The sequence below is a fragment of the Sesamum indicum genome, linkage group LG1, assembly GCF_026168435.1.
Source record: "Sesamum indicum cultivar Baizhima isolate 11 linkage group LG1, ASM2616843v1, whole genome shotgun sequence".
Taxonomy (NCBI): Eukaryota; Viridiplantae; Streptophyta; class Magnoliopsida; order Lamiales; family Pedaliaceae; genus Sesamum; species Sesamum indicum.
The window spans coordinates 8,497,610-8,569,698 of NC_142657.1; the positions used below are offsets into that span (position 1 = coordinate 8,497,610).

Below are 72,089 nucleotides of genomic sequence, written 5' to 3' on the forward strand. Positions count from 1 at the left end.
GCCGAAAGATGAGGGAGGATTAGGATTCAAAGATATTTCTATCTTGAATCATGCCTTAATGACAAAGAAACTATGCGATATCATCAGGTGCGATCGAACCTCATTGGGTTGAATGGCTTCACCATGGTAGGTTACGAGACACCTCCATTTGGACGATTCAGGAACATGGAGGTTCATAGGGTTGGCGTAAAATTCTACGTCTACGGGTTTTCCTCCGCCCTATGGTCGACTATCAGATCGGAGACGGGAGGAGATTTTACCTTTGGCAGGACCCATGGCATTACCATGGACCTCTTAGTAACACATTTCCACGCGGACCAAGGTTACTCGGAATGGAAGAATCAGCTAGACTCAGCACGGTGATTAGGAGAGGACAGTGGTAGTGGCCTCCTATCACAGATTTTGAGTGTTTGGAGATTACTCACGTATTACCCACGATCCATGGAGGTGAGGACCGGATTATTTGGAGATTTGAGCAAGGACACCCCACAACTCAGGCTCTGTATAGATTATTTGAACCCCAGGACCGAAAGTAGGCTGGTCTCCACTACTTTCGGGATCATTGAAGATTCCACGTCATTCATTCATCCTATGGCTTGCTATACTTGGCAAGTTAGCCACGATGGATAAACCATGGTTAGCCAACCTTGGCCCTTGTGTCCTGTGTACTGAGGGAGCGACGGAGACACATGGACACCTATTCTTTCAGTGCAGATTTAGTCGACAGTGTCTTGCAGCAATCCGGAGAGTGGTACGATTTATTTGGCCCAATAGAGACTGGCAAACGGATGTTGACTGGGCTTCCCAAAAATAGAGGAGTAAGCACATTGTTAACATGTCTTATCGAGCACTATTAGCAGCATGTGTTTACCACATTTGGAGGGAGAGAAACTTGAGACGATTGAGAACACCGAGACGACAGCTAGCACCATTGCTTTATTGATAGTTGAGGATATTAGACAGCGGATTACTAGCATTACTCTACGTAATTCAGTCAGTACATGAGCTTTATATAGACTATGGCGTATCCCTTGGCCTGTCGAGGGAGAAACCAACTGATGATCACATTGTTGTACTGTACTATTATTTTACTTAATGAAACTTATATTTACCCAAAAAAAATTTACAATACAAATGCTTGGGTCTAGACCTACGATTGGGTCAAGCTTCGTCGAATTCTGAGAACGTTCAAATGTTAGCTGTTTTGCACGGTTTTATTAAAATAAGTTTGTTTCCCTTTTACACTAACTTATAGTTAATATTACGCTTAGCAAATTTACCACACAAATACTTGGTTCTAGACCAACGTTTGGGACAGGTTTCGTCGAATTCTGAGAACGTTCAAAATTTAGCTGTTTTGCAAGGTTTTTTAAAGCAAGTTTGTTTCTCTTTTATACTAACTTGTAGGTATTATTACGCTTAGAAAATTTACCACACATATTCTTGGGTCTAGACCTAGATTGGGTCAAGTTTCGTCGAATTCTGAGAATGTTCAAAAGTTAGCTGTTTTGCACGGTTTTATTAAAACAAGTTTGTTTCCCTTTTATACTAACTTGTAGTTATTATTAGGCTTAGCAAATTTACAACACAAATGCTTGGGCCTAGACCAACGTTTGGGTCAAGTTTCGTCGAATTCTGAGAACGTTCAAAATTTAGCTGTTTTGCACGGTTTTATTAAAGCAATTTTGTTTTCCTTTTATACTAACTTATAATTATTATTACGCTTAGCAAATTTGCAACACAAATGCTTGGGTCTAGACCCACGATTGGGTCAAGTTTCATTGAATTCTATGTACGTTCAAAAGTTAACTGTTTTGCACGGTTTTATTAAAACAAGTTTGTTTCCCTTTTATACTAACTTGTAGTTATTATTACGTTTAGGAAATTTAACACACAAATTTTTGGGTATAGACCTACGTTTGGGTCAACTTTCGTCGAATTCTGAGAACGCTCAAAATTTAGCTGTTTTGCACGGTTTTATTAAAACAAGTTTGTTTTCGTTTTATACTAACTTGTAGTTATTATTATGCTTAGAAAATTTACAACACAAATACTTGGGTCTAGACCAACGTTTGGGTCAACTTTCGACGAATTTTGAGAACGTTCAAAATTTAGCTGTTTTGCACGGTTTTATTAAAGCAAGTTTGTTTCCCTTTTATACTAACTTGTAGTATTATTACGCTTAGCAAATTTACAATACAAATGCTTGGGTCTAGACCTGCGATTGGGTCAAGTTTCATCGAATTCTGATAACGTTCAAATGATAGATGTTTTGCACGGTTTTATTAAAATAAGTTTGTTTTCCTTTTACACTAGCTTGTAGTTATTATTACGCTTAACAAATTTACCACACAAATGCTTGGGTCTAGACCAACGTTTGGGACAGGTTTCCTCGAATTCTGAGAACGTTCAAAATTTAGCTGTATTGCACGGTTTTATTAAAGCAAGTTTGTTTCCCTTTTATACTAACTTGTAGCTAGTATTACGCTTAGAAAATTTACCGCACATATTCTTGGGTCTAGACCTACGATTGGATCAAGTTTCGTCGAATTCTGAGAACGTTCATAAGTTAGCTGTTTTGCAGGTTTTATTAAAACAAGTTTGTTTCCCTTTTATACTAACTTGTAGTTATTATTACGCTTAGCAAATTTCCAACACAAATGCTTGGGTCTAGACCAACGTTTGCGTCAAGTTTCGTTGAATTCTGAGATCGTTCAAAATTTAGCTGTTTTGCACGATTTTATTAAAGCAATTTTGTTTCCTTTTTATACTAACTTGTAGTTATTATTACGCTTAGCAAAAATTTGCAACACAAATGCTTGGGTCTAGACCTACGATTGGGTCAAGTTTCATTAAATTCTGTGTACGTTCAAAAGTTAACTTTTTTGCACGTTTTATTAAAATAAGTTTGTTTCCCTTTTATACTAACTTGTAGTTATTATTGCGCTTAGCAAATTTACCACACAAATGCTTGGGTCTAGACCAACATTTGGGACAGGTTTCGTCAAATTCTGAGAACGTTCAAAATTTAGTTGTTTTGCACGGTTTTATTAAAGCAAGTTTGTTTTCCTTTTATACTAAGTTGTAGTTATTATAACGCTTAACAAATGTATAACATAAATGCTTGGGTCTAGATCCACGTTTGGTTCAAGTTTCGTAAAATTTTGAGAACGTTCAAATTTTAGCTGTTCTGCATGGTTTTATTAAAGCAAGTTTGTTTCCCTGTTACACTAACTTGTAATTATTATTACGCTTAGAAATTTAACACAGAAATTCTTGGATCTAGACCTACGTTTGGGTCAAGTTTCGTCGAATTCTTAGAATGCTCAAAATTTAGCTATTTTGAACGGTTTTATTAAAACACTTTTGTTTCCCTTTTATACTAACTTGTAGTTATTATTAAGTTTAGCAAATTTACAACACAAATGCTTTGGTCTAGACCAACGTTTGGGTTAAGTTTCGTCGAATTCTGAGACCGTTCAAAATTTAGCTGTTTTGCACGGTTTTATTAAATCAAGTTTGTTTCCCTTTTATACTAACTTGTAGTTATTATTACGCTTAGCAAATTTACAAAACAAATGCTTGGGTCTAGACCTGCGATTGGGTCAAGTTTCGTCGAATTATGAGAATGCTCAAAATTTAGTTGTTTTGCACGGTTTTATTAAAATAAGTTTGTTTCCCTTTTATACTAACTTGTAGTTATACAAATTTACAACACAAATGCTTGGTTCTATACCAACGTTTGGGTCAAGTTTTGTTGAATTCTAAGAACGTTCAAAATTTAGCTGTTTTGCACGGTTTTATAAAATCGTGCAAAACAGCTAAATTTTGAGCATTCTTAGAATTCGACGAAACTTTTTTTTTGGGTAAATGTAATTTTCATTAAGTAAGAAAATGATACAGTACAACAAAGTTATCATCATGTGGTTTCTCCCTCGACAGGCCAAGGGATACGCCATAGTCTATACAAAGCACGTGTACTGACAGAATTAGCTAATGAAATACTAATGATTCGCTGCCTGATGTCATCAACTATCAATAACGCCACTGTGCTCGGAGTCCTCTCGACGTGCTCGAATCGTCTCAAGTTCCTCTCCCTCCAGATGTGGTAAACAGAAGATGCTATTAATGCTTGATAAGCAATGTTAACGATGTGCTTACTCCTCCATCTCCGAGAAGCCCACTCGATGTCGTTTGCCCAGTTTCTATTGGGCCAATGAAATCATACCCTCCTTCAGATTGCTGTGAGACACTATCGACTAAATCTACACTGGAAGAAAAGGTCTGTATGTGTCTCTGTTGTCGCCTCGTTACAAAGGATGCAATCGCCAAGGTGAGATAGCCATGGTTTGTCTGTCGTAGGTAGCTTGCCAAGAATAGCAAGCCATAAGATGAATAAGTGACGTGGAATCTTTAGAGAGCCCGAAAGCAACGAAGCCCAGCCTACTTTCGGCCCTGGGGGGTCAAATAACCTGCAAAGAGCGTGTGTTGTGGGCCGACCCTGATCAAATCTCCATACAATCTGGTCATCTCCTCCATGAATTGTGGGTAATAAATGTGTGATCTCCAAGCACTCGAAATCCGTGATAAGTGGCCACTGCTATTCTCCTCCACTAATCATCGTGCTGAGTTTTGCTGACTCCTCAAGTCCGAGGAGTCTCGGTCCCTGTGGAAATGTCCCAATAAGAGGTCCCAGGTAATGCCACGGGTCCTGCCACAGGTGAAACTTCCGCCCATCTCCGATCTGGTAGTCCACCATAGGACGGAGAAAATCCATAGATGTAGGAGTTTCCTCCAACCCCACGAACCTCCATGCTCTCGAATTGTCCATATGGAAGTGTCTCGTAACCGGCCATGGTATAGTCGTTCAATCCAAATAGAGGTTCGATCACACCGAATGATATCACAGAGTTTCTTGGTCATTAAGGCACGATTCAAGGTATTAATTTCCTTGAACCCAAGACCTCCCTCGTCCACCGGCCGACACAAAATCTTTCCATGCTACCTTGGCATAGCCACTATTTGTTGATCCCTTCCATAAGAAGTTTTGCAGCCTCTTCTCGATTTCGTTCGTAACTTTCTTTGGTAAAATGAACGTTGAAGCCCAATATAAGTTCAACGACATGAGTACAGATTTAATTATTTGTACCCTACCGGTATATGAAAACGCTATACCCTCCCAACTAGCAATACGTTTATCAATTTTCACTAATAATGGATGACAATCAGCAGTAGTTAATCTGGAGGATAACTTACATCATCACATAGGTCAGCAGTGATGTCAGCGTCTGTATCAGCAGCTGTGTCATGCCCCACGTCAGCAGTGATGTCAGCGTCCGCATCAGTTGTTGTGTCATGCTCCACGTCAGCAAATTCTGGCGTCTTCTTAGTTCTCTCCAGCAGCACATTGTTCACTGTATTCGTCGGCCGGAAAACCGTTAAATTGGTCGGAAACATGCCAGCAGCAGACCCATTGTCTTTACCCACGTTTCTGTCAAGATCCGTTCACCTATCTTGCCGGAAATGCTGCTACGCGACGACTGATTATCAACCTTCGTTCCTGTTTTGTTTTCCATCGAATCTGTAACCGACAACGACGACGGCAGTAAGTTTTGCCATACCTGACGCCTAGGCTTAGGAAGGACTGGTGCCGTTATCGAAAAACATCGCGTAACTGCCTCCTTCCCAAATCTTGATTCCCATTTGGATTTCAACTCACTAAGTGTTGCCATTGATGTATCTCCTTCGTCGATTACAGAATGGGCAAGGCGAATAAACTCTATCATGTTGAACATGCCCATTTGATGTCTGCCATTGTTGCTTTGTGAAGGTGCGCCGCCAAATCCTAATTTTGGCCGGCGCACCGTATTCTCCATATTCGTGGCCAAGATTGATTTTTTGGTAATGATCCTTCTTCTCTATTATCAGAAACCCTAACATCATCGTCTTCCATGGCTGAAACAACCAGAATCATTTCATCTTACCCAAGCGTCGGTTCATATTCTACGGCGGCGCGAAACCCTAATCCTAAGGATGAAGAACTAGTATGTAAATCTACTTCTTTTCTGGCCAGAATTCCTCCCTTACCTTCCCCAAATCCATGCGAGTGTGAATAGTTATGAATCTCGCCGGTTTCCGCCTCCAAATCGCCGTTCGTCTCTTCATCTTCCTCGGCGGAAAAATACAATTTGCCTCCAAACTCTTCCATGGCAGCCGTCCTGTTTTGCCCGTCGACGTCAGCCCCAACTCCGCCGTCAGTTTCATCATCGCCGGCGTCCTCTCCGTCGTCGGCCGGATAGAGAGAAGATAGGATTTGAGGATTGCATGTGTGTAATTTTTTTGGTGTGCTAGTGTGTGAGAGAGAAGAGAGAGAAAATTGAGAGTCCATTTTTTTTGTTTGGGACTACGCTTTGGTTTTGGTTTGTTGTGAACCCCCCTATGTCTAATAAATACATAGTAATTAACTACATAATAATAAGCAACATTAACTTAAAAAAAATGAGAAATTACACTTTCTTCCAAAAAGTTCTAAAATTACACACACCACTCAAACTTTCATACTTAATCCATTAGGAATTGTTCAAAAATATTGATAAAATTTTAATTTTACACTTATAAAAATAAAAATATAATTAAATCAATTTTGACCCCTGTGATATAATAAAATATCAAAAAAACCCCTATGAAATTTTTAATATAGAAAATCACCCCTATGTTACGAATAAATAATCACACCGCTTCTTGGTCAATTTGAGTCTATTTTTAGAAATAATAACTAAAATACCCCTTCTAGTCAATCGGACAAACTAGGCTTATTAATATATAATTATTTTAATTCATAATGTATATAATTTATAATTATTAAAAGGGAAACAAATTTGCTTTAGTAAAACCGTGCAAAACAGCTAAATTTTGAACGTTCTCAGAATTCGACGAAACTTCTCCCAAACGTTGGTCTAGACCCAGGCATTTGTGTTGTAAATTTGCTATGCGTAATAATAACTACAAGTTAGTATAAAAGGAAAACAAACTTGCTTTAATAAAACCGTGCAAAACAGCTAAATTTTTAACGTTCTCAGAATTCGACGAAACTTGACCCAAACATTGGTCTAGACCAAAGCATTTGTGTGGTAAATTTGCTAAGCGTAATGATAACTACAAGTTAGTGTAAAAGGAAATAAACTTGCTTTAATAAAACAGTGCAAAATAGCTCAATTTTGAGTGTTCTCAGAATTCGACGTAACTTGACCCAACCATAGGTCTAGACCCAAGAATTTGTGTAGTAAATTTGCTAAGCATAATAATACCTACAAGTTAATATAAAAGGGAAACAAACTTGTTTTAATAAAACCGTGCAAAACAGCTAAATTTTGAACATTCTCAAAATTCGACGAAACTTGTCGCAAATGTTGGTCTAGATCCAATCATTTGTATGGTAAATTTGCTAAGCGTAATAATAACTACAAGTTAGTATAAAAGGATACAAACTTGCTTTATTAAAACAGTGTAGAACAACTAAATTTTGAGCGTTCTCAGAATTCGACGAAATTTGACCCAACCGTAGGTCTACAACCAAGAATTTGTATGGTAAATTTGCTATGCGTAATAATAACTAATAATTAGTATAAAAGAGAAACAAAGTTGCTTTAATAAAACCGTGCAAAACAGCTAAATTTTGAACGTTCTCAAAATTCGACGAAACTTGACCCAAACGTAGATCTAGACCCAAGCATTTGTGTTGTAAATTTTCTAAGCGTAATAATAACGACAACTTAGTATAAAAGGGAAACAAACTTGCTTTAATAAAACCGTGCAAAACAGCTAAATTTTGAGCGTTCTTAGAATTCGTCGAAACTTGACCCAAACGTAGGTCTAGATCCAAGCATTTGTGTTATAAAAGGGAAACAAACTTGCTTTAATAAAACCATGCAAAACAGCTAAATTTTGAGCATTCTTAGAATTCGTCGAAACTTGACCCAAACGTAGGTCTAGATCCAAGCATTTGTGTGGTAAATTTGCTAAGCATAATAACAACTACAAGTTAGTACAAAAGGAAAACAAACTTACTTTAATAATACCGTGCAAAACAGCAAAATTTTGAACGTTATCAGAATTCGAATAAACTTGACACAAACGTAGATCTAGACCCAAGCATTTGTGTTGTAAATTTGCTAAGTGTAATAATAATTTTAAGTTTGTATAAAAGAGAAACAAACTTGCTTTAATAAAACCGTGCAAAATAGCTAAATTTTGAACGTTCCCAGAATTCGACGAAACTTGACCCAAACATTGGTCTAGACCCAAGCATTTGTGTAGTAAATTTGCTAAGCGTAATAATAACAACAAGTTAGTATAAAAGGAAAATAAACTTGCTTTAATAAAAAAGTGAAAAAGAGCTAAATTTTGAGAGTTCTCAGAATTCGACAAAACTTGACCCCATACGTAGGTCTAGACCCCAGAATTTGTGTGGTAAATTTGCTAAGCTTAATACTAACTATAAGTTTGTATAAAAGAGAAACAAACTTTCTTTAATAAAACCGTGCAAAATAGCTAAATTTTGAACGTTTTCTCAGAATTCGACGAAACTTGACCGAAACGTAGATCTAGACCCAAGCATTTGTGTTGTAAATTTTTTTTTTGGGTAAATGTAATTTTCATTAAGTAAAGTGATACAGTACAACAAGGTGATTTGTGTTGTAAATTTTTTAAGCATAATAATAACTACAAGTTTGTATAAAAGAGAAACAAGCTTGCTTTAATAAAACCGTACAAAACAGCTAAATTTTGGAAGTTCTCAAAATTCGACGAAACTTGTCGCAAACGTTGGTCTAGACCCAACCATTTGTGTGGTAAATTTGCTAAGCGTAATAATAACTACAAGTTAGTATAAAAGGAAAACAAACCTGCTTTAATAAAACTGTGTAGAACAACTAAATTTTGAGCATTCTCAGAATTCGACGAAACTTGACCCAACCGTAGGTCTAGACCCAAGAATTTGTGTGGTAAATTTGGTATGCATAATAACAACTACAAGTTAGTATAAAAGAGAAACAAACTTGCTTTAATAAAACCGTGCAAAACAGCTAAATTTTGAACATTTTCAGAATTCTACGAAACATGCCCCAAACGTTGGTCTAGACCCAAGCATTTGTGTGGTAAATTTGCTAAGCGTAATAATAACTACAAGTTAGTATAAAAGAAAAATAAACTTGGTTTAATAAAATAGTGCAAAACAACTAAATTTTGAACATTCCCAAAATTCGACGAAACTTGACCCAACTGTAAGTCTAGACCCAAGAATTTGTGTGGTAAATTGGATAAGCGTAATAATACCTACAAGTTAGTATAAAAGGGAAACAAACTTGCTTTAATAAAACCGTGCAAAACAGCTAAATTTTGAACATTCTCAGAATTCGACGAAACTTGACCCAAACGTTGCTCTAGACCCAAGTATTTGTGTCGTAAATTTTCTAAGCGTAATAATACCTACATGTTAGTATAAAAGGGAAACAAACTTGCTTTAAAAAAACCGTGCAAAACAGCTAAATTTTGAACGTTCTCAAAATTCGACGAAACTTGTCGCAAACCTTGCTCTAGACCCAACCATTTGTGTGGTAAACTTGCTAAGCGTAATAATAACTGCAAGTTAGTATAAAAGGGAAAGAAACTTGCTTTAATAAAACTGTGCAAAACAGCCAAATTTTGAACGTTCTAAAAATTCGACAAAACTTGTCCCAAACGTTGGTATAGACCCAAGCATTTGTGTTGTATATTTCCTAAGCGTAATAATAACTACAACTTAGTATAAAAAGGAAATAAACATGCTTTAATAAAACAATGCAAAATAGCTATCTTTTGAACGTTCTCAGAATTCGATGAAACTTGACCAAAACGTAGGTCTACACCCAAGAATTTGTGTGGTAAATTTGCAAGGCGTAATAATAACTACAAGTTACTATAAAAGGGAAACAAACTTGCTTTAATAAAACCGTGCAAAACAGCTAAATTTTGAACGTTCTCAGAATTCAACGAAACTTGACCCAAACATTTGACTAGACCCAAGCATTTGTTTGGTAAATTTGTTAAGCGTAATAATAACTACAAGTTAGTATAAAAGGCAAACAAACTTGTTTTAATAAAGCAGTGCAAAACAGCTAAATTTTGAGCGTTCTTAGAATTCGACGAAACTTGACCCAACCGTATATCGAGACCACGAATTTGTGTGGTAAATTTGCTAATCGTAGAAATACCTACAAGTCAGTATAAAAGGGAAACAGACTTGCTTTAATAAAATCGTGCAAAACAGCTAAATTTTGAACATTCTCAGAATTCGACTAAACTTAACACAAAGGTTGGTCTAGACCCAAGCATTTGTATGGTAAATTTGGTAAGCGTAATAACAACTACAAGTTAGTATAAAAGGGAAAATAAACTTGCTTTAATAAAGCAGTGCAAAACAGCTAAATTTTGAGCATTCTCAGAATTCGACGAAACTTGACCCAAACGTAGATCTCGACCCAAAATTAGTGTGGTAAATTTGCTAAGCGTAATAATAACTACAAATTTGTATAAAAGGGAAACAATTTTGTTTTAATAAAACCGTGCATAACAGTTACATTTTGAACCCTTCTCAGAATTCGACGAAACATGACCGAAACGTAGATCTAGACCTAAGCATTTGTGTTGTATATTTGCTAAGAGTAATAATAACTACAAGTTAGTATAAAAGGAAAATAAACATGCTTTAATAAAATAGTGCTAAACAGCTAACTTTTGAACGTTCTCAAAATTCGACGAAACTTTACAAAAACGTAGGTCTAGACCCAAGAATTTGTGTGGTAAATTTGTTATGCGTAATAATAACTACAAGTTTCTATAAAAGGGAAACAAACTAGCTTTAATAAAACCGTGCAAAACAGCTAAATTTTGAACGTTTTCAGAATTCGACGAAATTTGTCCCAAACGTTGGTGTAGACCCAAAGATTTCTGTTGTGAATTTGCTAAGCGTAATAATAACTACAAGTTACTATAAAAAGAAAACAAACTTGCTTTAATAAAACTGTGCAAAACAGCTAAATTTGGAACGTTATCAGAATTCGACGAAATTTGACCCAAACATTGGTCTAGACCCAAACATTTGCTTGGAAAATTTGCTAAGCGCAATGATAACTACAAGTTAGTATAAAAGAGAAATAAACTTGCTTTAATAAAACAGTGCAAAACAGCCAAATTTTGAGCGTTCTTAGAATTCGACGAAACTTGACCCAACCGTAGGTCTAGACCCAAGAATTTGTTTGGTAAATTTGCTAAGCGTAATAATACCTACAAGTTAGTATAAAAGGGAAACAAACTTGCTTTAATAAAACTATGCAAAAGAGCTAAATTTTGAACGTTAATTTTTGTGTTGTAAATTTGCTAAACGTAATAATAACTACAAGTTTGTTTAAAAGAGAAACAAACTTGCTTTAATAAAATCGTGCAAAACAGCTAATTTTTGAACGTTCTCAGAATTCGACAAAACTTATCGCAAACGTTGGTCTAGACCCAACCATTTGTGTGGTAAATTTGCTAAGTGTAATAATAACTACAAGTTAGTATAAAAGGAAAATAAATTTGCTTTAATAAAATAGTGCAAAACAGCTAAATTTTGAGCGTTCTTAGAATTCGACGAAACTTGACCCAACCGTAGGTCTAGACCTAAGAATTTGTGTGGTAAATTTGATAAGCGTAATAATACCTACAAGTTAGTATAAAAGGGAAACAAATTTACTTTAATAAAACCGTGCAAAACAGCTAAATTTTGAACATTCTCAGAATTCAACGAAACTTGATCGAAACGTTGCTCTAGACCCAAGCATTTGTGTCGTAAATTTGCTAAGCGTAAAGCGTAGGAAAAAATGGAACCAAAAAATTCTCTCTCTAAAATTTCTCTCTCTAATTTTTCACATACAAATTTGTCATCTTCCTGACATCCGATCGGCGACGTCGAGACTGCCGGCGAGGCTCCGGTGGACAGCGAAGGTGACGGAACAGTGACCGATCAGCGGAAGAAGAACGACCGTGGATGAATTTTTGGAAATCCAGTTGCACGCGGTGGAGAAGATGATAGGTCGGGACCTTCGCCGCCGGTTGAAACAGCCATTTTTCCGCCGGCTGAGGGTAGCCCAAGGGTTGTCTTGGGCGTAGATGGGCTGTCGACGGCGAAAGGTGGGAGTGTGGGAGCTGAAATCGCAACTGCAGATCTGGGTTTTGGAGGCGACGCGACCTTGAAAGGCGTCCATGGCGGATCATTTTCTTCCTCGTTCAACCTGGACGAGTTTTTTAACCTTGTCAACCGTGTTATTGACAAGGGCGATGAGGCATCCATGGCTGCTTTGAATGACTTTAAAATCCGATGGCAAGTGCGTTTTGGAGAAGGCACCAATCTGCATGAAACGACGACGGTGGAGCGCGGCCGTGAATGACCAGTGACCGGAGGCCTTCGTAAGGCTTTGCGCTACCTTATCCCGCTAGATGCAGGGCAAACGGTGGTAAGACGCCTGCAACGCTCCAGCTCCCCGCGATGGTGACTGTTCGTATTCCAGCGATGGCGACTAGCGGAAATGGAGGTTTTTCTGGTCGTCCGGCCAATCCTGGTGGTTGGAAAGCTGCTGCAAACGATTCTGCAGCTGTTAGAGCTCTTGGCGCGTTTTTCCGGTGGTTTGATGAGTGGCCGGTGACTTCTCCGGCGACTGGTGACGTGTGCCGGAAAGCTGACGTGGACGCCTATGTGGATACGGTTGGAGCTGAAGTGGCAGCGGAAGTGGGTGACAAGGACGGTGAGTTGGAGAATGAGAGGGCGGCTGGTAGGGCTGATGTCATCCCTGATGCAAGGGCTGATGTCATCCCTGATGCAAGGGCTGATGTCACTGCTTACACAGCTGCTGATGTCATCAATCCTAGGGCTGACATCAGCAGTTATATAGAAGAAAAAAACAACAACTTGGGTAAAAAATTGGCACCCGTTCCTTTATTTATTGGGAACATTCCGCTTCACACCAGTTCTAATGGGATGGTTAATGATAAAATTACTGATGCATTCAACAATTCGTCCTGGAAAACGCTATCTTTCATTGCCCCAACAACGCAAAATGGGGAGGTTGTAGTTTGTCCTTCACTTGATACTGTGCGTGACGGATCCAAACGATGGAAGGCTACGGCAGTGGGATACTTTATGGGAAAGCGGCCGTACTATCACCACTTGAAGGAGTTTGCCCATTCGGTTTGGCCAGCGGTACGAGATGTCACAGCAACTGCTAATAGCTTCTTTTTCTTCCAATTTAAACCAGAAATTGATATGGAGGAGGTCATAGAAGGGGGCCATGGCTGTTTCAGGGACAACCAATTGTATTGCAAAAGTGGGAACCAGGTATGGCTATGATAAAGTTGAAGCATACACAAGTGCCTGTCTGGATAAAACTGCGACACCTTCCATTGGAATTCTGGACGACGGAAGGATTGAGTATTGTTGCTAGCGGTGTGGGTAAGCCTCTATACCCTGATGCGATAACGAGGGCATGCACGAGACTGGACTCGCTCGTGTATGCGTGATGATTGATGTTACTCAGAAATTGGCAAAATATATTATCATAATGACGTCAGATGAAGATGGCGGGGAAACCCCATGCAAGGTTGACATCGAGTATAAATGGCTTCCCCCTAAATGCACAGGATGCATGACATTGGGTCACTCGGAGAAGGAGTGTTCGTTGACCAAACCTCAGAAACAGACAAAGCCCCCGGTGAAAATGTATGTGCCAAAAGCCAATGTCCCCCCTCCACCAGTCCCCGAGGAGAGAGAAAAGAAACATAAGACCGTGGTTGAGGTGGATGATGAAGCGAGAGGAGACGAAGGTACAAAACAGAATAAACATTACACCTCATCGCAGAAGGAGAAGGGTAAGGAAGTGGTTATTTATAATCCTTTTGATGCTTTGAATTCACTGGACAACGCAGAAGAGAATACTAGGGGTCCTAACACATGCAGCCCCTCTAGTAGTGATCCATGTTGAATCTCGCGGTGTGGAATGTCTGGGGGCTGAATAAGAGAGACCATCAGCTCGCAGTAAAGGACCTTATCTCGAAATACAGGTTACATTTTATGGGCATATTAGAAACTCGTGTTCGTATTAATAATGTCATGCATATTCAGTCGTTTTTGCTTCCTCATTGGAAATGGTTTGTTGATTATGCAACTGTGGGTAACCGCATTTGCGTAGCGTGGGATGAGAATGTTGTGGATGTTCATATTCTTGATTTAGGGAATTAATTTATGTACTGTCGTGTCACTCATAGGGCTGATAGTGAATCCCTCATAATCACTATTGTTTATGGTGCCTCTAAGATGACTGATCGCAGAAGTTTATGGAATACCTTGGAAACATTAGCTCGGGAACACTCGGATGAGCCCTGGCTGGTGGGGGGGACTTCAATGCGGTCCGAGAAATGAATGAGGTGTGTGGAGCTTCTGGTGATATAAGGATGGCCATGGAAGAATTTAATGCTGGTATCCAGGAGGCCAGGTTAATGCCATTGCCTATGCAGGGGGAATGGTATACTTGACATAATTGCAGCACGAACTCTCGGAGTCTATGAAAGAGATTGGATCGGATTCTCATTAATGATAGATGGCTTTCGAGGTTTCCCTCCTCATGTTATCATAGCCTTTTACCGCGAACTTCTGACCACTCTCCGCTTGTACTGCATGGAGACAGGCAAAATCAAACTGGAGGTATGTTTCGATTTGACAACTACCTAACACACTTACCTGAATTTATCCCCAGTGTGCAGAATATTTGGCATAATACAATCATTGGGGTTCCTATGTTTGCGGTAACACGTAAACTTAAAGCATTGAAGCCGGTCTTCAGGGAACAAAGGAGGAAAAAGGGGGATTTGACTCTAAACGTTCAATTAGCTAAAGGCTTTCTAGATGAGGCACAACAGCTGGTGAGCTCAGATAGACAGAATGAGGCCTTTTTACAATTAGAACACTACTGCCGCCTGGTATATGCAAAAGCGGCAAAACTGGAACAAATCATGCTGCATCAGCGAGCCAAGATACAGTGGATGAAGGGAGGTGACCAGTGCTTCCGGATTTTCTTTCGTAAAATTGCCCAAAGAAGGGTGGCGAAGAGGATACTGCAGATAAATGATGATAATGGGACCATCCACACTGAACCAAAAAAGATTATCAATGAATTTGTCCGTTACTATCAAAATCTCTTGGGCGGTATCAGACGACAGATAACGTTGGATATTGGCTTTCTCAGACCGTGGTCAAGACATGTTCTTTCTAATGAGGAGGCTGGCCAGCTTATATTGGCATTTACACCGGATGATGTGAAGCAAGCAGTATTTGACATTGCAGAGGACAAGGCACCGGGACCTAATGGATATTCATCAGGATTCTTTAAAGCAGTCTGGCCAGTGGTGGGACAGGAAGTTACAAAGGCGGTACTGGAATTCTTTAGTACCGGTAAACTACTCAAACAAGTCAACTCCACACTTTTGGCACTCCCAAAGGTACACACTCCTATGACTGTTGGTGATTTTAGACCAATTTCGTGCTGTAATGTCTTATACAAAATTATTGCAAAATTACTTGTCCAACGATTGAGCCGGCCAAAGTCTTCCAGTTGGGATTCATAGACGATCTCCTGCTTTTCTGTAGAGCTGACTTGGATTCTCTCAGGACCTTCAAGATGGGGTTGGACCGATTTGCAGAATGGTCGGGACTTCGGCTTAACGTACAAAAAAGCCATGTCATTATCTCTCGATCAACACAAGGCTTCAAGGATCAGATTTTAAGCAATTATGGACTTCCAGGAGGGCCAACTACCAATGAGGTACTTGGGTCTCCCTCTACTGTCTTCTAGATTGTCTATATCCGATTGTCAGCCACTTTTATTGAAAATTGATGCTTGCATTAATGGCTGGGAAGGAATTTCATTATCGTATGTTGGACGTATACAAATTATTAAATCCGTACTATCAGCAATGAGCATTGATTGGGCGTCTGCATTCATCTTACCGAAGGCTATTATTAAACAAATTGAGAAACGCCTCAGAACTTTTCTATGAAAAGGCACTTCTACGTCGGGATACGCCAAGGTAGCGTGGAAGGATGTGTGTAAACCAATTAAAGAAGGAGGCCAAGGAATTAAGGATATCGGTATCCTTAATCGTTCCTTAATAGCAAAGAAGTTATGTGACGTTATCAGATGTGACCGAACATCTATATGGGTTGAGTGGTTGAAGCAGGGACGATTACTCAACACTTCAATTTGGACAATTAATGAGAAGGGAGGATCATGGGGATGGCGAAAACTGCTCCGACTTCGCAGCTCTATCCTACCTATGATGGAGTTTCTTATTGGAGAGGGGAGGTCATTCTACTTGTGGAAGGACCCGTGGCACCACTTGGGCCCACTTATTACTAGATTCCCACGAGGATCGAGCCTCTTAAGACTTGATGAATCCACCAAACTACAAGTCGTCATTCCTGAGGGAATGGCAGTGGCCTTTCATTACTGATTTGGAATGTATGGACATCATTTACACTTTACCTCAGATTCATGGAGGGGATGACAGGATCAACTGGCGGTTTTCAGAGGGACGACCCACTACACAATCCCTATACAGACTTTTCTGTCCACCTGGACCAAAAGTAGGATGGTCTTCACTACTTTCGGGTTCGTTGAAGATTCCTCGACATAACTTCACTCTTTGTTAGCAATTCAGGAGAAGCTACCGACGATTGATAAACCATGGATGACTCATCTAGGGGGATGTATTCTCTGTGACGAGGGTACAGCGGAGACACACACTCACATGTTCTTCCGCTGTCGATTTAGCAGAGGATGCCTTGCAGCTATACGACAACATATTCGATTTCCTTGGCCCAATCGTGAGTGGACAAGAGACGTGGAATGGGCATCGAGGAAGTGGAGGAGGAAGCATATTGTTAATATTGCTTATCGAGCATTACTTGGTGCATGCATATACCATATATGGCGAGAGAGGAACTTGAGATGATTTGAGCACACCCAGCGGCCGGAAAGTGTATTAGCTACTTGCATCATAGAAGACGTTAGACAGAGGATAATTAGTATTAATCTTTCCAGTTCTACTAGTACATGTGCGCTCTATAGACTTTGGCGTATCCCTTGGTCTGTCGGGGGAGTCACCACTTGATTGTTGTACTTTACCTCTTTTTTTAATGAAACTTACATTTACCCAAAAAAAAAGTTTGTTTCCCTTTTATACTAACTTGTAGTTATTATTACGTTTAGCAAATTTACGACACAAATGTTTGGGTCTAGACCTACGGTTGGGTCAAGTTTCGTCGAATTCTAAGAACGTTCAAAATTTAGCTGTTTTGCACGGTTTTATTAAAGCAAATTTATTTTTCTTCTATACTGACTTGTAGGTATTATTACGCTTAGCAAATTTACCACACAAATGCTTGGGTCTAGACCAACGTTTGGGTCAAGTTTCGTCGAATTATGAGAACTTTCAAAATTTGGTTGTTTTGCACTGTTTTATTAAAGCAAATTTATTTCCCTTTTTTATACTAACTTGTAGTTATTATTACGCTTAGAAAATTTAAAACACAAATGCTTGGCTGTAGACCAACGTTAGGACAAGTTTCGTCGAATTCTGAGAACGTTCAAAATATCGTTGTTTTGCACTGTTTTATTAAAACAAGTTTGTTTTCCTTTTACACTAACTTGTAGATATTATTACACTTAGGAAATTTACGACACAAATTCTTGGGTCTAGACCAACGATTGGGTCAAGTTTCGTCGAATTCTAAGAACGTTCAAAAGTTAGCTGTTTTGCATGGTTTTATTAAAAAAAATTTGTTTCCCTTTTAAACTAACTTATAGTTATTATTTTCGCTTAGCAAATTTACAACACAAATGCTTGGGTCTAGACCAACGTTTGGGTCAAGTTCTGTCGAATTCTGAGAACGTTTAAAATTTAGCTGTTTTGCACGGTTTTTTTAAAGCAAGTTTGTTTCCCTTTTATACTAACTTGTAGTTATTATTACGCTTAGGAAATTTACAACACAAATGCTTGGGTCTAGACCAACGTTTGGGACAAGTTTCGTCGAATTCTGATAACGTTCAAAATTTAGCTATTTTGCACTATTTTAGTTAAGCAAGTTTATTTCCCTTTTATACTAACTTGTAGGTATTATTAAGCTTAGCAAATTTACCACACAAATTCTAGGGTCTAGACCTACGATTGGGTCAAGTTTTGTCGAATTCTGAGAATGTTCAAAAGTTAGCTGTTTTGCACGGTTTTATTAAAACAAGTTTGTTTCACTTTTATACTAACTTGTAGTTATTATTACGCTTAGAAAATTTACAACACAAATGCTTTGGTCTAGATCAACGTATGGGTCAAGTTTCATCGAATTTTGAGAACGTTCAAAATGTAGCTATTTTGCACGGTTTTATTAAAGCAAGTTTGTTTCCCTACCGCTCACTACTTGCAACGAGTGTCTAACACATATGGAGGGAGAGGAACTTGAGGAGATTTGAACAGACTGAGCAGACACCGGCTACTCTTAGTATACTGGTCATCGATGATGTCTGGCAGAGGATTCTCAGCGCTAATCTTGATTCGTCAGTCAGTACACGAGCATTGTATAGACTATGGCGTATCCCTTGGGTTGAGGGAGAAACCAATTGATGATCACATGTTGTACTGTACTACTATTTTTTATTAACGAAATTTACATTTACCCAAAAAAATAAGTTTGTTTCCCTTTTATACTAACTTGTAGTTATTTATTACGCTTAGCAAATTTACAACACAAATGCTTGGGTCTAGACCAATGGTTGGGTCATCCAATTCTGAGAACATTCAAAATTTAGCTGTTTTGCAATGTTTTATTAAAGCAAGTTTGTTTCCCTTTTATACTAACTTGTAGTCATTATTACGCGTAGCAAATTTACAACACAAACGCTTAGGTCTAGACCAACGTTTGGGAAAAGTTTCGTCGAATTCTGAGAACGTTCAAAATATCGCTGTTTTGCACTGTTTTATTAAAACAAGTTTGTTTCCTTTAATACTAACTTGTAGGTATTTATTACGCTTAGGAAATTTACCACACAAATTTTTGGGTCTAGACCAACGATTGGATCAAGTTTCGTCGAATTCTGAGAACTTTCAAAAGTTAGTTGTTTTGCATGGTTTTTTTAAAACAAGTTTGTTTCCCTTTTAAACTAACTTGTAGTTATTATTACGCTTAGCAAATTTACAACACAAATACTTGGGTCTAGACCTACGTTTGGGTCAAGTTTCGTCGAATTCTGAGAACATTCAAAATTTATCTGTTTTGCATAGTTTTATTAAAGCAAATTTATTTTCCTTTTATACTAACTTGTAGGTATTATTACGCTTAGGAGAACGTTTAAAATTTACACGATTTTATTAAATCAATTTGCACGATTTTATTAAATCAATTTGTTTCTTTTTTATACTAACTTGTAGTTATTATTACGCTTAGCAAATTTTCAACACAAATTCTTGGGTCTAGACCAACGGTTGGGTCAAGTTTCGTCAAATTCTGATAACGTTCAAAATTTAGCTGTTTTGCACGTTTTATTAAAGCAAGTTTGTTTCCCTTGTATACTAACTTGTAGTTATTATTACGCTTAGCAAATTTACAACACAAATGCTTGGGTCTAGACCTACGGTTGGGTCAAGTTTCGTCGAATTTTGAAAACATTCAAAATTTAGCTGTTTTGTACGGTTTTATTAAAGCAAATTTATTTCCCTTTTATACATGACTTGTAGGTATTATTACTTTTAGCAAATTTATCACACAAATACTTGGGTCTAAACCAACGTTTGGGTCAAGTTTCGTCGAATTATGAGAACTTTCGAAATTTGGTTGTTTTGCACTGCTTTATTAAAGCAAATTTATTTCCCTTTTTATACTAACTTGTAGTTAAAGCAAAATTAAGGCATCACCTCTCGAAACTTGAAAGATATGCATTTATTTGATGAATAAAACAATATCACAGTATCAATATCAGATTCAGAAAACAACAAATAGAATACCAAATAAAAAGTTCGCATATATATATATATACACCAAATAGAGAGAAAGAGGGCATGGATTCTAGAATAGCAAATGGAATACCAAATAGAAATAGAAAAATTTCTGTAAACTCTGCAAGAATTACAACAATTTCTCAGAGAACATAAAAAAATTTAAACTTACCGGTTCTTCTTCAACAACACGAACGAACTCTCCTCTCCTCGAGCACAAACCCTAAATAACTTACGAAATCTAAATCAGTATTTTTCGTTCTATTTAGGGTAAAGAAACACAAGTTTTTTGATCAAATTCCCTCATTTTCTCCCTTTCAATCGCAAACCCACAAAACCCTAGTTTTTTACTTTAGTAATTCTAGTCTCGCTGTAACTCTTTGAATTAACCCTAGTTTTCTCTCTCTTCGAATTCACTCTTTGACTGTAGTCAAAGAGCAGTAAAGACAACAGGGTTATAACGGTCAAATTAGGAAGAAAAATAATGCCGTTAGTGCTCGTTTTAAAAGAGGGCACGTGAGCTGACTAAAACAAAACAGGAGGGGGGTTTTAGCCTATTCTAAAAACAGGGGGTGCTTTTTGCATACTTTTTAAAACACAGGGGGTTTTTATGCATTTTGTCCTACTCGAGCCTTACACCGCGTACCTCGGATCACTCACCGATGGTCCTGTATAGGGACCGACAGTAGCAGTTGGGAGGTATGTTCCAATTTGATAATTATCTTACCCTCTCACCAGAATTCATTCCCAGTGTGTAGAGCGTTTGGCAGCATAAGATAGTTGGCATACCGATGTACGCGGTGACTCGAAAACTTAAAGCTTTGAAACCAATTTTATGAGAACAGAGGAGGAATAAAGGTGATTTATCGCATAATGTGCAGTTAGCTAAGGGTTTTCTTGAAGCGGCACAAATTCTGGTTAGCTCGAACAGACAGGAGGACTTGTTCTTATACCTAGAGCATTGCTGTCGAATGGTTTTGGACAAGGCGGTGAAGCTAGAGGAAATCATGCTTCGTTAGAGAGCTAAAATGGAGTGGATGAAGGGGGGTGACCACTGCTCCAGGTTTTTTTTTTTCACAAGATTGCGCAACGAAGGACAGCAAGGAGAATCTTGCAAATTAACGATGAACACGGAGTCACCCATATGGAGCAACAGGCGGTGGTAAATGAATTTGTCTCCTTCATCCAGAACCTGCTAGGAGGAGAGAAACGATGGGATGTGGTTCATCTCCGGTTCCTTAGACCATGGGCATGACATTTGCTGACAAACGACGAGGCCAACTCTATCTTATTGCCTTTCACCCCGGTTGATGTTAAACAGGCAGTGTTTGATATTGCTGAGGATAAAGCGTCGGGGCCCGATAGGTACTCATCAAGTTTCTTTAAAGCGGGATGGCCGATTGTGGGACAGGAGGTAACGGAAGCGGTGTTGGATTTCTTTAATACTGGGAGGCTCTTGAAACAAATCAACACCACTTTGCTGGCAGTTATACCGAAGGTTCACTCCCCAATGTCCATAAGTGATTTTCGACCCATTTCTTGCTGTAATGTGCTTTATAAGATTATCGCCAAACTCATTGTCCAACGATTGAGTGTGGTTTTGGACAAACTCATGAGCCCCTGCCAAACGGCGTTTGTGCCTAACAGAAGTATCAGTGATAATATCATGCTAGCCTAGGAATTATTTTCGAGATACAACCAGACAGGCCTTCCTCCCAGATGTGCGCTAAAAGTGGATATTAGAAAGGCGTATAATACGATTGAGTGGGACTTTTTGTCTATTGTTCTTGAGCTATTTGGTTTCCCAAACATATTTACCAGGTGGATTGAGGAATGTGTCACTACAGCATCTTTCTCAGTCGGGCTCAATGGAAAGCCCCATGGATTCTTCACGGGAGCCAGAGGGATACGACAGGGGGATTCTCTTTCACCGTACTTATTTGTGCTCATCATGGAGGTGCTACACTTAGGTTTTCTCCAGTTAATTGATCAAGAAGGCCCTTTTACGTTTCACTGGAAATGCAAAGCAACGCGTGTGTTCCAGCTTGGGTTCGCTGACGACCTACTATTGTTAAGTAAGGCTGACATTACATCCATCAGAGTTTTCAAAATGGGACTTGATCGATTTGCTGGATGGTCAGGGCTGAAGCTAAACGTCCAAAAGAGTCATCTTATCATCTCAGGGTCAACACAGGGACTGAGAGAAGATATGCTGACTTTACTTGTGTTACAGGAAGGGCAACTGCCGATGAGGTACCTTGGTCTTCCTCTCCTATTTTCTAAATTGTCTTTTTCGGATTGCCAACTATTATTGACAAAAATTGACCAACATGTTGCTGGGTGGGAGGGGCTTGCACTTTCATATGCCGGAAGAGTGCAAATTCTAAAATCTGTGCTCACATCACTTAGTGTTTATTGGGCCTCTGCATTCATTTTGCCGAAGAAAATCATTAAAGAAATTGAGAAAAGACTACGAGCTTTCTTATGGAAAGGAACGGGGAACAGTGGATACGCAAAGGTAGCATGGAATGACGTGTGTCGACCTGTTGAGGAGGGAGGCCAAGGAATCAGGGATGTTGCTACATTAAATCAGGCATTAATGAGCAAGAAACTCTGTGATGTAATCCGATGCGAGAGGACATCAATTTGAGTGGACTGGTTGTACGCTAGTCGGTTATAAAACACCTCTGTTTGGACAGTACGGGATGATAGGGGTTCATGGGGTTGGAGGAAATTGCTACGTCTTCGAAGTTACATTCGCCCAGTGGTGGATTACTGTATTGGAGATGGAACGAGTTTCTATATATGGCAGGATCCATAGCACCCTCTTGGGCCACTTATTGATAGATTCCCACGCGCTCCGAACCTATTGGGATTGAATTTGTCGACCAAGCTTAGCTCGATCATTTGTGGAGGTGAATTGCGATGGCCCACTATCACGGATTTCGAGTGCCTCGAAATAACTCATGTACTACCTCCAATCCATGGAGAAGCAGACAATATTATTTGGAGAGTGGACGGTGGACAACCCTCAACTAAGGCCCTTACTAGATTATTTGATCCACCAGGGACGAAAGTAGACTGGCTTCACTACTTTTGGGCTCCTGTAAGATCCCTCGTCACCTCTTCATTTTATGGATGGCAATTCTTGGCAAACTCCCAACGACGGGCAAACCATGGCTATCTCATCTTGGTGATTGTGTCTTGTGTGGTGGGGCGATGGAGAATTATACTCACCTTTTCTTCCAATGCCGATATAGTAGACGGTGCCTTTCTGAGATCCGCAAATTGGTTCGATTCCCATGGCCCAACCGAGATTGGGCAAATGACATTGATTGGGCAGCACGAAAATGGAGGGGCAAGCACATTGTCAACCTTGCTTATAGAGCATTGCTAGTTTCTTGTGTTTACCATATTTGGAGGGAGAGGAATCTAAGACGATTCGAGCATCAACAAAGAACAGCGACCACTTTGGCCTCCTTGATTGTTAATGATGTAAAGCAGAGGATACTTAGTATTAATCTAGCTTACTCGGTTAGCACATGTGCCTTATACAGACTATGGCGTATCCCATGGTTTGTCACGGGAGAGACCAACTCATGAACACAGTGTTGTACTATTTTTATTTAATTAATGAAATTTATATTTACCCAAAAAAATATATTTTCATAAATATGACTAAAGAGTGATCATAACTCACAATCATATGAATCAATCCGTTGACCTCTAAAATAAATAACAATAGCAATATTGTTTTGCTATGCCATATTTTCACAACAAAATAAAATATATATATATATAAAAACTTGAGTTAATAACATTTATAACAAAAACAACCAAATGTATAAATATAAAAAAAAATTAGTGAAAGGAACTTACTAGACTAGTTTTGATTGTAAAAATTCTCGATTGAAAATGTCAAATAAAATAAAATAAAATTTTGGGTCAAATGCACTTTCCACACCTAAAGTATACATAAAATCGTCATATATACTCCTTTAAACTATAAAATATAACAAACTCTCTCATAATATGGACCAAAAATTTTATAACAAAAATACCCTTATTGTTTGCACCCTCTAAAATATGTTTATTATAGTCATCACCAAAAAACGTAATCTGAATTATTATAATTTTTTATTTAAATATTATCCAAAATTTATAATTTTTGTAATTAGTATGATAATTTGAATAAACTCTATAAATTTTCAATTCATTTATTTTATATAATTTCTAAAAGATTTACATAAGTTTTATTTTGTATTGTTATATATAGTGAAGTTTTTTTCTAGAGGAATTGTCAACATCATCTAAAAAATTATTTTGAACATTTATGTATACGTACTATAAAATATGCTACTTTGTTGATATAATTAATCTATAATATTTTATTATTTTATGAGTGATGATATGCTATATTTTAAATATTTGTGCATGTAATTTAATATAAAAATATATAAGTTATATAATATTTTATTATTTTTTATATGTGATGTGTTTGCAAACCAGTTGGGGAAGGAGGCCAAGGAATTAAAGATATTGGTATTCTCAACCGAGCCCTAATGACAATGAAACTGTGTAATGTTATTAGATGTGACCAAACTTCTATTTGGGTTGAGTGGCTACAGCTCGGAGGACTACGAAATAATTCCATTTGGACAGTTGACGAGAAGGGAGGATCGTGGGTTTGGAGAAAGCTGCTTCGTCTATGCAGACTTATCCAACCAATGGTGAAGTTTCATATTGGTGATGGTAGGACCTTCTATCTTTGGAAGGATCCATGGCATCACCTTGGACCCCTGATCACTAGATTTCCAAAAGGACAGAGATTACTTGGGCTAGATGATTCCACCAAGCTCCATACAGTTATTGATGAGAGCCAATGGCATAGGCCCCTCATCACAGATTTGAAATGCCTTCAGATTATCTATACATTACCCCAGATTCATGAAGGAGATGATAGAATCATTTGGCGTTTTCTGGATGGGCGACTCACCGCCAAGCTCTGTACCGACTTATCAGCCCAACTGGACCGAAAGTAGGCTTGTCTTCACTACTTTCGGGTTCGTTGAAGATTCCACGGCATACTTTTATCTTATGGATGGCTATTTAGGAAAAATTACCAACGACGGACAAACCATGGCTCACACACATGGGAGGATGTATACTTTGTGATAAGGATGCAATTGAGACACATTCTCATTTATTCTTCCAATGCCGCTTCAGCAGAAGATGCCTTTCAGCAATACGAGAAATTATTCGATTCGCTTGGCCCAATCGAGCATGGGCAACGGATGTGGAATGGGCAGCGAGAAAATGGAGAGGGAAGCATATCATCAATGCTGCATACCGAGCGTTCCTTGGATCATTCGTTTACCACTTATGGCGTGCAAGAAACTGCAGACGGTTTCAACAAACTGACCATACGGCAAATGTATTGGCTTCTTTTGTTATCGACGATGTTAGGGAGAGAATTTTGAGTATTAATCTCTCTAGTTTCATTAGTACATGTGCTCTCTATAGGCTATGGCGTATCCCTTGGCCTGTCGAGGGATAACCAATTCACTGTTGTACTGTACTATTTCTATATAATGAAACTTACCTTTACCCAAAAAAAATATTTTATGAGTGATGACGGATTCTTCTTAAGCTTATCATACAATATTGTTGTTTCTTGGTAAGGTTCTTATAGTATGAAGCTATATAATTCAGACTGCTATATTTTAAATATTTATGCATGTAATTTAATATAAAGATTATAAGTTATATAATATACTTTTTTATAAAATTAAATTGAGCTTGTAAATAATTTTTTTTGTAAAACATATTTTCATATTGAACTTGTAAGCTTTTTTTTAGGTATTATATAGTTTATATAAAACTATATATTTTGAATATTATTGTTTAAATAAAAATTTTAAAATTACTAAAAGTAGTTTAGAGAGAGATTTTTTTATTAAATATACTTAGGAAGTGAAACAAAAAATATAAAAATATGTTAAAAGGGTGTTTTGTTCTGTCAACACTAAATTATTTTTTTACGGGGACTTTTGTTATAATAAACGTAATTCAGGGGTCAAAATGTATAATAAAAATTTTATAATTTTGTAAAAGGTTTATTAGCGGTAAGATGGTCGCATGGTAAAACATATTTCAACTCTCTCCTCTTTCTCTCTCTCTCTCTCTAGGGTTTTGTTTTTCATCGATTGCACGAAAAATTCCCCAATTGGTCGTATCTATTCGATCGAAATGGTAAGCAAATGCGCGTTCCTGATTTCCAATTAGCTTATACGCTATTGTTGGCTTACCCATTTTGTATCTCGTGCTGTGATTTATCGAATGTTTTGGTTTAATTTTGTGGGAAAATGGAGGCGAGATTTGGAGGCGAAAATTGAGATGTTGCTGAATGTGGAGAAGCAGATGAGGCAAGTGGGTGATGTTGCAGGTACGAGGAAGGCCGTCACACCTCTTGCAATTCTTCTTCTCACACCTCAAACAATACCCCTCATTTTCTCCCTCCAAGAAAGCCAAAGCCGGCGAAGGAGAGACGCCGCAGTTCCGTCCTCCCACCGCCAAAATACCCTCACCCAACCCCACCATCAAACCATTTCCCTTCTCCTCTGTTCACTTCTTCGAGGAAAAAGTTTAAAAAGCAGGTGAAGTTCATGGTGGTATGGCCGACTCAAGGGTTCGAATGTGATGGTACGGCAGCACCCGCGGGAGAAGCAGCTGAGGATGTGGGTACAAATCCAAGAAAGGAAAACCCCGCTGGAAAAAACCCTTAAACCACCGTTTTCTCCCCATCATCAAACCCCACCCACACTCACATGGTGAAACCCTCTCACCTTCATTTCTTTTTTCTTGTGTTCATTTCTCACCCAAAAAACAGAGTAAAGAAAACCAAGAAAAGCAGGGGGGAGAGACAGAGCGAGAAGGAGGCCTCAAATTATGGTATTGCGAAATGTTACTGCTGTTTGAACAATCATTCTTGGCCCAATATTTTCTCATTGTTCATATATTGTGTCGCGCTTTTAGAACAAAATGCGACTTTTATCATGGGGCGTCAGATCAAAGGGAAGGACGAGGGCCATCCGATTGAGCCAACGAGGGAAATTAGGGATAATTTTGGGGATTCAATCGAAGACGGCGTCGTATCAGACGAACTAGGGCGCAATCAAGAGGAGAATGGAATTGGGGATTCGAAGCTCATCACACCCGTTCAAATGTGATCAGGCGCGAGAGACACGTGGACGGCCGAGGATCATGGCACAGTACTGAAGTCTGCTACTGTTCTAACTTTTGAGGATTTCAGCAAAATTGCAAGGACAAACGGCCCTTTTTTCTGATGGAATTTTAATGCTATTTCTGCTTTTATGTTCTGTCAAATTTTGTCTGTTTCATCAGACTTTTGTAAAAGGGAGCTGAAGACTGTAAACGGTTTCATTATGAATGAATTATCAAGTCTTTTCTCTCTTTCCCTCTGATTTCTTCTGCTGCTTTCCCACCTCCATTTCTGAGTTCAAGCTTTTCATTTTATCTTATTAAATTTGTTCATAACAATTTGGCCTCAGAGCCAGCGATCCTCGGAACATAAAAACAAACAGAAATTGGAAACCAAACATGGCTGATGGAACGAGATTAAAAGAACTACAAGAAGCTCAAAAGAAAACTGAGGTTGTGGTCTTAGATGAAAAAGCCAGAAGGCAGGCTAGTGAGGAAGAACTGCACAATAGAATGGATCAAATGGAGCACAGCATGATGACACAACATGAAAATCTCCAGGCTTCGATGTTAAACATGGAACACAATATGCTAGCAATGCAACAACAGATGCAAAGCATGGTGGAACAACTGCAGCTGTACAACAAGAACAAATCTGTTCTTGGGGAAGGTTTGACAGCATCAGTGGAGAAAGGGTCCTCTTCAAGGATAGCCATGAACACAGGCTATAAACCAGAGGGTACCACCCCCTTCAGACAAGAGGGAGCTATCACCTTCAGGCAGGAAACACAATCCCCTAGACAAACCAGTTCCTATGGCACCATTAATAGACTGGAATTCCCATATTTTGAGGGTGAAAATGCTAGAAGTTGGGTTAGGAGGTGTACACGGTATTTTCAATTGATTCCAATACCTGAAGATCAGAAGGTTTGCATGGCTTCAGTTTATTTGCAAGGGAAGGCTGAATTATGGTACCAGGGGTATACTGAAAAAGAGGAGACTCCATCTTGGGATGATCTGGTTAGAGACATTCTTGAGAGGTTTGAGGACCTTGATTATGAGAGAGTCATGACAGCCTTCAACAGACTCCAACAAGAGACCACTGTTAATGCATATTTAGAAAAGTTTGAGGAACTTAAGGATCAGATGAAGGTGTTTAACAAAAACATGGGAGAGGAGTTCCTTATGATGAAGTTTATCAGTGGACTCAAGGATGAGATTAAATCACTTGTTACCCCTTGTGAACCTACATCATTAAGCAAAGCTATTGTTCTAGCAAGAAGGCAAGAATTTGCTGTGAGTGCTATACTAAAGAAAGCCCAACCTGTAAACAGAAATCCTCACCCAAAACCACCTTATAAACCACCACTCAAGAATCCCCCTCCCAGATCAAACTTTCAACCCAAGAGACTCCTCTCTGAGGCTAAGGTAAGGGCCAAGAAGGAAAAAAATCTATGCTATAGGTGTGATGAACCCTTTGTGCCAGGCCACAGATGCAAGTATAAACAATTTTATATGCTTCTGGAGGATGAAGAGGCTAAGGAACTTGAAGGAAACGACCCTCAACAAACTGAACCTGAAGAGATAGAGGTGAAGGAAGGGGATATGGCTGTTTCATTACATGCCATGAAGGGACATGATCACTGTAAAACATTGAAGATGATTGGCAGAGTAGGAGATAAGGAGATCCTCATCCTTATAGACAGTGGGAGTACTCACTGTTTCCTTGATGAGAAAGTGGCAAGAACTCTTAACTGCAGGGTAGAGAACACTACTCCTATGATGATCAGAGTAGCAGATGGCAGCAAGCTTGCTAGCAAATTAGAATGTGATCAGTTTACCTGGGAAATGCAGGGGAAGAAGTTCACACATCCTGTAAGATTGCTCAAACTGGGGGGATATGACTTGGTTCTTGGATGTGACTGGCTTAGTGGCTATGATCCTGTGGAGTTGAATTTCAGTCAGTCTAAAATCACTCTCAATCATTCAGGGAACAAATTGATCTTGTATGCCCCACTTAAGGAAACCAGAGAAACATCAATGAGTGCCATGATCAGCTTGATGAGAAAGAGAAATCCTAGTATGCAAGGTGAGTTATACCTCAATCATAAGACTCTGCATGAAGGAACAAGGGATAGCCAAGTACTTGAGTTATTACAGCAATACAAAGATGTGTTTCAGGAACCAAAATCTTTACCACCTGAGAGGAGTATTGAGCATTACATAGAACTATTACCAGAAGCCATACCTAAGAAACAATACCCATACAGGTATGCCTATGGGCAAAAGACAGAAATTGAAAAGCTTGTAAAGGAAATGATGGAGAATGGAATAATAAGACCAAGTCAAAGCTCTTTTGCCTCCCCAGTACTCTTGGTGAAGAAGAAGGATGGTGGATGGAGGCTGTGTGTAGATTACAGGTACCTTAACAAGCTTACTGTGAAACATAAATTCCCTATACCTGTCATAGATGAGTTGCTTGATGAACTTTATGGTGCTAAGTTCTTCTCCAAAATTGATCTGAGGTCTGGTTATTTTCAAATAAGAATGAGGAAGGATGACATCCCCAAGACAAGTTTCATCACCCACAGTGGGCATTATGAATTTCTGGTTATGCCTTTTGGCTTATGTAATGCCCCATCCACATTTCAAGCACTAATGAACACAGTGTTTGAGCCTTACCTCAGAAAATTTGTCCTGGTGTTTTTTGATGACATTCTAGTATACAGTAAAGACTGGGGAATGCACCTAGTGCACCTCAAGAAGGTGATGGAATTGATGAGGAAGCACCAGCTGTATGCTAAGCAAAGTAAATGCTATTTTGCTCAAAAGAAGGTGGAATACTTGGGACATATAATTTCTTGGGAGGGAGTTGCAACTGATCCAGGAAAGATTGAAAGCATGGTGAACTGGCCTGTTCCCTCAAATGTCAAGGCATTGAGAGGTTTTCTGGGACTCACTGGTTACTATAGGAGGTTCATCAAGGACTATGGGACTATTAGCAGACCCCTCACAGCATTATTGAAGAAGGATGCTTTTGGTTGGAATCCAGAAGCTGATGAAGCCTTCAATCAACTCAAGAAGGTGATGACTACAGCCCCAGTGTTATCCATGCCTGACTTTTCCAAACCCTTCATTGTAGAGACAGATGCAAGTGGAAAAGGAATTGGTGCTGTACTGATGCAAGAAGGAAAACCAATAGCTTACCTGAGCAAGGCCCTGGCAGCAAGGAACCTTGGATTATCTACCTATGAGAAAGAGTTTTTGGCCCTACTCTTGGCAGTAACCAAGTGGAAACATTATCTGTTGGGGAATCACTTTATTATCAGAACAGATCAGAGGAGCCTCAAGCACATCCTGGACCAAAGGGTCGATTCTATGTTGCAGCAAAAGTGGGTCACCAAGCTCCTAGGTCTCAGTTATGAAGTTCAATATAAGAAAGGGACTGAGAATAGAGCTGCTGATGCTTTGTCCAGAATGGATCAAGTGAGTGATACTCAGCATTCCTGTGCTATATCCACACAGATCCCTATGTGGATGCAAGAGGTACAAGCAAGTTATGAGGGGAATACATTATTCCAGACAGTGATCCAAGCAAAAATCATTGAGCCTCAATCATTTCCTGACTATACTTATGAAACCGGGGTGCTGAAGAAAAAGGGGAAACTATGTGTTGGGAGCCATGGGGAAATCAGACAGAAAATTCTCAAAGCACTCCATGACTCAGCTCTTGGGGGTCATTCAGGGATTTCTGGAACTTATCAGAGGGCCAAGTTGCTGTTCTATTGGCCTACTATGAAGGATCAAAATTGGGTAAGGGAGTGTGAGGTTTGCCAGAGATCAAAGCATGAAAACTGCCCCTACCCTGGGCTGCTGCAGCCTCTACCAATTCCAGACCAGGCTTGGTCATGCATTTCAATGGACTTTGTGGAAGGGCTCCCTAACTCTGAGGGTAAGGATTCAATCATGGTCATTGTGGACAGGTTAACCAAGTACTCTCATTTTATTGCCCTCAAACATCCATATACTGCTGCATCTATTGCAAAGGTTTTCTTTGATAATATTTATAAACTTCATGGCTTGCCAGTTAGCATTGTGTCTGACAGGGATAAGGTGTTCACTAGTAAATTCTGGAGAGAGTTATTCACACTATCAGGGGTGTCCTTAGACATGTCTACGGCTTATCACCCTCAGAGTGATGGACAAACAGAAAGAGTCAACCAGTGCCTTGAGAATTATTTGAGGTGTATGTGTCAGCAAAAGCCAAAGAAATGGGCTCAATGGCTGACATTAGCCGAATTCTGGTTCAATACTAATTTTCACACTGGTTTAAAAGCTACACCGTTTCAGGCACTATACGGGTATCCTCCTCAACAGCTCACCATGGGCCCTTACCAACAGAATCACCACAGTGAGGTTGAGGAGCTTATACAGGAGAGGGCTAGGGTCCTACAGATACTGAAGGAGAATTTGCAGCTAGCTCAGCATAGAATGAAAATTTATGCTGACAGGAAGAGGACTGAAAGGGAATTCCAGGTCGGAGATGAAGTTTTTCTAAAACTACAGCCTCATAAACAAACATCTGTGGCACTTAGAAAGAGATTGAAGCTTTCAGCCAAGTATTATGGCCTTTATAAGATCGTTGAGAGGGTGGGTAAGGTGGCTTACAGGCTGGAGTTACCCCCAGGCTCAAAAATACACCCTGTATTTCATGTATCATTGCTCAAGAGGAAGATTGGTTCTAAGTACTTTCCTTCAAACCAGCTGCCTGAATTCGAAGATGAAACCTTCAAAATTTATCCAGCTGCCATTTTAGCTCGGAGAATGATACCACGGAACAATGTGGGTGTTCCTCAAGTGCTGATTCAATGGTCACATTCATCCCCAGAACAAGCCGTTTGGGAGGATTATCACTCTGTTGGAGCAAGGTTCCCAGACTTTGATCCTTGGGGACAAGGCTCAAAAAAAGCGGGAAGGAGTGTCGCGCTTTTAGAACAAAATGCGACTTTTATCATGGGGCGTCAGATCAAAGGGAAGGACGAGGGCCGTCCGATTGAGCCAACAAGGGAAATTAGGGATAATTTTGGGGATTCAATCGAAGACGGCGTCGTATCAGACGAACTAGGGCGCAATCAAGAGGAGAATGGAATTGGGGATTCGAAGCTCATCACACCCGTTCAAATGTGATCAGGCGCGAGAGACACGTGGACGGCCGAGGATCATGGCACAGTACTGAAGTCTGCTACTGTTCTAACTTTTGAGGATTTCAGCAAAATTGCAAGGACAAACGGCCCTTTTTTCTGATGGAATTTTAATGCTATTTCTGCTTTTATGTTCTGTCAAATTTTGTCTGTTTCATCAGACTTTTGTAAAAGGGAGCTGAAGACTGTAAACGGTTTCATTATGAATGAATTATCAAGTCTTTTCCCTCTGATTTCTTCTGCTGCTTTCCCACCTCCATTTCTGAGTTCAAGCTTTTCATTTTATCTTATTAAATCTGTTCATAACATATTGATAGATAAAGAAGGAATACTGGAATACTCTCTGTTGATGTCCTAAGTTTGCTCTCACTTCCTTGCTTGCAAATACTTTCTCCCTCCATCTTACATGTCATCTTTATCTTGCTTTCTAGTGCTTCTTTCATTTAATTTTTGCTTTGACAATCCTAATGTGTTTAACTTGCTCTATTATAATATCATATGGTCAGTAATTTTCTTCTACTTAAAATTAGAAAAATGTTGCTAAGGATTGTTGGAACAGTTTACATCCGAATTTGATGAATGTCTTCTTCTAGGTTTGGGATTACACTGGTTTTGGATATACAAGGTACAATGCCAGAGACATTAACAAAGAAATACTAGGGTAAGCACAATTCTGCAGCTGTCTCCCTCTGTGATGAAACCTGTAATGTCCACAGATTATCTTGTTTGTGGTTTTCATTTAGGTGTGTTGTGGAGAATAAAGTGCTTCATAGATGTTTATTATCATGCTTCATAGGCCTTTCCCTCTTTTTTTTTTTTTTCTTTCTTTTTTTCGTTTAATCCGTAATACCCAAACCTGAGGGTACATGTCTGTATAAGTTTCCCGTAATCTTCCTTTGTTATTCCAGCTCTTAAGATGTGACAATTTGTAAGACATGAACATTTATCTAAATCATGAGCGTTCCATGGTTGCTCAGGTGTCATTGCTAAGAGGATATAAATCAGACAGGAGACCTGCAAACTCGACAATGATGGCAATTCTGGATGGCTTTCAGAAGGCATATTCCGTTGATTTCAGACCACTCAATGCACTGCGCCTGCTGCATTCCAAGGGGCTCATTATATTTCACCATTGAAAAGGCAAATAATCTCGTATGCATCTGGTGAGCAGAGATTTCAGCTTTTCTTATGACTTGTATCAGTTAATTTTCAGAACCATGCTAGTTCTTTTTGAATGATGAATTCTATTACATGAAGTTTTAATGGAAGCCACTTTTTCTTTTATGATGTTTGGTCTCCGTGACCTGTCCAAATCCAATTTTCATCCCTCTTTATCTTCTAATTCAAGAACCAGCTTCAATTTCTGATGGTTTTAAGGGCCTTCACAGTTTATCATTGTTGGTTATTAGCACGAACAGTTCAGTCTCCTTTCCAAGTTGAATACATTCATCATCTAATACCATATTGTCAGTGAGAGGCTGTTTCTGCTGTTTGAACAATCCTCAAATTAGGATTTTCTGTACAGTTTGGTCTTATGTAGACGTTATTCGTGATATTCCTGTATTTAGTCAGTTTGGGTAATATTGAAGCTGATGAGCTTCTGCTCAAATATTGTTTCATTTGGTAATTTACTGAGTTGTGGAGCTTTGTGAGTATATGTATCATGAATGATTATGCTACTCAAGATTGAATTATGATCAGCTACCCCCAAAACACATTCATTTTTTTTTCTCGAAAATATTCAACTTGTTAATAGATCTTAAGCTTATGCGAACCGATTCATTAGTTCATTGGTAGTGCTAGCTATTCTTTTGAGTGGATGGGTGGGCTGGTCCTCGTCCTATGTTTATCTTTTTAATGTTGTTCAAGGGTTGAAGGAGTATAATATTTGGGCATGGAGATTGGGTGGTATTAAGTTAAGCACTAGTAGCACAATGACATTGGGAGGAGAATAAATGGAACATAAGTATTGTCAAAATCTTTTAGGTACCTTTGAGGACTTACCATGCTGGCGATCAATATAACAAAGCACGACGGTCTTGTTTATAAGAGTGTCACTTTTGGCTGTGTTTGTGACTTTGTGTGTATGTAATGATTCATGTTGTTCTTAGTTGTATGATGCCCTTATAAGTTCATGATTGATGGTTGGTTAAGGCTTCGTCTTAACAACTACTTATCTTTTTAAGCAATGCATTGGTTGTTCATATATATATATATGTGTGTGTGTGTAGACATTTGCCACATCTAATGCATTTGTCAACGTCTTTGTGTTTCAATGTTTCTGGACCACATAGGTAACCAAGCTTGTACACTCGTTTAAGGAAGGTTCGGAGGAATGGTCCAAGAAGGCGGTAGAGCTTGAGGATTCATGAAGACTTTAGAAGTAAGTTCTATTTGTAATTTATTTATCCAACAATAGCGAATGATGCACAGTACACTAATTCCTCTTGTGAACATGCAGTTTGGTTGTGGAATTTCAAAATTATCTGTTTTTCTTATGTCTTCATGCATGCTGGATGAAGGTGTATGAGGTGGCAAAGACATCTTTGAAAACAATGACACAGAAACTAGAAAGTCTTTGCAAAGTGATAATGGTGGTAAAAAGTTGATCATTTTCTTGGCTTTCACTCTTCATTTCATCCATCAAGCATTCCTTTATATGTTTGCATTGTTATCTTGAGTTCTTGATATTATCATCTACATTATGGGGTTGTGATTTTCTTTTTATCTATGGCAAGTTTGTTCCTTTGATAAATAGTGTTGGATGCTTTTTTAGTGGTTTTCAATTACTTTACTACTGTGGTGTGGGTGTTTCTCATCTTGTTTAATTTGGTTGTGCTTTTATGTTATCTCATTCAAGTAAACGACGTGTATTGTGTTCTTTGTGGAATATCAAGCTCTGTGAGACATTTTGTTGTCGGGATGTCCGTAATTGTTTAGCATTTTAGGATTGGACTCTTGGTTCAATTGAAATTACATGAAACTTCTCATATTCTAATTTTGATTTGAACAGCCCAATTCACCTTCCAAATGGGATAAAACCATTTCAAAAATAAAGAATTCCATGACATATATGTAGTGTTAATTAACACATAGGAACCAGAGGGTAACTTTTTTTTAAATTTTTGTTCATCTTTTGTTATCCTATCAAACTACTTTTGTTTTGTTTTCTTTTGCCAGTTACTATCAAACTACTTCCGTTTATATTATTTTTTAGTAATTTGACAAATAAATGTGATTTAGGAAGTCATAAGATTGAGACATGAATGCGCACTAGCGTTATGTGATTGTTGCTTGATTAACTTTGGAGTCGTTGAGGCATAATTTCATGCATTTTGAATTGCTTTGAAAGAGAGTTGGAATATCTTTGCTTCTACTAAATCTTAGGATTCTTGTGAGATCATATTTGTATGCTAAAACTCTACCCGATTGATCCTTATATCCCTAACATGGGACATGCATCCATTTTGAAAAATTCAAAGGCCCTTCCCCTTCCAGAAAAAAAAGAAAGAAAGAAAGAAAAGTAAGAAAAAGGAAATTACATCTACTCCGCTGGTTTAGGTCACTTAGTAACTGGGTAACTTCATCACAAATGTTGTTATTCACGTAAAACGGTGGCCGGAGCTATGAGTATGCAAAGCACTTTAGGTAAAACGTCTTTTGGTTGAGTAACCGGGTGCCTTCACCACAAGTGTTGTCATTCGCGTCAAAAGGCCAGAATGCGACGTTTTTTGGTTGAGTAACCGGGTGCCTTCACCACAAGTGTTGTCATTCGCGTCAAAAGACCGGAAAACGGCCTAAAGAACACAAGTCGCGGGCAAAAACAAAGGAAAAAAAAAGAAAATAAAAGCCGTGACTAAAGCAAAAGGGGAAGAAAAAAGAAAAAAAAATTCATTAGTGGCCAAAGAAAAGAAAGAAAAGCGAAATCCGTCCCGACTAGGTAAATATGAGGAGATAAAAGGGTATTGTGTTAGCATCGAGGATGATAACACTTTGAAATCCATAGATTTTGTGGAAGCTTGATTGTCCTCCTCTATACTTGGCAAAACGAAGTGTTGTGATGTGATTGGCCTCTTACCCTCGTTATGATAAGTTAGCATTTGCATAATGTATTGCGGCGTTTGTGTTTTGAGATTATGTGCACATAGTATTTCATTCTGTTGGAAGCAATAACTTTAATGACATTGCGGCAGTCCTTTCTTTTCTTTATTGATTTATTAAAAAATTGTCACATTTCTTGGTGCTGAAAATTTTTGTGTAAAATCCTCTACTTTGGGTATTGCCTCATCTTCCTGCATCAATATCTGCATATTTTCTTTGAATGTTGTGAAACTCAGAGCACTATAACGGGGCAGGCTTCTTAACATACCTTTTCTGATGTGTAGGCAATATTTGCTTCTTCTTCTTTTGTAAGTACTTTGTTGGTTCTATTAGAAGTAGATAATTGGGGGAAAAAAGAGAGGAAAGCAATATGTTCTACATGTTTGTGTTATTAAAAGTTTTCAAATTGGCTTTAACTACTTGGTATGTAGTTGTCATGAAGATTCTATAACTGATTAAAGTTTCATTTTTTTTTTCTTTTCCCGATTTACTTGTTTACTAGCAAATCCGGGTGGTGTGGTGGCATGTATGTATTCTGGACGTTCTGCATTTAAATTTAGAAAACTTAATTTTCTTTGAATTGTCTTTTGCATTGGACATAGTATTTAATTCAAAGAATCTCTTGCAGGTGAACTATTAAGGGAAGAGGTTATTTGTTTGCATCTAATATAGTATCTTCTTATCTATCTTGTCTGATCAAAGAAATTTGGTGTTGGGCCTTAAAATCTATGCCCTTCCTATCTATGACTAGTTGTGAAGTTTCCATGCATTTCTTATGTTTGATATGCAAACCTATTTGCACATTTTCCTCCTCCCCACCCCATAAAAAAAAACAAAAAAACAAAAAAAGAAGCTTTTGCACCAGAAGTTCTTTTCACGAGCCTGAAGGTTTTATTTTTTGCATAATGATTAAGAAAAGGGTATCTATTATGTGCAAGCTATAATTCTAATCTATATATAGGTTGTCTTTCTGATAATAATTGGGGTGTGGGTGTTACTTTCCATAACTATCTAGATTGAAAATGTTTTAAACACATATACTGTAGTTCCAAGTGACGACCATTTGTAGATGCTCTATGCCATAGTTGATGACCTTGTGGGACTCTCAGATATCATGACATAGTTTCACTTGATCTTTCATTTACAGATAATCTGGAATTCCTCCACCTGAGTAGAACTTTTGAAATTTGTGGAAGAGCAGCGTGCAAGCCTTAGTCATCATGGTTCATATGACCTTAAAGATTCGCATTCCTTTGTTTATGAAGCATTATCTAAGGAGCTCTATATTGGCAACGTATACTTGAGAGTCTATAATGATCAACCAGATTTTGAAATTACTAAGCCTGAGGACTTCTGTCTTGCCCTTGTTGATTTTATATCACATCTAGTCCATAATGCACCCGCTGCAAGCATGGATACTCATGTTAATAGTGATGTAACCACTGATGGATCTGGGGAGCAGCATCTGATGATTCTTCAGCATCACTTGATGGGAAAAGCTTGGAGAGGGAGGATTTGGAACTAGTTAAAAATCTTCAATACGGTCTGCTATCCCTTCAGGTAGAAGTCTGGTGGTTTTTCGTCTGACACTTTTTTAGTCACCCTTGACACCTTTTTTTTCTGTAATTTCAGCACTTGTTGACAAAGAATCTGAATTTAGCTTCAGTGGTCTCCACAAAGGAGAAGCTATTCCCCTCTTTGAATGCTTTTCTCTTCCTCTTTCTTCATAAAGCAACATTCCTCAGCTATGTCTACTTGTTTTGTCACGGTTGACTACATATGCACCTTGTGCGGAAGCAATGGTCGCAGATAGCTCTGGTCTGCTTGTTTTATTACAGTTGCTTCACTCATCTCCCAGCTGCCGTGAAGGAGCTTTGCATGTTCTCTATGCCTTAGCAAGCACGCCGGAGCTAGCTTGGGCAGCTGCAAAGCATGGAGGGTTGGTTTTCATTCTTGAAGTTCTCTTGCCAATACAAGGTATGCTGATCTCATAGAGAGCGGTTTCTTAAGAATTCTATCTTGCGCTCTAAAATGGAAATTTTGTGTAGAAGAGATTCCGTTGCAGCAAAGAGCCGCAGCAGCTTCGCTATTAGGGAAGCTTGTTGGCCAGACTATGCATGGGCCTAGAGTGGCGATAAGTCTGGCAAGATTTCCTTGTCTCGGTAATCAGGGATGGTCCTGGTGAAGCAGTTGTGATTGCTCTTGAACAAACAACAAAACTCCTGAACTAGTTTGGACTCCAGCAATGGCTGCATCATTGTCTGCACAAATAGCAACTATGGCTTCGGATCTGTACCGTGAACATGTGAAAGGACGTGTTGTTGATTGGGATGTACCTGAGCAGGCCTCTGGCCAACAGGAGATGAGAAATGAACCTCAGGTATAACTGCTGTGTGCTGCAGATGTACTCTTTTGTTTTTGATTGATTACATGGATGTTCTAAAGAACGCTTATTCTGTTTAATGACTTAAATCATGTATTGCTGTCTAGGTTGGAGGGATCTATGTTAGGTTATTCCTGAAAGATCCCAAATTTCCACTTAGAAATCCCAAGAGATTTCTTGAAGGGCTGCTGGATCAGTACCTTACATCAGTTGCCGCCTCACAATATGATGGCCAAGCTGTTGACACTGAACTTCCTCTACTTCTTTCTGCTGCTCCGGTCTCTTTACTCAGGATGTACCCCGCTCTTGCAGATCATGTTGGATATCTTGGTTATGTGCCCAAACTTGTGTCTGCAGTAGCCCATGGAGCAAGCAGAGAAACAATAGCTTCAGAAACCTATGTATCTGAGGATGGTTCGTCGCAACAAAATTCACAAACTCCTCCGGAGCGAGTTCGCCTTAATTGTTTACGTGTTCTACATTAGCTTGCAGGTAGCACCACTTGTGCAGAAGCTATGGCAGCCACTAGTATTGGGACACCCCAGATATGCTGTGGTTTTAAGCAGGCCCCCCCTTTTTCCCCTCCAAGAAAATATCATACAAAAGATGTGTTTATCTGATTAAACATCTGTTGCTAAGTTTGGTATTGTTCTGATGAGCTTTTTCTTCAGGTAGTTCCACTTCTGTCGAACGCGATTGGTTGGCAAGGTGGAAGCATCCTAGCTCTTGAAACCTTAAAGCGTGTTGTAGTTGCAGGGAATCGAGCAAGAGATGCACTTGTTGCACAGGGTCTCAAGTGAGCATCAATATCTCTTTAGACCCTAAGTTGTAGAATTGTTATGCAATGAAATGTGCTGACGTGGTTAATGAAACAACAATGCGCATAAATTCATCTGTGTTTTCATGATAAATTTTCTAAGATGGGTGCATAAGTAATGCAAATCATGCAATTAGTATTTACTAGATACAAAGTAATTTTCGGCCCACAACATGCAATTATCTGTCACCTGGGCTAAGATATGGGTGGGTGATTGAGTCTGTTTTTAGAATATTATTGGGATATGCATCCTGATAAAATTACTGTTGCATGTTCTCTGTGTCATGCAATAGTAACATGGCATATAATTGTTGTAGGGTTGGTCTTGTGGAAGTTCTTCTTGGCCTTCTTGATTGGCGAGCTGGGGGAAGAAATGGGCTTTGTTCACAGATGAACTGGAATGAGTCAGAAGCAGCAATTGGCCGGGTTCTTCAAATTGAGGTCTGTACCATATCATGATTTGTGTGAACACATACTGCCTTTTCTGCATGGTGGTTTGGAAAATTCAGATGGTGCCTTTAGATTTAATGATAAATGGCTTTATATCCAAGTATAGAACATTTGCAATGAACTAACATAAAATGCCAGACCAACCTTGTGGGACAGAAGTGGTGCATAATTAGCAAAAGAAATTATGTTCTGAATTCATATGATAAGTTGCTCAAGGTGGTCTGAGTTCTATTTTGTTTAATTTCTCCAGAAATATATTTGTGTTTCTAATCTCTTTGTGGTCATAATCCCTTTGCTGTGGGATCTTCCATGTTTCCTTCAAAAGGACAAGGAAAAACAATATGCACACCAAAATGAAAAGCTCTAAAAGGATTAGTAGTTTACAAGTCCTTGTTAAAAGCTTTTCTTGAGGTATTGTGATTGTTTCGTGAGTTTTTGATTAGCATGCGAGAATACTAAGTGAATAATGATTTATTTAGGCTTAAGAAAATTTAAGCTGCTGAGAAGATTTCTGTATCTTCGTTTCACATGTATCTTTGATCTGCTTTGCACTGTAGATGCAGGCTTATTAAGGAGTTCTTCCATACTCTCGCATAGGATGGGCAGGATAAGGTCAGCTAATAGTGGGGTCTAGTTTGGATCTAGGTAATAGAACCGCCAGGATAATAGATCATATGCTCTGAATTTGTGGGTTGATCAGGCATAGTGCATGAGTTTTAATACATTTAGTGGGTAATGTTGTGACACTGCAGATTATCAGGAAACATGGAGTGTAAGAATTTTTGAAAAGCATGAATTGTTCTGAAATAGTTTACATGCCAAATGTATGTGATACTTGAATTAAATATTGAAAAGCATATTTTTTATTTTAAAACTAATTTGCACACCAAGTATATGTGAAACACAATTGACAGATATGATGGTTTTTAGAATTCAATGGATCTTTTAGTAATTTAATATTCAGAAAAAGATGTCATACTTTGTTGTAACGAATCTTCCAATAGACGTTATTGGTGATATTCCTTTTTTTTAGTCAGTTTGGGTAAGATTGAAAGTGATGAGCTCCAGCTCAAATATTGTTTTATTTGGTAATTTACTGTGAAGATATGATCAGCTACCCCCAAAACCCTTCTATTGTATTTGGTCTCTGAAATATGCAGCCTGTTTGTTTATACTTCAATTTTTAATTTTTAATTTAAAATTCTAAAATAATAATTAAAGTAAAAAAGTATTTTTTTTTACGTATTCTCACTGAAAATATGATGTACGTATTCTCACTGAAAATATGATGTTAATGTAAAATAATTTCACGCAAAAAGCTATATAAAGTTGAAATTGTGCAATTGTTACTAAAAATTGAATTAAAAAATTTGAAAGAAAGGAACAGAAAATTATAGATTTAAAACAAGAAATAAAGAGATAAAAAAGAAATAATATTTTCCTTTGTGTTATTGATTCTCCGCAATTGGGTTTCTGGGAAGTGTACATTTCTTCTCTCTAGTAAAGGGGTTTTTCCCCTCTTTCTCTTCCATCATCAACAAAATTGATCTTTCACTTCCAAGCACTTTGGCAAGCGACCACTGCCGGAGACCCACTTCTGTTCCGGCGGCCCGTCGCCGCCCAACTCCATCATTTTCCCACCACCCACGCGCCCGCACGCGCGTCTTTAGACTGCAACACAAACCCCCTTTTACAACCAATCTGCTCAATTTCTCTCCGTCCGTCACTGTTGCCGGCGACCAGCGCCAACATTGGAGTCCCCTCACCCCACGACTCTTTTCGGACCATCCCCCGGCTTTCTCCACCGGTCTTCGGCAGGACTGCAACGTCTCCACTTTTTTGCTCCTTTCCCCTTTCTACATTGGACACTTCGACTGAGGCCAGTGGGGGTTAGATTCCTTGATCCACTTGCTAGACTTCTTGTTTCTTGGAATGATCTTAAGAGCTGGAGTTGGAAGTGGTTACCAAAGGTAGATTGTTGTTATGTATCTGCTTTTCTACTAAAGCTATTACCAATGCAGGTTTTCTCTTTGTATAAATGAATTAAACTAAGCATAAGTTGATAGAAACCGACATACGTTCTAAAGTCTTTCTTCTTTTGAGGAAACGAACTTTGTTGTCAATCAAATAGTTTAAGAACTCTACAGGTTTTGACATTTGTCTTGTTCCATGTTGACATATGTTTGAATTAATATCTTGGAATTGGTGGATGTTGTTGTTCCGTCGCAACACCTGGAACCTTATAAATACACAATAGTGGGGGTTGAGGGTGTCGAGGCAAATAAATTTCAGATTTCTTGAACAATAGTCCATTTTTTTAAAATTTTAGGTTAGTCGGCTCTTCCACTCTATTTTCCTGAGCTCCTCAATCGCTTAAAACTTAGCACCTCATACCCTTCACTCATTTTATTATATGACGTGTTGCTGGGTTTGCTCGGTTCTTGTGTGTTTATAGGGTTGTAATATGCTTGCCGGGAGGGGGCGAGGGAATTGGTCCAGTAAGGGGATTGCTGTGGCCCTATACTTAGATGCCTTGCCGTAAATATGTTCTTTTAGTGTGTATACAAGAATAAGAAGTGCTATTTTAAAAGCTTATATATATTTGTGATGTTGAATATTGTAATATATAGGATGGCATTTCAATCACTATCACTATCAGTCATGCTGGTGCAGTGCCTGAAGAAGAGATTGCCCTGCATTAAGTATTAACTTAAAATTGAACTAAGTCCTCTTGAAACTACATCTTGCCCATCTTCAGAATGTGACTGTACCTTGGCTCATATTTCATTTTATCTTGGTTTATTGCGTTGTTTTATTGTTAAATTATGAATTGAAAATATGGAACAATGCAAAGGTCATTCTAATTCTCCCTTTGAAGATAAATGAACTTCATTTTGTTTGTTTCTTTCTCTGTTGCTTCTTCCCATTCTAAGAACAAGTAAAATGAAGTAAATGAAAGGGAAAAACCATGGTTGAGATCGTGCTGAGTAGTTTTATTGTCCAGATAATTATGACGGCCCTTTGCAATAGGTAAGAGGGTCACTGACAATAATCACGACGTGGAAATGATTTTTTAACTTGACATCTCTACGTGAACTATAATTTCATCTAGCCTTTGTCTTCAATTGCTAGCATTGCGAGTTTCAGGTCATTGTTTGTTTTATTTTCTTTAGAAAAGCAAGACGTCTTAGTGAGTGATTGATTGGAAATCTAAGTCTGTAACTCTTGATTAGTAATCTGCAAGATACCAGGTGTATTTTCTTTATTAATCTTTGCAGTGCTTGCTAGATGATATATCATTAGTAAGAAAAATATTTGCAATTATTCATATGTTTCATAATTAGTAATTGGACTGTTTCCATGCAGTTACCAATGGCCAGTAATGTTAACTTGGAAAGCTATATCTCACAGGACTAAAGGCTTTAGTGGAGCGGACCTTCAAGCACTTCTTTCTGGCACACAACTTGAAGTAGTTCATTTGCTCTTGGATAGGGAAGATGGCAGTGGAACTGGAAAGATGCCTATTATCACGGTTGCTCTTCTGGAGTCCATGGCATCCAAGGCTAAATGCCTAAATCATCAGTTTCAGAAGCTGAGAAGCGAGTGCTGCACGGCATTTACAGCCAGTTTCTCAATTCAAAGTATCTCTCATCCTCTCTCATTGGTTCAGTTTGAATTTTAAAATTTATTGATAGTTTTGTATGTGAATGTGTAGTTTTGGAAGAAGTATAGTAGGTACATCTTAAAGATGAAGCTGTGCTAGCAAATTTAATATTTTATCGATTGATAAAAAAACCATGATTGTCAATTTTGTTCGGTTATTGCTTATTATTTGGTGCAATTATGATAATGTTGGATTTTTGTTTTTATTTTACAATGTTAATTTATCGTAAATTGAACTTTTAGTACTTTCTTGGTTATTGAATATGTGCTAAACCACCATCCCATCAATAAATACCGTACATAAGTCTGTAGTGCCCATGCATATTACCTCCAAAGTCAACTACAACCCAAGCTGTTTAGACTGAGGCTCGGCTTAAACTTATTCGAGACTACATTTTTTATTGTTTCTCTCTTGAATTTAAAAAGTTGAAAGCTATTCTGCACCCTCTGTGAATATTGAACGGAGCAAAATGTGTTAATCCCACATCTTTTTGTTATTAGTCTATAGCGTGAGTATACACAAACATCCATCAATGGCTGAATAAAGCATAATGTCTGAAGGCTACCAATGTCCATTTGTTTTAGTATGAAGAAAGTGTACATACTTAAGAAAAAACCACAACAGCTTTGAAATCTTTATGCTGTAATATTTGAAGAAAGAAACCCAGGGATATTAATTTGTTTTTTTTGTGCTTAGAATGCCATTGTTAAGGACATGTCTAATAATTGTAGAAACTTAAGGTTGTTACCAGTCTTGTAATGGAGATTTAGTTTTCAAGAAATAGAACCTCATGTGATATACTGAAGATAATTGGTTTTGTTTTCTGTTGGCTTTAGTAGTTTAATGGTAACTCTCATCATCAAATCTAACATTAAATTGATATGATATGTTGTGTCAACAGCTAGTCATTGTTGGAGATGGGTACTAAAGGTTTGGATTTTGTACAACTGAACCAATTAATTGGAAGAAAAGCTGGTGGGATATCAGTATATCCTTTCACACCATCAGTTCGAGGGAAGGAGGAGCCCTGTAGCCATATAATTGTTCGGAGCAAAGCTATGTCAGAACGTGTTGGAGATTTATTTACCCTGGTAATTCTGGTATTTTTCTTTGTAATTTAATTACATGCGAATTTCGACCCCACCATTGTCACTCTTCAAGTTGGTGGAGGGCCATAACATTGTTATCATGATGTTTAAATGAATTTGTGTAAGATTCCTTTGAACTATGTCTAGGTAGGTGGAAAGTGATGATACTTGCAAGCCAATCTTTTTACATAAATAGTTTGTATAGTCTAAGGTGACTAAGCCATGACTCTAGGTATACTGGGTCATGGCGTAGTTGAAGAGTGTTTTGGTAGGTTGAAAAGTGTTGATACTTATAAGCCAGAATTTTTAAATAAATAGTTTGTGTAGTTTACTATGACTAAGCCATGATCCAAGGTACCTATTGGAGTTCCTTCTCTCATTCCATGCAATGTACTCGTGTTTATAACTTTATATCTATTTCCGTTCATTTAGTTTGGTGTATTTCTTGTGCATCTCTCATGTTTATGTATACCTAATATCTACTTGGGGGAATACTAGTCACTTTTTATACAGGTACTTGTGTGCATATTTATATTTATTCCTTTTGTTCATGTCCTTTTTAAGCATGGTGCACTTCTCTATATATTATAAGGTTTAAGAAAGGGGACAAACTGATAAGTTAACATCTTATGCTTGTCAGGGCGTGGTCCTCTATGTGTTCTTGTTTTGTACTGTTGCCTTGTGTTCTAGTTTTGGTCTTATTGAATTGAATGGTAGGTTGTGTTATTCTCTAATGAAACTAACTGTCAAAGCTCGATTTGGAAACATGCTTTGGTCCTCAACTGTCGCTTTCCTTATTAAATTTCTTAGAAACCGCTGGAGATTGATTGATTCGGTTGTTGAAACTGTCAACTGTAGGTCAACCATGTTCTTCAAGATGTTCAATTGTCCGAGCAGAAGTGTTTTAAGCAGTTTGTTTCTCAAAGCGAGGCAAGAATGCAGGTATATATTGATCTCTGGCAGAACTGAGACTAATTTGCCTTCTTCAACTAAGTCATGTTAATTGTTGATTTTCAGAATCGATTAAGAGGCAGGGACATAGCATTGCAGGTGCAAGGATGGATGTAAAGCTCAATGTTCCTGGTTGGATCTCTGAAAAAATGGGTGGTGTCAGGTTGATTTGTTTGGAGTCTAATTTTCACCTTTGATATTTGGAAAGCATGTTGATGTCTATAATATTATGAGATGCATGACCATCTGTTATATGACCAAGCCTTTGCTGGCCATTTGCTGAATTTAGAAACTCGACTATAAACCATGATGGGTGTTTTGTTAATCCTGGGAAGTTAGAGTGCATGTGAGTTTTGTTTTGAATTAGCTTTGCTAATTTGATAGATTATATTATTGTTAGCATTATACACTAGTATGCACTCTTTCACTTGATTATATAGAAACCTGGTGGAGATGAATCCATTATGTTTCTTGGCATCTGTTTATGCATGGATGTAGTGTCCAATCCATTTTAAGACCAACCTCAATTTCTTTCATGTGCGAAACTTTGAAATGGAGATAGGAAAAATAATAGTTAGTACATCAAATTAATTTTCTTGTGCAGTAATTACAATGAAATAAAAGTATATATTGCTTTACTACTTCTATTTTGTGGGCTTTCTCTTGTGAGATCTTGCCAATTGCAAGCACAAGGGAGAGGGTGGAAGGCTGAACAGTATTACCTGCAATAATTGTGTGCCAAAGAGTCCATTAGAGATTCTAGTTATGCGGGTGTTGGACAGTACCATGCAATGTAATGGTAGTCATAGTAAATTACTACTGTCTTGCATTTGTGAATCCTAAAATGATGTTTTCTTGGCCATAGTTTTTCTATATTATAACTCTTTTGAGTGTAGTGTTGAGCAGTCAAGGATTTGTCTTTTAAAGCTTTAGACCACCAAAGGATATGAGTAATTTCTCATAACGGTCCCTTTTATTGTCATGTTGTAGTCAAGGAACTGAACACCAAGAAGATTCTTGTACGAGATGTGGAGACAGTTAATAGCTCAGACCATACATTTAATGTGCTGCGATTTTTTGTGGTACAAGATGTGGAGACAGTTACTAGCTCAGACCATACAACCCCCGTTCTTGACACCATCCCAATTTTCAGGGACGTGTTCTCTTCCCTTTTTACTTTTCGTTCCATTGTTTGAGTGGGTTTCTGTGCATAGATTGAGGACAATGCATCATGCATGTGCTTGTTGTGGGGAGAGCTATGTTGTTCTTTGTGGTTTGATTGGTTTTTGGGAACGTGGTTGGATAGTCATTGTAGCACGATTCTTGCGAAATTGGTTGTGTTGCTGGAAATCTGAAAGTTGAAATTCATATTAATGTGTGGAATGTGGATGTGTGGGATGTGAAATTTTTTCTCTGGTGGCTGAAAAGTTTTATTGAACACCAACTTGTTAATGAAGTTAGTGTGTCTTGAGAAAAATATGTGAATTATTTTGTGGTAGTTGCTGAATTTTCAGATTGTCATCTTGTGATATCCCTTAGATTAATAGGAATTTTGGTTTAAGTCGAGATAAGTAAGAGAAACGGACGCTTGTGGCATATTAAAAAAACCCAAAAAAAAAAAAGAAAATTGTGTTAACTATGTTCCATTGACTGCATCAAATTAACAATGTTCAAGAATCAACACAAAAACCCTTTGTGTGAGCTTTTGGGCCAAAGCACTTCCATTTCAATAGTGCTTCTATATTTATTTTGATTGAGGGCGTCAAACTTAGTCTGTCCATTCTAGAACTTGCTTGTGTAATACATTTTGAGACCACATTCTTGTTAGATTGGTGTATGAAAGTGATAAGGGCACTTAGGAAAAACCCATTGACTTGAACAGAGCCTACCTTGAATTCACCCATAGAAAAACTCATTTGAGCCTTTGCTTTTCTTTTCTTGGTTAAACCACGTTATAAGCTTGACTATCCCCTTTTTGGTTATTTCCTAAAGTGACATTGAACCCATTCAAGGGCATGGTGTTGGCTTGGTTGCTTTTAAGTTGACATGGAAGTGAGTTAATGTATTCAAGCTGCATACACCGATGCATCGTTAGCCCTAAGGGAAAGGAAAAAAAATGGAAAGTGAAAATTGAAAAAAAACAAAAGAGAAGAAAAGTAATGAATAGAGAGAAAACAAAAGAAGGAAAAGAAAAAAAAGGAGAAAATGGGAAAAAAAGAGAAGAAAAATGATGAAACAGAGGAAAAAAAAGGAGAAAAAAGAAAAGATTACAAAAAAGATGGAGGAAAAGAAAAAAAAAAAGGAGAAGAAGAATGGTGAAACGGTGGAAAAAAGAAGGGGGAAAAAGAAAAGGAGGAAAAGATGCAGGAGATGCAATAAACATAAGAATTTCACGTGTTTTGACTGTTCAAAGCACTTGAATTAAGTCGAACGAAAATGCGCTGGAAGGATAAGCAACTAGGTTGGCATCGTGCCTTTGAATTCATAAGCCAAAGTTCGACCTATCTTTTGCCACACCTTGTCCTAAGCCCCATTACAACCGATCGAAAGACCCTTTGATTCATGCATTAATTTGCATTTTGTTCGTGGTGGAGATTTGATTCACAAGCAAGCCTATGGTAATGGCATTCTATGTATTGACTTGAGTGAAACCCGAATTCTTCAACACCTTATGTTATGAGTGATTACAATGACATCGTTGTGAGAACCCTTGTGAGAGTGTTGAGACTTGTTTCATTTGGTTTTGATGAAGTCAATGGGATACCTGCGTGTTGAATGTTGTGCTACAAGTGCTTGTTCTCAATATTGCTATCTCTTCTTAAACTATTAAGTCATATTAGTGTAGGGGATATACTTGAGTGACATGAAACGAAATTTGAGAATTGCTACTTGGATAATTCTTGCGTTTGGATCAAGACATGCTTGAGGTCAAGAATGGTTTTTGTGTGTGGAATCTGATAAGATATATTTTAGTGCTCCTATGCATGCACTTTTTCAAGTGATTGGGAAGGATCTTATTGCATGGATTGTCGATGTTAAGTTACCCCAATTTCATGGGAAGGAGCGTAAGGTAAGTTATAGGCGGCAAATTCAGTTGTGTTATTGTGCTTGGTGGAATTTAGTCTAAAGTTCAGAGATAGCATGTCTTATACTTAATGTTGTCTATCATGTGCCTCTTTATTTGTGTTACTAATAATTATTTCACTAATGGGATCAAGAGAAGTCTTTAGGTATCACATACTACTTTACTCTTCTTCTTGTCCATATGGGTGTCAGGTTATCAATATTTTTCTCATCCAAAACGCTGAGGGTGGAGTTAATCCTAACTGCTTAAATTCGCTCTCTGCAGAAAGAGTAATTGTAAAAATGTGGAAACTATTGTGGTCGTCTTTATCAACGGAGAAATGTGCTTATGTCATATGTTAAAGAATGATATGTGAAAACCGATTGTGCTATTTCTAAGAGTGCATATGTGAAAATCTTTCAATTGACAGCATGGAGAGTTCATGACCTCTGTCGTCTGCATTGGCTTCTGTAACTCATAAACTGAACCTTGAAAATTGATTCAAATCACCTTCATGGCGGAGAGGTCGTTGGGTGCGCTGAGCATGGACACGCCCAGTTATTTTTAGGGTTAAATGAAAAGCTTTCAGTTTGCCATCAATGCCTTTTGTAAGTACCAATGTTTTTTGTTTTCGATTTCAGTGTCTTCTTATAAAGATTGAAGATTTAAAATGTTGGATACTTTTGAGTATAGGTTGGAAATTCACGAGATTCCATTAAAGTCGCCGCCGCTTGACTTTGGAAAGCTATCAATATCTGATGCTTCTCCGATAATATGTATGTTCACACTTGGTTTTGGCTGAAAAAGCATTTTTGGCCCAATTAAATCTAATTTTCTTTTACATTTGGTTGGGTTAGTTCTGAAGTTACTACCACTTGTAAATGCTTGTCAAGTTAAATATTGTCAGTTGTTCAGAAAAAGTAAATTGTCGCTGTTTTTCATTGTGAATCCTAAAATTGCTCTTTCCTTGGCCATACTTTTTCAATATTATAACTATTTTGACTGTTGAGTAGTCAAGTGTCTTTTAAAGCTTTAAACGACCAAAGAATAACCAAAAAATACGATTAGTTCCTCTTAACGGCACCTTTCATTGTCTTGTTTCCTAATGGCACCTTTTATTGTCTTGTTGTAGTGCACGAACTGAAGATCACGAAGATTCTTGTACGACATGCGGAGGCAGTTAATAGCAGACTTTTCGCGGTAAGTTGTTTGGGTGTTGTGCTTGGTGTGTGAGGATGGGCATAAAAATTAGTCTTCTGATCTATCTTGTGTGCTTGTCATTTCTCTTTTTGCAGCCCATTCTAGGACATCTTTGTAATCATCTTGTTGTATGTAGAATGATAGAATTGTGTTGTTGACTTGCACTTGCTAAGACTGATGTGCTTACTTTTGTTTGATGACAGCCTAATCCATCTCATGATTTGAAATCTAAAGAGAAAAATGAAGAGGGAAGACGCAACATTAAGACTGTGAAAGTATGTTCTCATCTCCCTCTCTCTCTTACATACTGCTTGATCTCTTGTCCACTAGTATTGCTGAACAGTCCCTTGTTGTCTTCACCTTAATTATGGGGACTTCTAGTTTTACTTTATTGCTTGTGGTAGAATATATTCATATTACTACAATTATTCTTTTCCCCATCACACAGTGTGAGTTAAATGTGGCCTCCAAGTTGGTATCTGTTTGAGGAAAAGTAAGATGTTGTACAGAAATTTACTTATTTGTTTGGATCAATAAGGGGAAGATAGGGGAAGGTGTAGTTGCTTTCCAAGGGGATGTATGATACTTATTCGGTGGACTTGTTTACTTCAACCTAAGGGAAGTAGTTGTGTGGTACTCCTTATTTGATACTATAGAAATAAAGCAGGGAGGAAAGATTGATTTTTTATGTTTACACGTTCAATATCTTCTTTCTTTTTTATGAAAAATGCAAATTAAGGGGTGACTCTGCTTTTGCTCCTAGACAGGATGGGAAAATGGCTTTAGAGGGTTACCTATACTTTAAATTTTCTTATACTTCTTCAGAATAGGAAACAAGGTGATGTACTGTGTTTTGCAATAAATTTTTCTTATACTTTAACTAGTTTCAGAATGGATCATGTATCTAGATCCCGAGGGTTTTTAGACATTGGCAATATGGAAAAGAAATCATAGAGGAAACTGCTGTGTGATTTAAGTGTTTAAGAGATCTGTACATTTGGAAATTGTTATAGGCATTAGGGATTTTGTGAGATTCAAAGGTAATAGTAACAATAAGACTGGGGGGGGGGGAGGAAGTCATCGTGGATTTTTGTTGCGAAACTCAGGTTGTGGAGAAGTTGTGCGATACATTGCTGCATATACTCCACTTCGAGTAACTCTGGTACCACACAGTGTAAACCTTGTCTCGTAGTGAATATTTCTGTTTTGGCATGATATTGTATTTCATTCAGAGTTTTGTGTTGTGGTGTAACATTTTGTATCTGAAGTAAGCAACTCGAATTTAAACCAATTTGATGTCTGGTTTCTCTAACATTCATCCTCCATTGTCCAACACTGACACTTTGAAGAGCACCTCACTACCGCCATCACCATCACCACTACAACAATCAATCACCATCATGAAATTAAAAAAATTATTAGCATATACTGTGAATGCAAATATTTGGTTTATTTGGCTGACAGAAGCTTTGGTTATATTTTACTCATTCCCATTTGCATATACTTTGCTATTCTGGAATGATGTCTTATGGCTTTTGCTTAATGCTATGCTTTAGTTTTAAAGCCAGGAAAACGAGAATGCAATGTGTAAATATATTTTTATTGAGGTAACGGAGAGATAACCTTTTGCGTAGAACTTGTGTCAAGGGGGTCAACCCCTTTTAGGTATGGTACTGATAACAGTTTTGTGCAGTAGTGATCCTAGAACTTTTATGATCGGAAAGCTATGTTCTTTCATTGTTAGATAGGTTGGGGAGGCCGCATTATATTTTCTGGCATTGATGCATTAGTCTCTCAACTTGAATATTACATGCATGTAGCTCTTGTGGTTATATTGTTAATGATGTAACTTAAGAGTATGTTAATGATGTATACTTGGTCCGCATTTTTCCTTGATGCCTTTCCCTTTTTGGGGTTTTCTGAGTTTAGATGCAAATAATTAAAGTTGCACAACAAATTCATACATGATCACTTAATATAAGAAACTAGTCATCCTTGATAATACATATTTAAATACGCAAATATTGGATTGGCCAACTATTTACTGAATTATATAGTAAATCTTCAATGACCTTTGTAGATGAAAGATCGACAAAAAACACTAAGTAATGGCAAAAGACGGCAGAGCCAATTCGGGTCCGGGGTCGAGACCAATGTCTTCATGCGGTCGTCTTTCGTTAATGGTGGAACTGCGTGTGGCCTGGTGAGACGACAATAGTTTCGTGGAAAAAGCTTCTCACATAGGCCACCTCAAGTAAGGCAAGTGGGTTTTGCCCATCAGCTTCTTGCCCATCTTCAAAAGCCTATCAGCAGCCTGTGTCTTAGCTACTGCTTCTGACTCCTACAGTGGCTTCTCGAAGCAGGCGCTGCAAGAGAATGAAGCGAAGGATCCCAACCCGGGACAAACTGTTTGAGCACCGTTATTGAGAAATCAAGCGAATATATGTGGTACGTTTCGATGGATTACTGAGTTTAAGGGTAACTTATTGATTCAGTTTGAATTTTAAAACTTATTGATAGTTTTGTACGTGAATGTGCAGTTTTGGAAGAAGTATAGTAGGTACATCTTAATGATGAAGTTGTGCTAGTAAATTTAATATTTTATCGATTAGTAAAAGAATCCATGATTGTCAATTCGCGAAATTTGTAGGGTCATGGAACTAGTGAAGAGGAAGATGTTCCTCTGGATTATGCAATTAGCTCTTAATTTGAAGCTTGTGTTGCCTTACATTAACCATGCTTTCCCATGCAAGCAAATTCAGTTGCTGAGGAATCAAGAGTTGGCTTTGAGAAACTGTTCTCCAAACCAGTTAGGATTTCTCTCTGAAGCACCTCTATACTTGGAGATTGAGCAATCCCTGGGTTTTCTTGACCATTTAATGTTGGGAACCCCTGCTTCTCCTGTGAGAAAAATCCTGCTGGAGAGTGGTCTGGGCTATGTTCTTGTTGGTTGCAGGGGTTGAAGTGAGCTCCTCCAGCCTCAGTTTAGATTGGACTATAATTTTCAAGTTGGTGGAGGGTTATAACTTTGTTATCGTGATGTTTGAATGAAATTTGTGTAAGATTTCTTTGAACTAGTTCGCAGAATACTGCATAGGTAGGTTGAAAAGTGGTGCTGCTTGCAAACCAATTCTTTACATAAATAGTTTGTATAGTCTATTGTGACTAAGCCATGACCCAAGGTGTGGGTAATGGCTTAACTGAAAAGTGTGTTGGTAGTTTTTTTACAGGTACATGTGTGCATATTTATATTCATTCCTTTTGTTCATGTTCTTTTTAAGCATGGTGCACTTCTCTATATATTAGAAGGTTTAAGAAAGGGGACAAACTGATGAGTTAACATCTTATGTTGGTCAGGGCTTGGTCCCCTATGTGTCTCGTTTTGTTTTGTTGCCTTGTGTTCTAGTTTTGGTCTTTTATTGAATTAAATGGTAGGTTTTGTCATTTTCTAATGAAACCAACTGTCAAGCTCAATGGGACAACATGATTTTGTCCTCAACTGTTGCTTTCCTTTTCAAATTTATCAGAAGCAGCTGAAGTTGATTGATTCGGTTGTTCAAATTATCAACTGTAGGTCAACTGTATTCTTCAAGATGTTCAATTGACTGACCAGAAGCGTTTTAAGCAGTTTGTTTCTCAAAGCAAAGCAAGAATGGAGATTGATCTCTGACAGAACTAAGACTAATTTGCCTTCTTCAACTAAGTCATGTTAATTGTTGATTTCCACAATAGGTTAAGAGGCAAGTGGACATAGCATTGCAGTGCAAGGATGGATGCAAAGCTCAGTGTTGCATGTTGGATCTCTGAACAGATGGTTGGTGTCAGGTTAATTTGTTTGGAGTCTAATTTTCACCTTTGATATTTGGGAAGCATGTTGATGTCGTATAATATTATGAGATGCATTACCATCTGTTATATAGACTAAGCGTTTGCTAGCCATTGACTGAATTTTAGAAACTAGGCTAAACAATGATGGGTGTTTTGTTAATTGTGGGAAGTTGAAGCGCATGTGAATTTTGTTTTGAATTAGCTTTGCTACTTTGATAGATAACATTATTGTTAACATTATACACTAGTATGCACTCTTTCACTTGATTATAGGAACCTGGTGAGATGAATCCATTATGTTTCTCGGCATCTGTTTATGCATGGATCTAGCGTCCAATCCTTTTTAAGACCAACCTCAAGATTCTTTCACGTGGAATACTTTGTAATGGAGATAGGAAAATAAACAATTAGTACTTTAGTAACCGTGAACGATGGGTAGCACCAATCATTGCTCTCCACTATGCAAGTAAAGCTGTTGCTTGTGTGGAGTATTGAGGATTAATGTTTCTAATTGTTGTTTGTTACCTAATATTTGACGTACTTTTCAGGTGGAGCAATGAACCACAAATTCAAATAATTTCCAAGAAGCGTTTTCCAAGGCAAAGAAGCATTGAAACAAAAATACAGCATGCATGGTGTTCTGGAAAGTAAGATTTACGACTTACATGACCTTTATGTTGAGGTAATATATCAGCATTTAATACTTCCGTTCGATGAATATTGTTGTACTGATATACCTAACTTGCTAATTTCATTCCAAAACTTGAAGAAGATTCAGGCCCGCCTGTCACAAAGCTGTATGAATTGGTAAGTGGCATATGCGTGGTCCAGAATAGGTCCATTGTTAATGTGGAGGAACATAAATGCATTAGTGTAGATGGGAAAGTTGTGACTGTGACCCTGTATTTTCTCACGTATTCCAGAGATTAGTTAGCCTCTTATGTGAGAAATTGAAATGTTTGAACCTGCATTTTACCTCCTCGACGTAGATGCTACTACACACTGATATTGAAGCTATACATTCCTCCTATTTTGCAAGTGGGGTTTCACATTTTAGAGTGCACAAGAGATAACCAGTATTTGTTGCATCATTTGTGCTGCCACTAATACAGAATTGACATGGAGGGTGGCATTTCTGAGAACGAAAAGAGAGTTGCAGTGTAAAACCTGGGAATGTAAAATAGGGATGCCCAACAATTTGATTCTATTGCTTTTTTAGATTGAGGAACACCACCTCCTATTAGTACACTAGAAGAGGAGTCAGCGTAGCACGAACTTTATGTTGTCAAAATCATGTAATACTTGTAGCACTAGTGATGGTCTGTTTGGGGGGATAAATCATGCGGATAAACAGAAAATACAAAAACTTTTCCCATTGTTGGATTTAGACATATAAGATGCCTAGAAAATGATGATTTAACCAGAGTATAAGTATCTCTCGTCTCCTTTGAGTTATTTGGATTAACATTTTATAAAATTTTCCATTGATCATTAGAAAATAGAAACAAGCAGGTATGCTTAGTCAAGAGTCCGTAAGAAATTCTAGGTATGTGGCTGTTGGACAATACCATGCAATGCAATGCTTAGTCCTGCCGCTGTTTTGCATTATGTGTCCTAAATTGTTGTTTTCTTGGGCATACTTTTTGAATATTAACTCTTTTGAGTGTTGAGCAATCAAGGACTTGTCTTTTAAAGCTTTAAACCACTAAAGGATATGATTAGTTTAACGGCACCTTTTATTGACTTATTGTAGTCAAGGAACTGATAACGAAGAAGATTCTTGTACGAAATGCGGAGACAGTTACTTGCTCATACCATACATTTGATGTGTTGCGATCTTTTGTGGTAAGTTGTTCGGGTGTCATGTTATAAATACATGACCTCTTTGTGCTTGGCGTGTGAGGATGGGCATAAAAATTAGTTTTTGGATCTTGTGTACTTCTCATTTCTCTTTTTGCAGCAAATTCTAGTACATCTTTGTAAGCATCATGCTGTTTGTACAATGATAGGACTACGTTGTTGAGTTGCAGTTGCTGATGACAGCCTAATCCATCTGATGAAAGCCTAATCCATCTAATGATTTGAAATCTAAAGAGAAAAATGAAGAGAGAAGATGCAACATTAAAGCTGACAAAGTATGTTCTCGCTTACTTATCTCTCTCTCTCTCTATCTCTCGCATACCGCTTGATCTCTCGTCCACTAGTATTCCAGGAGAGTCGCTTTTTGTCTTCACTTTAATTATGCGGACTTCTAGTTTTAGATCAATAAGGGGAAGATGAAAGGGGAAGAGTAGTTGCTTTCAAGGCGAGGAATGATACTCATTCTGTGGACTCCTTTAGTTCAACCTAAAGGAAGTAGTTGTGTGGTACTTCTCCTTGCTTGATATCATAGAAATAAAGTAGGGAGGAAAGATTGATTTTTTATGTTTTCAGAATCATCTCTTTTTTATGGAAAAGAAAGCAAATTATAGAGGAAATTGGTGTGTGATTTAAGTATTTAGGAGATCTTTACATTTGGAAATCATTATACGCATTAGGGATTTGGGTGAGATTCAAGGAAATAGCAATAATTGGTTTTTTTTTCTGGGGGGGGGGGGAGGGTCATTGTTGATTTTTGTTGCAAAACTCAATTTGTGGAGATGTGCGATATATTGTTGCATATACTCCACTTAAACTAACTTTGTTACTATATAGTATAAATCGTTGTCTCATAGTGAGTATTTCTTCTTGGGCATGATATTGTATTTTTATTCAAAATTCTGTTTTATGCTATAACATTTTGTATCTGAAGTAAGCAACTCAAACTTAAACCAAGTTGTGTCTAGTTTCTCTGGAATGTATCCTCCATTGTCTGACCAATACTTGAAGGGCACCTCACTATCAACATCACCATCACCACTACAACCCTCTATCACCATCATGAAATTAAAAAAACATATTAGCATATGCTGTGAATGCAATATTTGGTTTATTTGGCTGACGGAAGGTTTGGTTATATTTTATTTGTTTCCATTTGCATATACTTTGTTGTTCTAGTACGATGTGTTATGGATTTTGCTTAATGCTATGCGTTAGTTTTAAAGACATATTGTAGAAACTTGTGTGAAGGGGGTAAACCCCTTCTTTTTATTGGTGCAGATCAGTGATTTAAATGTAACCAAAAGGAATTGAAGCTTTCATGGAAATGTATTGGCACCAAATGGTGGATTCAAGGTTAGCATTTTTTATTGTGGCAAGATTTTGGCTATTTTTGATACTTATCTTGACTTATCTTGAGTAGTAGTTCCTCAATGATTGTTATGATTACAATACAGCTCATTTTGATTGGATTATATACTTTATTTTCTCGATGTGTTGGTTGCTCTCAGAATGGGGAACAAAGGTGAATAACCATTTACCAATAAAAAACGTTAAAGTCATTTTTTTAAGAGGAACGTTTGACTTGCATAGTTGTTAAGATGGTTAAATTGGATCAGGGTCCAGAATAGACATAAAAAGAAAAACGTAAGGTCCAGAGGTGACTTTTTTTGCTTGATAAGAAATAATAGACAAATGGCAGTCATATTTGGGTTTGTTGCGTTGCTGTTCATTTCTATGTTACTTGGTAGCCTTTCCTTTCTGCATAACAATTTAGGTTCATTTTTGTTTAAATCAAATGTTTTAAAGGCGGCGTCAATGGAGGGACCTTAGATTGGTACTTTGGAAGCAACCTTCGCTTAAGGTATATGTTTCGATTATCCAAAGATTAAAAATACTCTTTTGGACTTGATTTGGTTTGTTTAACAAAAAGCATGACCTTATCACTAGTGGTGGTGGTCTGTTGTCCACAATTAACTCATAGTTATTGAAATTAAAGAGTCAAATTTTAAATCTTGAACTATTGCATCAATCATACTTGGGCTCAAGGTTACCATTAGTTTTTTATTCTATCACAAAATCTTAAATATTGTTTGTTTGTTGTTAATTTTAGTTATGATTGTATATTTTATCATATTTAAGCCTTTTTGCATTATTTTTTTCATTTAATTTTTTCCGTAAAATTTGAACTATTTAGTTTATTATTTCTATTATTTGTGAGTATATGTGCTTATCAAGATACACAATTTAGTATGTAATGTCTATTTTAACTTTGATAAACTTGCATTGTATGGTTAGTGCTTGGTTAAAATTCTTATATGTATTTTGATATAATTATTAAATTTAATTTAAGTTAGACAATTTCATATTTTAGGTCACCATGGAAGCATCGTATTTTAATAATTTGTAGGATTAAAATGGAGTTCGCTCCTTAAATTAAATATCTTGGCTAAATTATATAATTGATAGATTTAATCATGTTTGAAAGTACGATTATTCTCATTTTACTTTTAGAGAGTAGCATATATTTGTCTGTTTTATTAAATTCAAAATCAATAACTTTATTTAGGTTTTGGTGGCGTACTTTAAGCCAAATCTCAATCGAGTATGCTATTATTGTTAATGCTCTTTATTAAGGTTCCATTCTGAATTGTAATTAACTTTTGATTGTCAGTGGTTAAAATATCTTTTGATATTTTTATTATTTAATTAGTCTTACTCTTATTACAAGATTAACTGATATTAGAAAATTAAATAATAAAATATTCACTAAATATTTAAATTTTCTTTCACGTGCAAAGTTCTAGTGCTTTTATTTAATTGTCTAGGCTTATTTGATTAATTACATGTGCATAAAATATTTTTCTATAAAAAAGCTGTCATTTTGCATATAAATAAATGAACAAATTGATTAATACTTGTTTCTATGATTGTAGACAACAAGATGGAATAAAATAAGACGTACAAATAATTTGTTGATATATGAAAGAAAATAATAATACAAAAAAGAATGACATCTGATATATATGACAATTGTTTCAACTTATTTGTATCATACTATGAGTGCATTAGAAACAAAAAGAATGGCATCCGACGTGTGACAATTATTTAATCTTATTTGTATATGTACGGATTTTTCATTGAATTTTTGAAGTTATTTATGACTGATACGGAAAAACTTTGAAGATTGATCATTTTTTAATGTTCATATGTTCTATAAACGATAGCACGAAGTTTGTATAGTTTAATATTTTTGAGTAATAGTATAATTATAACAATTTAATTTATCCACACGGATTGAGTATATAATTGACTTTCGATTGTGTGGTTAAAATATCCTCTTTTTTTCTTTCTTTTGAAATTGGATATGTTTTTATTGAATAGCTGAAAGACTAGTCACCCATGAATTAAATGTCTTGCTTAATTTATATAATTGATAGATTTAAAAAATTTAACTCTATCATCATATTCGGAAAATGTATTTTTATGGTCATTTTCACTTTATTTATTTTAAATTAAGAACTTTATTTAGGCAATAATAGTGATGTCCTATCAGTATTGTAGGACTCCTTTCATTTTGAGATTATTTTTTTCCTTTCATTTAATTAAAATGTATTGGGTACCTTTTGTTATCTGGTTATTTATTAAGTATGAGGAGATTAGAATAATCATTTTATGGGGTTATAACTTACTGTAGCTTATTTAAAATTTTTGTTTTTTATGTACAATTTAAAAGTTTTTTTGATTTATTTATCTTCTCTTTTATTTAATTAAATAGAAATAATAAAATTTTAATTATTTGAATTAACCTTTTATATGTATGTAACAAGGTCAATTAGTGAAAATAAAGTCTAAATTGAAAGGACTCTTACATGTCTTTGGATTCATTTTTTAGTGTTTTGTTTTGTGTTGTAGAGATAGAGAGAGAAAACAAGAGTTATGTTTCGAAAGTTAGTGTATGTTTTTATTTATTTTTGGAGATAATTTAAGATATTTTTTGGAGGGATAAGATTCTCTGTTGATTTGTCAAATTATATCCCCTTTATATGTATTTATATTTGTTGGTGGATAAAAATATATATAATTATGTGTTGTAAATAAGTTATTAAATTTTATTTTTTTGAAATAATAATTATATATTTTATAAATCATATTATTTATAATTAATCACATTACTTCCACTATAATTAATTATTAATTAAAACACCACTACCAATTTTAGTAACATAATAATAAATAATTATTTCTTTATGTATTTTGTCACTAATTAATGAAGTAAATGAACATGCCAAAATAATAAGTTCTAGTCACTTGAAAAAGTTCTATTTTGTAAAAATTATAAAATTAGTGAGAGAATCTTGTGCATAAAGTTTTCTGATAAAATTTGCATTATTTAGCATATTGTTTCTATTATTTATGGTGTATGTACTGTTAGTGTTTGATAAATTTAGTGTATAATGTCTATTTTAAAGTTGATAAATTTGATTTGTACGGTTAGTGTTTGGTTAAAATTCTATAATTATTTTAAGTTAAATCATTTTGTATGTTTTAGGTCACCACGAAAGTATCACATATTACTAAAATACAGGGTTAAAATGGAGTTCACAAATTAAATTAAATATTTTAGTTAGATTATATCATTTATAGATTTAATCATATTTTTAGACAATAGCATATAGTTATTTTTTCTATTGAATTCAAAAACTAAAAATTTTGTTTAGCCAATCAAAATGACGTACTATAAGTACCTTTTTATAACTTATTAATATTTTTTAGTAGTATAACCATACCATTTATGTGGATCGAATATACTATCGTTGCTAGTGCTATTTATTAAGGTTCCATCTTGTATGATAATTAATTTTTTATTGTCATAATATTAAATGGTTAAAATATCCTCTGATATATTTATTATTTAATTTTAGCTCTTACACTTATTACAAGATTAATTGATACTGAAAAATTAAATCATAAAAAGTTGACTTAACTTTCTTTCATGCGTAAAGGTTTAGTGCTTTGTTTATTTGTTTAAGCTTATTTAATTAATATTACATGTGTATTAAAATATATCTTTTATGTAAAGATGGTCATTTTAATAAAAATAAATGAACAAATTATCGCTATGACAGAAGACAACTAAAGGGAATAAAATAAGGTGTACATATAATTTGTTTATATATGAAAGAAAATAATAATACAAAAAAATAACATTTGACATATGTCACAATTGTTTATTTGTATTAAATCATGAGTGCTCAGAAATATAAAGAATGACGTAACTTATATATGACAATTGTTTAATATTATTTGTATCATATTATAAGTGGACCTTTAATTGGATTTTGCAAAATAGTTTGAAGTTATTTATGATAGATATGGATTGAAAACTTTGAATAATGATGATTAGAAATATGTTATTGAAACGATACTATAAAAGTTAATTTATTAAATTTTTTGAGTGATTGTATAATTATACCAATTTGATTTATCTATACGGATTGAGTATAACTGACGTTTGATTGTATGATTAAAATATCATCTATTTTTTTATTAGCTATTTGTAAAACTAATAATAATTGGTTTAAAATAAAATGTAAAGTTAGAAATGGTTTGCACCCTAAATTAAACATCTTACATAATTTATATAAATTGATAGATGTAAAAATTTTAACTCCATCATCATATTTCAAAAATGTGTTTTCGCGATCATTCTCATTTTATTTATTTCAAAATAAAATTTTATTTAGGCAATAATAATGACACACTCTAAGTTTTGTAAAACTATTTTCATTTTGAGATTATTTTTTTTCTCTTAAAAAGTATATTTTGGGTATATTTTGTTAACCAGTTATTTTTTAAGTTTGAGAGGATCAAAATAATTATTGTAAAAGAGTTGTAACTTATCATAGCTATATTTATTTAGAATTTTCTATCTTTTATGCTTAATTCAATTGTACAGTTACTTAATTTATTTATCTTCTTTTTTAGTTAGATAAATAGAAAGAATAAAAAATTCAATTGTTTGAATTAAATCTTTCATATGTATGTAATGATGTCAATTAGGAAAAATAAAGTCTAAATTTAATGGACTGTCACATATTCTTGTGATTCTTTTTTGGAGTGTTTGTGGAGATTGAAAGAAAAAAATAAAAATAAATAAATATATTTTGAAATTTGTGTTTGTTTGAATTTATTTTTTAAGCTAACTTAAATAGATTAAAATATATGTTGTATGTTTAGTTTTTCTTTATAGGTGCATTGAAATATATATAATTGTGTAATAAATAATTAATTATAAATAGCACTTCTATTATAATTAATTATAAATAGCACTTCTACTATAATTAATTATAAATTAAAAGTATCATCTAAAATGGAACCTTAATAAATAGCACTAGTAGCAATAGCATACTTGATTTATGTGGATATTTTAATTTGGCATGGTTATACTACTCAAAAACGTTAATAAATTATGAAAAACGTTCTATAATGTGTCATTTTGATTTTCTAAAAGTGTGATTTTAAATTTGATAAAATAGATAAATATATGCTATCCTCTAATAGTGAAATGAGAATGGTCGTACAAATATATCTTTCAAATAGGAATAAATCTATCAATGATGTAATTTATCAATATTTAAAGCGTGAATTCTATTTTAATCTTGCATATTTAATTTAAGACGCAAGTTTTATTTTAATCTTGCATTTTATTAATATGTGATATAAAACATATGAATTCATTTAATTTAAAATGAATTTAAAGCATATATATTCACAAATAATACAAGTAGTAGGCAAAATAGTTCAAATTTTATCATGAAACTTTATGAACAATATCACTAATTTTATAATTTTTACAAAATAAAACTTTTTTTCGAGTGTCTAGAACTTCTTTTGTTGGCATGTTCATTTATTTCAATAAGTATGCCTAATTTTAGGAAATAAAGAAATAATTAATTATTTAGGAAAATATATTATTTTAGTCCGCTAAGTATGCCTAATTTTAATTTTAGTCCGATAACTATGTCCATTTTTGTTTAGGTACAGTAACTTAAGAAATTGCTTACTTTTAGTCCTCTGATAGATTTTCGAACAATTTTATTCCTATGCAACTTTTGAAAGGCAATTTTAGTCTATATGCACTCATAGGGGTAAAATTGTCCGAAAATTTGTCAGAGTACTAAAAGTAAAAATAAAATGGACATAGTTATCTAACTAAAATTAAAATTATGCATACTTAACAGACTAAAATAATACTTTTCTCAATTATTTATGGAATACATAATCACTTTGTTAAAAGGGGCACTGATGTTAATAGTTAATTGTAGTAGAAGTGATTATTATTATTTATGAAAATACATAAAATATGATTAATTATGAATAACATGATTTATGAAATATGTAATTATTATTTAAAAAAACATAAAATACATCTATTTTAGGTCACCTTCAAAAATAAATCTAGATATACACTAATTTTGAGACATACCTGTTTATTTATCTCTCCACCACACAAAATAAAACACTCAAAAAATAAATCTAAACATATCTAACATGGCATTCACTAGACTTTATTTTCACTAATTGACGTCTTTTCAAACAATTGAACTTTTTATTATTTTTATTTATGTAACTAAAAGAGAAGATAAATAAACTAAATAATTGTACAATTACAAAGTGCATAAAAAATAAATCTTTTTAATTAAATATAACTACGATAAATAACTCATTACAATGATTATTCTAATCCCCTTAATAAATAACTAGTTAAAAACACATATGCAATACATATTTTTCAATTAAATGAAAGAAAATAAAATAATTTTAAAATAAAAAGAGTTCAAGTTTTTAGTTTGAAGTAAATACAATGACAATGATCGTGAAAATACATTTTTAAATATGATGGAGTTAAATTTTTTTAGATATTTAATTTAGGGTGCAAAATTCATTTTTAACCCTACATTTTATTTTAAACTAATTATCATTAATCTACAAACAGAATATATCCAATTATACCCAATTCGTATTACTTAAAAATATTAATAAATTATACAAATATCATAATATTGTTTAAAAAACATATGATTATTAAAAAATGATCATTGTTCAAAATTTTCAACCCATATCAGTCAAAAATAACTTCTATGTTTTTAATTTATTTTGCATTTGCACAATCAATACAAGATTCACTCATAATATGATACAAATAAGATGAAACGATTGTCATATATGTTAGATGTCATTCTTTTTGTTTTTTGATGCAGTTATAATTCGATACAAATAATTAAACAATAGTCTGATGTCATTCCTTTTTGTGTTATTATTTTCTTTAATATATCAACAAATTATTTGTACGCCTCATTTTTATTCTCTTTAGTTGTCTTCAATCATAGCAACAAGTATGAAAATTTTAATTTGAATAATTAACTATTTGCACATAAAAGAAAATTTAAATATAGAGTAAATTTTTTATTACTTAATTTTTGTTAATATCCATTAATCTTGTAATAAGAGTAAGAACTAATTAAATAATAAATATATCAAAGGATATTTTAACTACTTAATATTATGAAAAAATGAATTTGATATGTTTATACTACTCAAAAATATTAATCACTTACGACCTCATTTTTATTCTCTTTAGTTGTCTTCAATCATAGCAACAAGTATGAAAATTTTAATTTGAATAATTAATTATTTGCACATAAAAGAAAATTTAAATATAGAGTAAATTTTTTATTACTTAATTTTTGTTAATATCCATTAATCTTGTAATAAGAGTAAGAACTAATTAAATAATAAATATATCAAATGATATTTTAACTACTTAATATTATGAAAAAATGAATTTGATATGTTTATACTACTCAAAAATATTAATCACTTACGAAAAAGTTCTATAAAACGTCATTTTAATTGCCTAAATAAAGTTTTTAATTTTGAATTAAATAAAACAAATAAATGTATATTATTATTTAAGAGTAAAATGAGAATAATCATACAAATATATTTTTCAAATATGATGAAATCTATCAATTATATAATTTAACCAAAATATTTAATTTAAGGTGCAAACTCCATTTTAAATTTTATTGTGACATAAAACATACAAATCAAGTTTATCAACATCAAATTAGACATTACATACTAAATTATGTATCTCAATAAGCATATATTCTCACAAAAATAGAAATAATATGCTAAATAATTCAAATTTTATCACAAATTTTACAAAATAGAACCTTTTCCGAGTGTTTAAACGTATTTTTTTGTGACACATTTATTTATTTCAATAATTAGTGACAAAATAAAAAATAATAATTATTTATTTATTAAATACATAATTATTTTATTAAAAGTTGTAGTGATGTTTTAATTTATAATTAATTATAGTAGAAGTGATGAGATTAATTATAAATAATTAATAATTTATGAAACATATAATTATTATTTACTACACATAATATATATATTTCAATGCACCTATAAATAGATATGTATAAAGAGGATATAATTTGACAAATTAACAATGAATTTTGTTCCACCAAGAAAAACTAAACATACAACATATATTTTAATCTATTTCAAGTTAGCTTAAAAAACAAATTTAAACAAACACCAATTTCAAAGACAGAGGATATAAACTTGATTCAAACAATTCAAACAAACACCAATTTCAAAGACACCAATTCAAACAAACACCAAATTCAAACAACATACTATAAACCAATTATTATACAATCATATAATCATACAATCAAACGTCAGTTATACTCAATCCGTATAGATAAATTAAATTGGTATAATTATACAATCACTTAAAAAATTTAATAAATTAACTTTATAGTATCATTTAAATAACATATTTCTAATCGTCATTATTCAAAGTTTTCAATCCATGTCAATCATAAATAACTTCAAACTATTTTGCAAAATCCAATTAAAGGTCCACTTATAATATGATACAAATAATATTAAACAATGGTTACATATATGTTACGTCATTCTTTATATTTCTGATGCACTCATAATTTCATATGTCAAATACGTCAGATGTCATTTTTTTGTATTATTATTTTCTTTCATAGCGATAATTTGTTCATTTCTTTTTATTAAAATTATATGTACACCTTATTTTATTCCCTTTAGTTGTGTTCTGTCATAGCGATAATTTGTTCATTTCTTTTTATTAAAATGGCCATCTTTACATAAAAAATATATTTTAATACACATGTATTATTAATTAAATAAGCTTAAATAAATAAATAAAAGCACTAAATCTTTACGCGTGAAAGAAAGTTAAGTCAACTTTTTAGGGTTTAATTTTTCAATATCAATTAATCTTGTAATAAGTGTAAGAGCTAAAATTAAATAATAAATATATCAGAGGATATTTTAATCATTTAATATTATAACAATCAAAAATTAATTATCATACAAGATGGAACCTTAATAAATAGCACTAGCAACGGTAGTATATTCAATCCACATAAATAATGGTATGGTTATACTACTAAAAAATATTAATACTTATAGAACGTCATTTTGATTGGCTAAACAAAAATTTTAGTTTTTGAATTCAATAGAAAAAATAACTATATGCTAATGTTTAAAAATATGATTAAATCTATCAATGATATAATCTAACATTTGCGAACTCCATTTTAACCCTGTATTTTAGTAATATGTGATACTTTCATGGTGACCTAAAACATACAAAATGATTTAACTTAAAATAATGATAGAATTTTAAATCTAATGATTATGTCAAAATAAATAAGAATTTTAACCAAACATTAACATTACAAATCAAATTTATCAACTTTAAAATAGACGTTATATACTAAATTTATCAAACACTAACAGTACATATCCATAAATAATAGAAATAATATGCTAAATAGTTCAAATTTTGCCAGGAAACTTTATGCACGATATTCTCTCACTAATTTTATAATTTTTACAAAATAGAACTTTTTCAAGTGATTAGAACTTGTTTTTTTGGCATGTTCATTTATTTCATTAATTAGTGACAAAATACATAAAAAAATAATTATTTATTATTATGTTACTAAAATTGGTACTGATGTTTTAATTAATAATTAATTATAGTGAAAGTGATGTGATTAATTATAAATAATATGATTTATAAAATGTATAATTATTATTTCAAAAAAATAAAATTTAATAACTTATTTACAACACATATAATTATATATATTTTGATCCATCAACAAATATAAATACATACAAAGGGAATATAATTTGATAAAGCAACAGAGAATCTTATCCCTCCAAAAAATATCTTAAGTTACCTCCAAAAATAGATAAAAACATACACTAATTTTCGAAACATAGCTCTTGTTTTCTCTCTCTATCTCTACAATACAAAACAAAACACTAAAAAATAAATTCAAAGACATGTAAAAGTCCTTTCAATTTAGACTTTATTTTCACTAATTGACCTTGTTTCATACATATAAAAGGTTAATTCAAACAATTGAATCTTTTATTATTTCTATTTAATTAAATAAAAGAGAAGATAAATAAACCAAAAAACTATTAAAAAGTTATACCCAATAAAATGATTATTCTAATCTCCTCAAGCTTAATAAATAACCAGACAACAAAACGTACACAATACATTTTAATTAAATGAAAGGAAGCAAATAATCTCAAACTGAAAGGAGCCCTACAATACTGATAGGACATCACTATTATTGCCTAAATAAAGTTCTTAATTTAAAATAAATAAAGTGAAAAGGACCATAAAAATACATTTTCCAAATATGATGGAGTTATAGTTTTTAAATCTATCAATTATATAAATTAAGCAAGACATTTAATTCATAGGTGATTAGTCTTTCAGCTAGTCAACAAAAACAAATCCAATTTCAAAAGAAAGAAAAAAAGAGGATATTTTAACCACACAATCGAAAGTCAATTATATACTCAATCCATGTGGATAAATTAAATTGTTATAATTATACTATTACTCAAAAATATTAATAAACTATACAAACTTCATGCTATCGTTTAAAGAACATATGAACATTAAAAAATGATCAATCTTCAAAGTTTTTCTACATCCGTCATAAATAACTTCAAAAATTCAATGAAAAATCCGTACATATACAAATAAGATTAAAACATGTCGGATGTCATTCTTTTTGTTTCTAATGCACTCATAGTATGATACAAATAAGTTGAAACAATTATCACATATATCAAATGCCATTTTTTTTTTTGTGCTTTTATTTTCTTTCATATATCAACAAATTATTTGTACGTCTTATTTTATTCCATCTTGTTGTCTACAATCATAGAAACAAGTATTAATCAATTTGTTCATTTATTTATGTGCAAAATGACATCTTTTTTTTAGAAAAATATATTTTATGCACATGTAATTAATTAATTAAGCTTAGACAATTAAATAAAAGCACTATAACGCACGTGAAAGAAAATTTAAATATTTAGTGAACTTTTTATTATTTAATATTTTGATATCAGTTAATCTTGTAATAAGAGTAAGACTAATTAAATAATAAAAATATCAAAAGATATTTTAACTACTGACAATCAAAAGTTAATTACAATTCAGGATGGAACCTTAATAAAGAACATTAACAACAATAGCATACTCGAGTTAAATTTGGCTTAAAGTACGCCATCAAGACCTAAATAAAGTTATGGATTTTGAATTTAATAAAACAGACAAATATATGCTACTGTCTAAAAGTAAAATGAGAATGATCATACTTTCAAACATGATTAAATATACAATTATATAATTTAGCCAAGATATTTAATTTAAGGAGCGAACTCCGTTTTAATCCTACATTTTATTAAAATACGATACTTCCATGGTGACCTAAAACATATGAAATTGTCTAATTTAAATTAAATTTAACAATTATATCAAAATAAAAAATTAAACCCAAGTAAAACTGATGCAATAGTTTAAGATTTAAAATTTGACTTTTTAATTTTAATAACTAAAAGTTAATTGTGGACAACACACCACCAATTTAATCAAATATGATCCTTGTATTAAATACCACTAGTGATGAAGTAATGCTTTTTGTTAAACAAACCAAATCAAGTCCAAAAGAGTATTTTTAATTTTTGGATAATCGAAGCATGTACCTTAAGCACCATGAGGGTTGCTTCCAAAGTACCAATCTAAGGTCCCTCCATTGATAGCGCCTTTAAAACATTTGGTTTAAACAAAAATAAACCTAAATTGTTGTGCAGAAAGGAAAGGTTACCAAGTAACATAGAAATGAACAGCAACGCAACAAACCCAAATATGACTGCCATTTGTTTATTATTTCTTATCAAGTAAAAAAAGTCACCTCTGGACCTTATGTTTTTCTTTTTACGTCTATTCTGGACCCTGATCCAATTTACCCATCTTAACAACTATGCAACTCAAACATTCCTCTTAAAAAAATGACTTTAAACGTTTTTTATTGGTACATGGTTATTCACCTTTGTTCTCTATTCTAAGATCAACCAACACATCGAGAAAATAAAGTATATAATCTAATCAAATGAGCTGCATTGTAATCATAACAATCATTGAGGAACTACTACTCAAGATAAGTCAAGATAAGTATAAAAAGTAGCCAAAATCTTGCCACAAATTTAAAATGCTAACCTTGAATCCACCATTTGGTGCCAATACATTTCCACGAAAAGCTTCAATTCCTGTTTGGTTACATTTAAATCACTGATCTGCACCAATAAAAAGAAGGGGTTGACCCCCTTCACACAAGTTTCTACAATATGGCTTTAAAACTAACGCATAGAATTAAGCAAAAGCCACAACACATCGTACTAGAACAACAAGTATATGCAAATGGAAACAAATTAAATATAACCAAACCTTCCGTCAACCAAATAAACCAAATATTGCATTCACAGCATATGCTAATATGTTTTTTTAATTTCATGATGATGATAGAGTGTTGTAGTGGTGATGTTGATAGTAAGGTGCTCTTCAAGTATTGGTCAGACAATGGAGGATACATTCCAGAGAAACTGGAAATCAACTTAGTTTATGTTTGAGTTGCTTACTTCAAATACAAAATGTTATAGCATAAAACAGAACTCTGAATAATAAAAAATAATATCATGCCCAAAAAGAAATACTCACCATGAGACAACGGTTTACACTATATAGTAACAAAGCTAATCTAAGTGGAGTATATGCAACAATATATCGCACATCTCCACAACTTGAGATTTGCAACAAAAATCAACAATGACTCCCCCCCCCCAAGAAAAAAAAAATTATTGCTCTTTCCTTGAATCTCACCCAAATCCTAATGCCTATAATGATTTCCAAATGCAAAAATCTCCTAAAACACTTAAATCACACACCAATTTCCTCTATAATTTGCTTTTTTTTCCATAAAAAAGAGATGATTCTGAACGCGTGTAAACATAAAAATCAATCTTTCCTCCCTACCTTATTTCTATGATATCAAGTAAGGAGAAGTACCACACAACTACTTCCTTTAGGTTGAACTAAAGGAGTCCACAGAATAAGTATCATTCGTCCCCTTGAAAAGCAACTACTCTTCCCCTTTTATCTTCCCCTTATTGATCTAAATAAAGCAGTAAATTTCTGTACTTACATCTTACTTTTTATTAAACATTTTATCAAACAGATACCAACTTGGAGGCCACATTTAGCTCATGCTATGTGATTGGGAAAAGAATAGGTGCAATAATATGGATATATTCTACCACAAGCAATTAAGTAAAACTAGAAGTCCGCATAATTAAAGTGAAGACAAAAAGCGACTCTCTTGGAATACTAGTGGACGAGAGATCAAGCGGTATGCGAGAGAGAGAGACATAGAGAGATAAGTAAGCGAGAACATACTTTGTCAGCTTTAATGTTGCATCTTCTCTCTTCATTTTTCTCTTTAGATTTCAAATCATCAGATGGATTAGGCTGTCATCAGATGGATGAGGTTGTCATCGGATGGATTAGGTTGGTCTTAGCAACTGCAACTCAACAACGTAGTCCTATCATTGTACAAACAGCATGATGCTTACAAAGACGTACTAGAATTGGCTGCAAAAAGAGAAATGAGAAGTACACAAGATCCAAAGACTAATTTTTATGCCCATCCTCACACGCCAAGCACAAAGAGGTCATGTATTTATAACATGACACCCGAACAACTTACCACAAAAGATCGCAACACATCAAATGTATGGTATGAGCTAGTAGCTGTCTCCACATCTCGTACAAGAATCTTCTTCGTCTTCAGTTCCTTGACTACAATAAGTCAATAAAAGATGCCATTAAATTAATCATATCCTTTAGTGGTTTAAAGCTTTAAAAGACAAGTCCTTGATTGCTCAACACTCAAAAGAGTTAATATTCAAAAAGTATGCCCAAGAAAACAACAATTTAGGACACACGATGCAAAACAGCAGCAGGACTAAGCATTACATTGCATGGTACTGTCCAACAGCCACATACCTAGAATTCGGCAGGACTAAGCATTACATTGCATGGTACTGTCTAACAGCCACATACCTAGAATTTCTTATGGACTCTTGACTAAGCATACCTGCATGTTTCTATTTTCTAATGATCAATGGAAAATTTTATAAAATGTTAATCCAAATAACTCCCGTCAAATCATCATTTTTCTAGGCATCTTATATGTCTAAATACAACAAGAATGGGAAAAGTTTTTGTATTTTCTGTTTATCCGCATGATTTATCCCCCCAAACAGACCATCACTAGTACGACAAGTATTACATGATTTTGACAACATAAAGTTCGTGCTACGCTGACTCCTCTTCTAGTGTACTAATAGGAGGTGGTGTTCCTGAATCTAATAAAGCAACAGAATCAAATTGTGGGTGACGCATCACCCACAATTAACAAAACACCCATCATTGTTTAGCCTAGTTTCTAAAATTCAGTCAATGGCTAGCAAACGCTTAGTCTATATAACAGATGGTGATGCATCTCATAATATTATACGACATCAACATGCTTTCCAAATATCAAAGGTGAAAATTAGACTCCAAACAAATTAACCTGACACCAACCATTTGTTCAGAGACCCAACAAGCAACACTGAGCTTTGCATCCATCCTTGCACTGCAATGCTATGTCC

The 72,089-nt window shown here is 35.4% G+C and overlaps 1 protein-coding gene and 1 long non-coding RNA gene across 2 annotated transcripts; one reads left to right on the plus strand and one right to left on the minus strand.

Annotated features, from left to right (window-relative positions):
• The first annotated feature begins 38,939 nt into the window (after positions 1 to 38,939).
• Positions 38,940 to 43,855, plus strand: LOC148789433 (dnaJ homolog subfamily C GRV2-like). Its single transcript, XM_088885431.1, has 5 exons — positions 38,940 to 39,012; positions 39,123 to 39,507; positions 39,687 to 39,811; positions 40,150 to 40,273; positions 43,649 to 43,855. Exons 2-5 carry the CDS (start codon positions 39,415 to 39,417, stop codon positions 43,697 to 43,699), a joined length of 393 nt encoding a protein of 130 aa, XP_088741557.1. The 5' UTR covers positions 38,940 to 39,012; positions 39,123 to 39,414; the 3' UTR covers positions 43,700 to 43,855.
• A 25,579-nt stretch (positions 43,856 to 69,434) lies between these two features.
• LOC148789434 (uncharacterized) lies at positions 69,435 to 71,237 on the minus strand. Its single transcript, XR_016066785.1, has 3 exons — positions 71,141 to 71,237; positions 70,831 to 70,976; positions 69,435 to 69,647 (listed from the first exon to the last, which is right to left on the minus strand). It is a non-coding gene; the product is annotated as an uncharacterized LOC148789434 (long non-coding RNA).
• Between the last annotated feature and the right edge of the window lie 852 nt (positions 71,238 to 72,089).

Excerpts from the sequence above, each read along its gene's own strand:
- LOC148789433 (XM_088885431.1), top strand. The coding sequence starts at position 39,415 with ATGTATCTGAGGATGGTTCGTCGCAACAAAATTCACAAACTCCTCCGG. Across the intron at positions 39,508-39,686 it reads TGTTCTACATTAGCTTGCAG|GTAGTTCCACTTCTGTCGAA; the intron begins GTAGCACCACTT and ends CTTTTTCTTCAG. Across the intron at positions 39,812-40,149 it reads CTTGTTGCACAGGGTCTCAA|GGTTGGTCTTGTGGAAGTTC; the intron begins GTGAGCATCAAT and ends TAATTGTTGTAG.